The following is a 72089-nucleotide window of genomic DNA, read 5'->3' on the forward strand; positions in this document are numbered from 1 at the left end:
CCTGCGTGACCGCGTCCCGAGGGCTCTAAACTGAAGTGTCATTTACACGCACTGTTTTTCATTCATATTTATAAGTTAATGGTTGTTAAGTCCGAGGTTATCTTATAGAAATAATTTTCAAGTCAACAACAGGCGTCATAAATAAAGCCTACTTTTATATGCGTCATTTGGCATTAAGATTTTGTGTCATCTTGATTGAGTATTATGATTATTTATCAACATATTGATCAGACAAATATACAACATTCATACAGTAAAAAACGATATGAATACAGATAGATAGGCAAGCCGTGCATTGCAAGCGTCTGGGCGGCAGATGGTGACTGCCACGTCCAATATTAAGCAGAAGACGGGCAGCTTCCCTCATTTTCTTGGACTCTTGTGAGGTCGTGTCTCATATTTTGCACGCTATGCGCCTCATGAACGCCTCTGGGCATTCATTGCTGTAAAGAAAGAATGCTAATGCTAGGCGAGACCCTGACTAGCTAGGATGCCCGTCCTAAGGCCAATGCCGCAGGATGCTGTAACCGAAGCTATATGCTCGTTCATCATCGTATACAAGGAAACTTTGGCCATATACTTTGTCTCGATTGTGATTCGCATAAAGTAAGAAGCATGACAGGAATTTCTTCTTTCAAGTTGAGCACGAGTAATCAAACAGTCAGTGAAATTAAATTGTTATCGTAAATCACATCAATATTATTGCCAGTACCTTTTGTGTGCGATTAATGGAAATTAATTGAAAACATACTTACCACGGATTTAAAATTGATTGAAGCACTACAATAATTGAAGCTGTGTAACGCTCTTGCACTGTAAAAAAGCTGCTGGAGCAGGGAATGCTGAGCGTTTGTGAAAGACTGAGTGATTTCATTCAGATGGTAAAAACTGTTATTTTAAATAGCCAATTCCTTCATAAATGAAAACTTTATTAGTGTCTAAATAAGCGCTAAAACTATGTTGCTTTTTCGGGCACATTCGAGAATGATGAGCATTGGTGCGGTTTTCAATGAAGGGATTTATGTAGATTCGTAGATAAATGGAAAAAATTTTATATGAGATGTAATGTACAAAAACCTTACTGGTTTTGTACTTTACGAACCTTACCTTACTTTAACCACAACCTTTTTTTAACAAAGAACAGGTGCGATGCATTTCTTACATTGTTCAAGGACTCGTTCCTTCCTTCAATCACTAGAATTTAGAATACACTTTTTTCAAAAAACTACACTAGAAGATATCTAAAGTATAAATGAAAATTTATATAAGAGAAATTATAAATTTTGAATTTCCAAAGACCATTACAAATTATCTGTATTTGATAGATTCATAATCAAACAATTTAGCGTGATCATTGTATGTATTAATTCTCCAATAAGCTTTTTAGCAACATTTGCTCAACGGAATCATTCCATGATGATGCAATTTGCGATTTCCGGCAAAAAGATTTCATAAATAATGTTGAAGCATTCATTTCTAGTACATTTATTAACATGAAGCGCCGGCATCAAAGGCGGTAATGGCGGCAGACGTTATCTAAAAAAGCTGACTGGTCGGCAGAGGCGAGCTCGAGGAACGCTGACTCAGCGATGTCGGCTTGATTGCCTTCAAACGGCCAAGTGTTTGCTGAAAGCCGCTGCTGCTATCGCGCCCGATACAATACTGTGACAGCCCCACGCCGGATTATGCTCCACATGTGCTCTCAATTTTAAGACCTGTCCGTTACCGATTTTCGTGGACCTTTGTACTGCATTTCTATGTACACAAGTTTACGAAACACCTTTCGGAACAAAGTAATTTCAATTTAATTGTAACTGAACAAATATGGAATCAGAAACCCAGAAAAATTGATTTTCGTTTGTGAAAATTTGTATATGGCAACTTATTTGCCGTATAAAATAGTAGGAGTCAGCTTCCTAAGTAGCTATGAAAAATTCAGCTACTATAATTTTATGAGTAATTTATTTTCATGCATTCTTCCGCAGAATGAAGAATAAATTTCAAAGCTGAAGCTAGAAAGCATGAAAACCATCTTTTCCCGAGATTTACCCTGGCCACCTTGAATTACCAATGAAGTCCAAAATCCAGTTTCCTTTCAAGTTGAAGAAGTCCGGCTGAGATGATGAGGGCTTTGAATCGACTTGGAATACTCGATGAAGTCTGTGTTTCGCTGGCATGACTGATGAATCTAATTGTGGCTGGCGAGGAGGCCACGGCATTGCTGTTATGACTTCACTGGAAATCTTATGAAGTCGTCATCCGATCACAAATCTTTGAGCTGGGACGTGGCAAAAAAAGCTTTTACTGTGATGGAGGTTGCCTTAAGATGAAGTTGTTTGTTTCATTCATCAACGCAGAATCTTATGCTGCAGTCCTGTAAATATTCTTTCTATTATAGAACATACTCACTCAGTCATTTATCATTCCAAAGTAATTCGGATTAAGCACACCGCGTCAACTCGACTCAACCATAAATAGATCGGATGCATCTGATGACTTCTACTTATGTTGTAGTGCAAATAACGGAAAACTTATCTGAATTAGCGGAAGAGCCTTTGGCATGATAAAAATTATCAAATTTTAGCCATTCTTCCAGATTACCACATTGGTTTTACACGTGGTAAATATTTTAATTACGTAGTATATTAATCCATTAATTTAATTTTAAACCATAATTTGTATCATTATCCGAGATTTTCTACGACATGACATGTAGAATAAATTTTGTAAAACTAGATGGTCTCAATTTGATTATAACAAATTTAAAACATAAATTCAAAAGATCTAATATGAGCAGAATGATCATTTAAATACAAGCCTTGTAAAACAGATTTTCTCGAAGATGGTAGGATGGTCTATCAAATTGTGAAAGACGAAAGAGATAATTCCGTGCCCCAGGTGAGTGACAGATCGTATAAGCCGACGTGACATTCAACCGCGCAAAAGATTGGGAGCCTCGACAACATATGCAAAAAGCCGCCCGGCAAAAACCCAGACTCTTCAGTATCAAAATGAGAAATTTTGCTTTGAAACCTGGGCTTTTGTGCTCAGTGTCCCGAACTTTTATTATCCCAATAAGAAATGACATGCATTGATTATGAAATATGCGCAGACTGCAGGAGGACGGCTTTTTGGTACTTTTGGCATTAAAAAATTGAGGTTCTATTTTTTTGGTAATTTTCAACTCTTTTGTACCAAATCTCTTTTCAACTCTCTTTTTTTTCTATCACATGATACGTTGCTCAAGTGGTTAAAATTAAATTATCTACGTATTATCATCAATTAATTTGTGTGGTCGAATTTGAGTGATAGATTGAATTAGTATGTTGAATAAACATGATTGGATTGAGGGGCACTATTGATAGATTTGAATTACGTTGAGGCAACTCGTAATTTCAATCAAGATTTATTAAAATTTTTCAAAAATATTATATGCTGGTCTTGATTCAGCTCCAGCCTAACGAAGCATCGGCACGTGTTTAATAACCAATTTAGCTCCGGCCTAATGCAGCTTCAACACGTGTATAATAATCAATTTAATATTCACAATCACAACTTTATGTATGTCTTAGTCAGAACAATTCTGACCCCAATTATTTACTTATTTTATAATATTGAGAGAATGATCAATAAGTTATTTCTCACGACCAAAAAGGTCATTCAAAGCTGGAACTCATAAATATTTTTGTATTGTCTGAAACAGGTTCATGATTTTCTTCAGAATAATTCTCGACAAGGCTGAAGCGAAGCAGTTTTTCACGCCGACGGTTGCTACGTCACAAGGCAAATTGTTTCATCCATCACAACCTAAATGATTCTTCGTAGGTTCTCAGAATTTCATCAAGTTTGATACACTTCGCAAGTCACAAAATGGAACTTTCTTCACCGAGAAGACGCGCAAGAAATTTTGGTGTTTATTAGTCTGCGCTAAAAATCAGGACAATTGACCCTGTGAATGTTAAATCAAAATCGAGACTCGGATGCTAAATCAAGTTTGGTTAAAAAAATTTTTTGGCGTGCAGAATGAGCACTTCGAAGTGGAAATGGAAAATAAGAAAGGTAATTCTAACGCCGGGATCGAAACTGGCGAAATTTCCTTTGCTAGACTAAATTCACCAGATCGATCAAGTTAAAAGTAATTATGACAATCTATGGAGAAACGCTCTTATCTATGATAAATTTTACAGTCATACAGAGAACTTATAGCGACTGATTTAAATTTTAGTTAAAAATTACTTTCCATGGATATAATTTTTTCAAGCTCTGAAGAAGGTTGTCCTGGAATAATGGTACGTCTACTATCTCTGAAAGTGATTAAAGTTTTTATGTGTTCATTCTCAGACGGTTATGTGTAGCTCGCTGTATCCAATGTATTTAAATCTGATTTTTATCTGCCATTGCCCAGAATATTTCGGTGGCAAATAAAAAAATTCAAATCTCATTCGCGTTCTTTTCCAAACATACATCCATCTTTTTATACCGCCTTGAAGCCGTTGTACAGCTTCAAAATGATAAATCTCTAGATTTGCGAGATATTCTTTCCATTCAATTCAATCTCACATTTATAGGGAGTTACAATTAAGAGAAAAACTCTACTCTTGAAGCGAGCAGATGCTCGCTTCAAAATCTCGCGAAAGCGATCGATTGAAGGCATTCGAAAGCTAAAGTTTAAAACCCAAAGCTAAAAGATACGGGGATTGAGTCATAAAAAACAATACTGTGATCCTAATTTTTGTGGCGTTTGTAAAGAGTCCAAAGCGAGCAAGAAGCTTAGCCTTGGGGCGACATAAACGCCGGGAAATTTTATTCTGTTATATTTCAGTTACTTCGTAGTATAAAAAAATATGGCTAAATGAGAACTGCCACAGTCAGTCCAGCGCTGTAGGAGACTGACGCCTAACAGCATACATTCAAGCCTCCAGGCCGTTTTTTATGACCTGGTGAAAACAATACGAAATCATATAAGTAAATGATATCATACGATCTTTTCACTAATGATTTTTTGATTATTTATTTATATTTTTTAAAAAATTATTGTTGTAACGTTCTTGACGTTTAGTTGGCAAAGAAATTACATTTGTAGACGATCAAGCACATCACTCCTTACTTTTGACATGCGAGCATTGCTTGTAAAAAATCCAATACTTCGTCTGATATTAATACTCTTCAGTCGTAAAGTAACCAGAATTTAATATTCATCTTCAGTTTTCGCTTAGATTCTAAAGCCTCGTTTGCAGTTAGGAAAGCTCTTGTCCGTTGCGTGCTGTCCCCACACGAGAGAGACAAAGAGAAGCGGCAAGAGGACAGTCGCGTTCGATTATCCCGGACGGAGGCGAGAAATTCGTTTGGAGGCAAAGCTATCCGGAAATGAGTTTGCCGGCTCGCTGGCTGCATGCGATATCCGCATTGCTGATGGCGGCGGTAATTAGAATGGAGCGCGCCAAAACTCGCCCCTCCACTGAAGAATGTTGGCATAAAAACCTAAATTGCTAGCATGTCATGAACAAAACCCAGCATAGCGATACTCGACAGCGCCAGTATGGCAGCGGCCGCATTACTGACTAGAGAAATTCATGGAGGGTTAGGTAGTTATTATTATATGCCCATGATTGTTATGTGGTGTTACGACGGTTAGGTAGTTATTATTATATGTCCATGATTGTTATGTGGTGTTACGATGGTTAGGTAATTATTATTATATGTCCATGATTGTTGTGTGGTGTTACGATGGTTAAGTAGTTATTATTCTATGTCAGTGATTTTTATGTGCTGTTACGATGGTTTGGTAGTTATTGTTCATGATTTACGAAATACTTTCATTTTTCATAATTTAAAAATTGAGTGTTTCACGCCTTCAGTCTTTTTATCCTCACTCATTCCAACCTCCTTAATCCTCATTAAAATAATAACCATTTGAATGATTATTAAACGATAAAAGGGCCAATCCTAAATTCAGTAAAAGTGAAGCAATTGATTTACGCATTCTTCATAAATTAAAATAAAAGAACTATTTTCGAAACTGCTTTAACAGCTCATATATAAACATCTTTACGCTCTGATAATAGCAATGCTCTAAATATTTCCAGTAATTCGTCATTATTCATAATTAGTAGAAGTACTCCGACCACATCGAGCAGATTGAAGAGCAATATTTGTACGCGCGTAGCACTTCTCATTTAGAGGCAACCTGGAGCTCTGCGATGCAGCGTATGATAATTCTCTCCTGAGACAATAGACTAATTTTCAAACTAATGCAAGTTAATAAAGCTAATTAAGAGGGAAACTCGGACAAATCACCTTGATTATGATGTGGACACCAGGAACTGAGCACATCTCGGTGTGAATTCACTCATGAAAAGCGTTAATGTCCTACAAAGTTTGCTTCATTAGCCGGGACTAAACGCGGGAGGTAAACTGTCTCACCTTTGCGCCTAATTCAATTAAACGAGCGCTCGCTAATGAACTTAATGAATCGAGGTGACAAGACGATACCACAGTTCATTGAATACTATTGGGAATTCACTTTAGGATTTCACCTTCGTTAATTTAAAATTGATTAGGTTTGCCACTGCGATGAACTTCGTAAATCCCGGATTACATTAAACGCGAATAAAATTTGCGACTAATGATTAGAATGAATAATTAACGATTTACGAAATTATTTCTTCAAAGATTGCACTTAAAACAAATGTTAGACTTGATTTTGATTGCTGAAGATTAAAGTTGCGTAATTAATAATATAATAAATATAAACCTTATTTAAAGTTACATTAAGCTTTTAAATTCGATAACTTAATTTTAATTCAATTAATATTTTAATTTTAATTGCATACAATTTACAGTGGGCGTTTTACGCGGAGGCTACATCCCAACATTGATGTGGAACGTTGAGGTTCTACAAATTTTTACCAATATATTGATTGGATTCTTTTAATTGCTGTAAAGGAAGTGAATCGTTGCACGAAAATCAGAAATATCTCGACACCCAATGACCGCTTCATCATGACCGAGGCACCGTAACATTTGTGACGGTTGGCGAGTGCAGAAGCGTCTCGAAGCTCCTAGTCTTTTGAGTCTGCAATAATTCTCCAGCCAAAAGAACGATCCTGAGCCATAATTCAACGCTGCTGTCGTGTGTCGTCTTTCAGACAGACAGAGGTGACCTAAATTATTGCCAAAACAACGAAAAAACCACCAGCACCAGTCGCAACGTTTTGATAGCGAGAAAATGGTGGGCGCAGTTACACGACGTTTTTCCTAACAAAAGAGGAAGGTGAAACTAAGTTTGAGGTTTGGAGCTAACGGACGCGTGCAATATTTTAGGATGATTAAAGTTAACTGAGTTAACGATTTGATTTTGAAACCTGGAATGGTTTAAAGATGGTGTTTAACTAAGTAAACTTTGTTCAGGTAAATTAAACGGATAATTAATGTGTTATCTATTGTTCTATTAATTTTTTAAAACATGAAAACGTAACCGCATTGTGAGTCAAAGAATCGACATTGCACGGACATTTTTCAAAACGATGTTACATTAGCTTAGAAATATGATATTGAAAGCACGTTGGAGGAAACGCAAATCGCCATACGTCAAAATTTTCCCTGTCTTTGGATGCAAATTCCGACATTTCAGCGAGTTTCTAAAGTGATTTGTAGAAGCCGGCGCACATAACGCTTTTCATGTCACCATAAAACTCCGAAGAACTTTTCTCCAGGGAGTCATAATGCGGCGCGAGTGGCATCAAAACAGTGCCATCATTCAGGCTTTCCGATCCGTCGCGCTATTATTTACATTTGTGTTTTTATTCACTTTTATTTACGTCTGTTCTCTTATTTATGTTTATGACTGCAGCCAACGCGGTAGCTTTTCTGGCAGCTCAAGAGGTAGCTCTGTCCTCACGCTTCCCTAATAAACAAGCTTCACTGAAGACTTGTCGACATGAATGCAAGTTGCTCCTGAGGGAGGGAGAATTTTGGTGGGCTCCTGCACATTCATCACTTGAACAACTTCTGTTCGTTCTACACTAGAAAGATCGTACATAAATTCCTAACAGGAGCAAATTCCGACACCTTTGCGCCTATATAAGAACGATTGCTGTATTAATTCTCCATTGAAGTGAATTCCTCCAAAATCTGAAAAATACTAGGATCAATTTTTCTGCTACTAAGCAACAAAAATTTTTGAGGATATGCCCAATACAGTTGAACATGTGCAAAGTTCAATGGCTATAAAATTATGTTCATTTGCAGGATAATATAACACACCGTCTAATTAGATCGACAATTTTTCTTTATAAAAATACAAACCAATTTCAAATAACTCTTAGAATCTCAGGTTGGCAAGTTTACAATAAAGTCTTAACTTTATTCTACAATCACATACTGTACACTCAAACAGTATTTATTTACAGGACAACGATTCATCACCAATTTACTAACCATATATCGCTTATTTAGGAACTTATTCCTTTATAAAATGTTACAGAAACACCATAATGAACGATAACGTTTCACTTTGGAAATTTGTTCGTAAAAACTTCGTCACTATAATTTATCTGTTCTTTCGTAGGGTTATTGAGATTTAAATTCGCCTAGGAGTCCTAAGCAAATTACTGTAAATTTTTTTATATTTGAGTAGACGTTGTTCAGTAAAAATTTTAAAGGAAATTTTAATCAAAATAATTATATAAAAAAGTAGCAAATGAAAAACATTAAGGCCAATTTTATAGTCATAATGAATAAAACTTTTCATTTCTTAACTCAAATTATTTTTTTGTCAGCGAATCCGAAACATGAGACGATCCTTGAATTTTCCAGATATCTCTGCATACAGGGATGGATACAGAAAATGATCGAAAATTTTTGAAGTTAAGACGATGATCCTATGTTTTCAAGGAATTTATTAATGAATTCATTATGATTTTGATTAATTATATGCCACATTGAAGTGAGCTACTTCATTAATTATTTCACTTTTAAAACTGAATGATATGTAAATTTTTGAATCAACCTTCATTGCAAACTTATTGAAAAGAATGAACTTGCAAATGAGATGTATTTAAATAAGGCAAATCACACGATTATCTTTGCTACGAGCATTAATCATTCAGTCATTTATTTAATTTCCCCTTTCCAATGAATTTTCAAGCAATAAAAATTAAATTACATTTGTAATAACTTTCAACAGCATTTGATATTCATTTCCAATTTTTTGCTTTCCTATATATTTTCAAGCAGTAGAAATTAAACGACATTTATTAATAATTTCAACAGTATTTGAAATCAACTAAAAATGGTCGATTAATTTCAATTACTATCCTGCAATTTTATTGAGGAAAGTTTTGCTGCTGATTATTCAAAAATTAAAAAAAAATCGACCGTTCTTCACACCGTCCAACTCGATGTGTGGCTACGGCGTCATCACAGTCGCTCTCAGTGTATGCGTTGCACTTCTTTGCGCCAGTAGCATTCACACACAAGTCGCATTCCCGCACAACCCGCATACACATACAAGTTGTGTGTCGCATTCACGCAACTTGTTGTGTGTCGCATTCACGAACATGTGTCGCATTCACGCACACGTTGCCTTCACTCACTAGTCGCATCCCCACACAAATCACATTCCTACATAAGTCACATTCCCGCACAAGTCACTTTCAGCACAAGTCACATTCCCGTACAAGTCGCATTCACCTACTAGTCACATTCACGTACAAGTCGCATCCACTCACAAGTCACTTTCACGCTCGTCACATTCACGGAAAAAACGCATTCACATACCAGGAGCATTCACACAAGTCAAATCCATACACAAGTCGCATATAAAAATAAGTCGCATACACATTCAAGCTAAAATTCTTACATGGGTCGCATCCCCCATACACATTTAATTACATTACATTTCAAAATTGAAAATCGGGCAATTATAAATATGGGCGCTACTATTGTTAGGATTGGATGTCATCCAACTTTGATAGCCTCCCATCTCCTCCCCAAAACATTGTGATATGTTACTTACTTTGCGGCTCAGCTCATTAATGTAGCTTCGATAGAAGAAGCTTCAATAGATGAATATAGCTACGTTGGAGCTATAGCATCATTAATCTAGAAGAAGAGCATAGAAGCATAGAAAGTAAATAAAGTCCATAACACTTTAATTTATAAATGATCATTACTATTACTCTTCGCCAGAGTTGATATGATGTCAATTAGCCTAAAAATGTCTTCGTGTGAAATAGATTTCTTATCATCATGAAATATTTGGCCGTTGATATGATATGATACGTTTTTCAGCGCCTCGTCGATTATTAACAATACCCGAGATTTATATTTACGATATTTCGATACGCATTTGGTAAAGTTCTTTACTGTCTAAGATCCTTCACTCAAACATAATACTGAGAGTTCATCTGAGGTATTCATTCAATATATAAGCTCTAAGTAAGCAAAACGCTCGCTAATTATTAACAATTGCTCATTTGCACATAATATCTCAAATTTACAGAATGTACACGGAGGACGATTATGTTAACACTCAGCGTTCACACAACTTACCCCGTCTCACACAAATGATTGACAGTTTTCCTGTGAAGGAAACGAGCGAACGGTCACTAAATATTGTATACATATATTCACAAATCTCAATGCATATTTTTCAGGCGGGGTTGTTCGCACCAAAATGAAGAAGAAGAGTTCGTTCTTGCTTTTAATGCGACGCTTTGCCTGATGTTTGGCTCGACGTCTGCTCAGGCGAGGAAATAGACGCGTCCGCTCAGATGACGCAAATGAACGGAAGTCCCCGTGCTTTTAAAAAATCGTTTCAAAAGAAACTATGAACTTTTCGTGGAGTCCGGAGAGAAATATGCTGCTTCAACTATAATTAAGAAACCCATAGTTGGTGCAAAAAAATTATATTTTTTTTAATATTTGACCAAGCAATTCCTGAGCATAGATTTCAACCTTTACTTGAACGGGCTTAATTAATAAGTAACTTTTTTGTTTTCTACGTTCAGTAGATGAGAAGTGATATCGAATTTCGCATCCTGCGCTCTGGGTCCTTCTATGAGCATTCAAAATCATGATCAATTTCTTTTTTCCAAATCGAATCACTTAAACTTTGCAGTAATGAGAATCAATGCCTCCATCTGAGTTATTCGAAGAAACTATTCCGCAACAAAATTCTATTCATGTTGATATGTGACGAGCACACCCGTCTCAAGAATAAGCACTTACCAACACAGCTCAATATTTGCTCTATTATTTAACGTAAAACTAACGATTTATTTACTGATGTCAGACTAGTGTGCCCGGCTTCATCATAGCTTCAGACGAGAAAATATAACTGGAGTCTACACCGATGCTGCACTGCGATATGTTCTCCACAACGCTCTCCACAGGCTGTTGAGATGGAGGAGGTGACGTCACCTGTGTGCGTTGTGGTGGAGCAGGTGGAGCAGCTTTGGTGGAGAGCGACGGTCTCGGGTACGGAGGTGGAGGAGGGGGAGAAGCGGCGTAACTCGGATAATTGGAGTATCTTGGAGGAGAATAAATGGATTAAATCTTAGTTAATATCTTCAGGAAATGCGAAAACAAAAACACGTAGGGATTAGAAGCAAGCGAATGATGGGTGAGATAAAATTTGTTGGATGAGGCAACTGATCATGTAATAATGAAGTATTCATAATTAGAGCACTAAATGCATGCTAGTATGATTACTGAATAAATGTGAGTGCGTTGCTCGAACGACATCGTAACTGCAATGTTTATAGCATGAGTGTGTAAAACTATCACGTTCGCGTATGTTGAGATGTAAACATATTATTTTGTTAATAAATACGGAAGACATAGAGAAGTTGAGTTATGCAGTAATGTTTATTAAATAAAGTTAATGCTCAAAAATGATACCCATAACCATAATGAAAACAACACCTAATTTTTAAAAAAATTTCAATATCATGCATATCGTTTTTTTAAACGATTTGTCAATCAAAGAGTTTATTTTCCGAAAGGAATAAACTCCTAAATCTCAAAGCGCTGAAATATTTCCCGCTAACATAAATGTCTATTGCAATGAACGCCGAACTGCATTGCAGCGCCAGACTCGGCCGAGCCTCTCAAAGCATAACTCCATTGACGTGGAATTGAAACGTTGATACCAACGTGACATGCAATCCCCTGAGCAACGAGATTGGCGGGTGGTTGCAAGCCCTGCAGATTGTGTACATACAAGCTATACAGACTCTGTATGTTGTCAAGTGGCACACTATCAAGCACTAAGTCGCAATAAGCCAAGCCTAATGGCAGATTGGCCACATTTGCATATCATGAGTTGCAGAGTGACGATCATATTACTGCCAGGGAAAAGTGAACTACCACGTGACACTTTTTCTTCAAAATTTACTTTCTTGGGACAAATCTATCTAATGTAATCGTAAAATTGGCAGCAGTGTTAGCGAAATATTTGTAAACAGGTTAAATATTCTTGCTTGCTGAGTGTTCTCTACTCATTGAAACAGAATTTTTAATGCAACATTTCTCAGCGATAATTTTCAAGAGCTTAATATCAGTTTAGGGTGATATGCACGCAACATTTTCACAATATAATTAACTTTTGAAACTACTATGTGAACAATTTTTTTGAGAAATATAAATGCATGTAAAATAAATGAATATTTTTCTCGTTAAGGCATGAGAAGACTTCGTAAAGCGGCTCGTTGCATTTCATCTAATTTTGGCATTTCAGCTATCAAAACGGAGAAGGAAGGCGATTAGTATTTATTATTTATTTTTTCACTAATTTTTCTAGAAAATATTTGTGTTCCTGAAGTCAAATGAAGTAACGTGATATCAAAACACCGGAAATAATTATTCAGATGAAGGTAACTGCAATTAAGTAAATGGATATTAATCTATCCTGCTGTGCTAGAGTCGGCGGATATCTGTTCTGCCGCAAGCTACATTATAAGAACCGAGGCCATCTCGTAATTGTTTCCTTACCTCTCAAGGGGACGGCAATTATCCGTATTATTTCTCATAAGACTTCCGTTATGATATTGCTGGGTGAGATCAGGTCCATTGTTATGCCTCCTGAGGGTGCAGAGCTCCGAGCCAACCATGGAGTTTTTGGTCACTGCTGATGTCATGTGGAACGCTGGAGCGCCGCTCGAGGGCGCCTCAGTCAACGAACCTCGTCTCGAAAGATCATGTCGGGCTACGTCAAGCAGAGGCAAAAAGCCTGACGATTCCTCCTGGTTGTGCAGGCAAACCAAATATGATATAAAATACATAATTTGTTAAAACTTATAAAATATAAAGGCTAGCTGCTGAAGGGATCATCTTTGACTCAAAGAGTTATTTATTGGGAAAAGCAGATCTCGTATGAGTTAATGGTTCATCCAACAGAAAATGACTCCAAATATGTAGACATGTGATTAATAAAGTGGCACTGATCATCTCGTGAGCGAATGATTATATTGTATGTGAATGATACCACATGCGAATGAATGCTTCCACGCGAAGGCAGATGATGGTGCATCAGAGATTTATTTTTAACAGCTTCAAAAAAATGCACAAAGATTATCAGTTTTTCCAATACATGACAAGAGATACAAGAGCATTTAAAATCCGGCTAATGCGTTATCCTGATGTTTCTTTCTTGAGCGAATATGTCTGACAAAAAGTTACGTCTAATTACCGGATAGAAATTAGAAGGTAACATCATTCCTTGAAATGAACGAAATCATTGAAGCTGCCCAATATCATGAAAAATACTTTTCGTTCATAGGCCATTTCTATGAAATTGTTGGGAGCAAGGGAGATGTTGGAGGTACCCAGAGGTAATAACCTTCATAAAAGGGGCGCTAACTGCTAATTTGTGTGGTCTTTGATGGCATCAAGCAGCTCGCTCTGCTTTCAATCTCGAATTTATGCCATTAATGGCTTAGAACAACGGGAGAGAAGAAAATAGGGACGCCAACTTGACAATAAGGGTGAAATTCAGTCTCATTTTTTTCAAGACTTGTTTTCGGTAGCAGGTTTCTAGTTGATTAAACCTAATCATAGAGCACGCTACTCTTACTCAAAAAGAGTTTGAAAAACCTATGTTTGTAGCAGGAAATAAATAGGTTCGACTGTATTTCAACTAAAATATATTTTATTTCCCATCACTCTAACCGAACGCTGGACTTGATACATATATATAAATTGGCGCATTTTACTTACCTCGTGCAAAGCTTCTTGTGAAAACATGGATTCTCGATCCAGAGTCGCATCATCGCGAATCCTGGTAACTCTTAAGCCGTTGTTCTTGGCCAGCAAGGTGTCTTCGACTGGCTGGGCCGTTAGCGCTGTCTCCTGCTGTCTGGTGAGCGAGGCTGAAGCGTTCGGAATGCTGTCCGCGAGCCGCGAGTCCGAAGCGGCCGAGTACATGTTAGGAGCTCCCGTGTCGGACGCCAGGGTGACTTTATCGTGCACTTCACGAGGGGAAAATAGAGAAATTGCTTCAGAAATTGTCGAGAAGTTGTTGTAAAATATAAAATACCGAATAAAGAACGTAATTAATATAAGCAATAATCCACATTCACAATCATGTATTTGTAACAAAATGCAGCGTGTGGATCTAAATTCAAATTCAATGCAACATAGGATGATTTGTGCTTGAGTTCGAAGTGCCGGGGAATTTCGACCGTACCGTGGGGGAAGCGCCAAGTAATAGCTTACCACATTTAATTCCTTATGAGGTGAGATTTGAAAGGCTTTGTATTCTCCGATGAAAGGAATGTAAGTTTTTCGAAATAAATAGAAAGTAAAAAGTTTAAAATGCACAACACTTCCACCGACACAAATGTATATCAGAAATATAAAAAAAAATATAAATAAACTTCGTTAAAGAAAAAATTTTGAAAAATGTTTGCATTTTCTCCGAACCTATAGATAAAAATGTATCATAATAAATTCCACTCTACCTTTCTCTCTGGAGCTTTTCTTGTTGCAAAGCAGAAGTGAAGTGGCGACGACAATGATGAACAGGAGTGCACCTCCACCCCCTATGACCAGCAACAGCGGCACAACGTTCTTTTGGCAGTAAACATACGGAATGTTTCAATCCTCAGTGAGCACGTCGTCAAGTATTATTTTCTATTGGTAGTACCTAAATAGTAAGACATTCTGTTGGCAGTAAACATACGGAATGTTTTGATCCTTAGTGAGCACGTCGTCAGTTATTATTATTATTGAATATTTAGTGAGCAAGTCGCCAATTTTTTATTGTTAAGCAGTAGACCGAGCTCTGATTGCAGAGCAATGATGCATTCAAATCATTTAGAGAAATTAATAGAATTTGATCGATTTATTTTCTAGCGATTTCGTCATTGATCTACCTATGGAGGTAGAATATTTTCTTTATTGCATAGATTAATAAATTTTATAAACATATTTCTTCATCACCCCTATTTTATAAAAAGGTATGTGAATGGCATTTTTGATTGTATGAACAAATTACACAAGGCGATAGCTGACGTGTTTATTAAAAAAACAAAAATATTAAACTCATTCATCTAATGTCGTGATAACATATGAAGAAAACACATTTTCATCTTCTAAAAAAATTGATTGCAAATAATATTGTTATATGAAATCCATCGTGACAACGTTACCAAGTTGATTGAAAATTTCAACTTATGCAGAAAATTATCTTCAGAGTTGACGCTAATCATAAAAAATTATAATAAAAATCCATCAAAGGAAGCAGAAGGACGATGAATGAATATGACTCATGACTGTACCCTGATGGATTGAATCTCTACAATATTTTTATGAAAAATAGTGGACTGCGAATTTCTTGAATCCGCATAATTTCTGCGCCTCAACACTGCGCATCCAACACCCCACTCACTTCCCTCTCTTGTATCCATGCACTTAATTTCCTCATTAGACCGCTTGAATCACCCCACCTATTGCCCTCTCACGAACCCATTTAATCCCTCTGCCTCAAAAGACCGCATCCAACACCCCACTCGTTTCTCTCTCCTGAATCCACTTAATTTCTGTGCCGCAATAGACCACTTGCAACACCCCGCTCACATAACTCATTTGAACCCATTTAATCTCAATAATCCTCACATACTTTCTTCTCATAAATACACTATATTTCAGTACATCAATAAACCGCTTACAACAACCTACTCATATAACTCCTATGAACCAAATTATTCTCTCTGGCTCACCAGATAACTTGAATAAAACTTACTCTCCTCGTTGAGTCGTATGAGTTTCCTAGCGACGCCGTACTCGTTCACCACCGAGCAGTTGTAGTCGCCGAAGTCCGTCTGGTCGGCGTCGTGGATGACGAGGATCGTCTTCAGCCCACCGTCCCGCTGTTGCTCTCTCACCTCATAGCGAGGGTCTTCTGCATAGGCAAGAAATTCTACGTATTGTATTACACTTATCACGATACAATCTTCATGTTGTATTACACTTATCACAGGACATTTTTCGTATTGTATAACACTTATCAAGGGACATTCTTCGTCTTGTATTACACTTATCACAAGAAATTCCACGTATTGTATTATTGTATTACACTTATCACAGAAGATTCTTCGTATTGTGTTACATCTATCACAATACAATCTTCGTATTGTATTTCAATTATCACGGAACATTCTTCCTATATTGTATTACACTTATCACGATACAATCTTCGGGTTGTATTACACTTATCACGATACAATCTTCGGGTTGTATTACACTTATCACAATACAATCTTCGTGTTGTATTACATTTATCACAATACAATCTTCGAGTTGTGTTACACTTATCACAGGACGTCCTTCGTATTGTTTTATACTTATCACTGAAAATTCTTCTTGTTATATTATGTTTTTCAAAGTTCAACAACTCGAATTTTCCAATTGTTTTGCGTCGAATATCGAATATTAATACGTCCAATATTAAATGTTTATTAGGTGTGTCAAACCTTAATTGAGTGCTTAATGACATCAATGGCCCTACTATTCTTGCAATAAGCGAACAAACTTATTGGTGTAGTGTCGGAAGATTTTATGCTTTCTTCACAATTAATTTTAATGTATCATGTATACATTAAGTTCAATGGAGCTCATGGTTTTCGAATGCACTGTTGTCAAAAGTTTCAATACTATCCTTCAACTATACGATAGGTCCCATTTGGAGATGTTCCCATTTATAGAATTTATGGTAATCAGTTTTTAGCTTTAATCCGTTGCGGTATTTAGTCTTGCACTTGAATAGAATGGACCATATGATCTACTTATCTATACACAAATCGCAATTGTAAATCCCGAAAAAATTCCATAACTTGAACAATATCTCTTCCTTCAGTGGTCAGAATTTATATAGAATTTATTCAAATTGAAAATGCTGGTATAACTGATTACCTATATCAATGTAGGTTAGCAATTATATTTTATAGGCTAGAATTGATTTTATTCCAATAGTATATTATGATATAATTATACAATTCAGCAAAAGTTGAACCCAGAGCTGGAAAATCTCTGAGCTGGATATCGATTGTTACTCGAATCGCACATCAAGCCTGAGCTTTACTGCAGATACGTATATAATATGATTATAGAATAGGATTTCAGAATTTGGCTTTTAAACAAAATTTATTGAAGACCAGAGAAGTATTTTTATCCATTAATAGATATTGAAATTACATACTGTAATTACTGACCTATATCAATAGCTATTCCTATTTAGGTCAGAATTAATCTCATTGCAATATACGAGTATATTATTCAACTATTGTTCACCTATATCAATAGCTCTTCCTTTGTAGGTCCAGGTGACTTTGATGGGGCTGGGCACAGACACGGTGTTGCACTCGAGGGTCACCGTCCCCCCAGGGGTGCCCAGCTGCTCCCCCGCGCTGACGATGGTCGGCGGGCCCTTGACGAGGACCCGCATGCGCCCCACCAGGTCCGGGAACTGCAGGTCGCGGTCCCGCACACTCGCCACGCAGCGGTAGGACCCCGTCGTGCTTGGCCCGACCACCACGCGCAACTCGGGCCCCGTCCCGATCACCTGGGCCATAAAATTATATTCCAGGGCCCATACTTTCAAAACTGGCTAAGTGAACGTAAGTACTTACGCTCTATTTTCTTGTCTATGATTGGTGGATTTTGCTCGAAAGGCCGCCAATGATTGGCTAATGAACTTACGATCTCTTAACTTTTTTTGAAAGTATAGGCCCTGGTCTTTGTTGGGTTTAAATCCGTGCGTCTGGTCTACTCAAAGATTGTATGTTCTGTGAGGATTAACAAGTTTGGAGTACACAAAGATTGTATGCTCTGTGAAAATTAAAAAATTTGGAGTACTCATAGATTGTATGTTCTGTGAAGATTAATAAGTTTGGAGTACACAAAGATTGTATGCTCCTTGAATATTAATAAGTTGAAGTTCTCAAAGATTGTATGCTCTGTGAAAATTAAAAAATTTGGAGTACTCAGAGATTGTATGCTCTGTGAAGATTAATAAGTTTGGAGTACACAAAGATTGTATGCTCTGTGAAGATTAATAAGTTTGGAGTACACAAAGATTGTATGCTCTGTGAAGATTAATAAGTTTGGAGATACATTTTAGGATATCGTTAACTTCAGCAATATTAAAAACATCGCTCGTCTTAGGCTGCGTCTCCACCATTGTAAACATGCATATACAGTGATAGATAAAGAAATTCCTGCTATTGAACGAGGTTCTAAGCAAAATAAATGAAAGTCAACTCAATTTAANTTATTTAAAAACAGTGTCATGTCTCCAGTAATGGGAAATTCATATTAAAAAAGGGAGGTTTTTCTATCGGCCAGCCTCACCTTCTCCGACCCATCCTGCAACCATACAATCGAGGGCGGTGGGTTCGACTCAACGTCGCATTTCAGAAGAACTTCATTTTGCATTTCAGCTGCGGCGTCTTGGGGCACACTTTTAAAAACGGGACCAAACCTGACGAGCAAGCTTTGAGTCTTCTTTGATGTGCCGACTTCATTTGAGACCTTAAGATGGAAGAACGACATTTTTATTCGACGTACGGCACTCAGCGCTTCAAAACAGTAAGTTGGTCTGGGTGTTACTCAAAGCAAAATTAAAATTTCGGTGAAGTTTAATTAGGTTGCACATTATGCAGAAAAATTAGTGAAAAAATGACATTAAAGTGGATTTTATGTGAAACTTTCTTTAGCCCTTGAAATATCGGAACTACAACGCAATAAACATGTAGGTACTTATAAGTCACCCAAAATTAAATATAAAAAATATTTCACATCTATCAAAAAGAAGCTCCAAATCGTTTGAAGCTGCTTAATTATTAAAATTAATTTAAATATAAGCAAATTAGAAATATTTATCACAATGGTGTTGTGTATGCACACCTCGCAAGATATGGTATCCTGATGCATGGCTCTCGAGATCTTGTGGAGTAGGAGCGTTGGAGAGGTTTGGTTCTCCACCACCATCCTGTTGTGGTACCATCTGTTCAAACAAATTTTAACAAATTTTAAGGAAATCGGTCCACTTTGTGATGACGAAGTAATTTCATCGAGTAACATTAATTAGAAGCCCATAATTCACAGGTGATGGTTAAAAACCACATTCGACTTCGGGCTCATGCAGTAGCTTGAATACAACTTATATCTTGCAATGAGAATTTTTATAACAGAGGGCGGCTGGTAAGTTATGAGACTGGCTCGGCAATAAAATTCCCCATTAACACGGTTTTCAATCGTTGGCGCTTGGACATTAATTTTAATGTGATTGAATATCAATTATTTTGTTAATAATCTTACTGATATGACTGCACGCGTACGAATCTTTGCCGCTTGTTCCGTACACAAGTTACTTCATTATTCCTATCAGCAAAAGTCAAATTTTAAGATCACAGGAGGCCTAATACTGTGCTTGAGTTGGTACGAATTGCGTGAAGATTGTGATAAATTACAAAATTTAAGAAGCAAATGATTGATTGAATGAAATTTGTTATTTTCCACAACTATTATTACATTTGAGCGGGATTTTAATAAGTTTTATTATTTAATTCAGTATTTATTCTATTAACTCTGGGTACATGCTTATTTGAATTTACCAATCAATCTAATTTTTTGTCTAAATGTATCACCAAAACGCATCACATTGCATAGGTTGTCTTCAGTTACTGTAGATATGGGTGATGAAGGTGCCAAAGTATTGATTAGCGTGGTCATTCATGTTTGATGATTATAATTAGCCGCTGATGCACTGCTTTTTTGAGCATTTAATGTGGTATATAAACCGTTATGAACTGAATTCAAATTTCTCCAAATTATTATTGAACTTGATATTTATGGAAGGAGAAAATATTTGTTCACCTTTCTATCAATTAACATACGAAACGAATGGAAAATTATCTTAAGTTACCTATCCAAGTATTCGCGATACATACATTTTCTATTGCTTGTTTAAATACTTCTTTCATCGGCTGCCATGACCCCTTAATGTTCTATGCCCTTTCAATGGTATACATGAAATGAAATTGTTTGAATGGCCTTAAAACAGGAAACTTGCATTGCAGCATTTAATTTTATCGCAGCATATATAGGATTAAACAATTAATCATGAAAGTTATCGTAAAAATGTATTAAAGATTTTTTTATACTAATTTCAGGGAAATCATATAATATATTAAAAATTACACTTGCTTGTATATTTATAAAAATTTAACTATTGTACCGATCTGCTCATTCGATAGCTCGAAAATTGCTGTAGCTGAGAAATGAGTGGACTTTCCTATACGGCAGCTTGGTGGGTTTGTCCCTGCGGAAATATTATATAGAGCTAATATTTAATGTAGGAAATGAATGAACTCGCCTATACATCAGCTTGGTGGCTTGTTCCCTGCGGAAATATTATATAAAGCTAAAATTTAACGTAGGAAATGAATGGACTCGCCTATACGTCAGCTTGGGCGGGTTGGTCCCTGCGGAAATATAGTATAGAGCTTATATTTAATGTAGGATATGATTGAACTCGCCTGTACGTCAGCTTGGGCGGGTTGGCCACGGCGGAGCAGGAGAGGCGCGCGTCGTCAGCCTCGACCAGGCGCTCAGGCGTGACCGCGACCTGTACCTCAGGCGCGTACCTGATGCGCAGCCTTACTGAGCTGTGCGCGTCACGGGTGAGAAGAAATAGTTATAGAGTAGTAAAGTAAGTAGAGTAAAGAGTAGAGTAAATGATAGATGAATTATTTTATAATTATATTCTTATTTACATAGAGTAAATGATAGATGAATTATCGTGCATCAATTTACAGGAGTGTAATTTGCAATAATTTTCCTCGGTCAGTTCAAAATGCGACGAGAAATTTCAACCACGAACTCTGAAAATCATTACCGGCTTGTGTTTGAAAAAAAAAATCGATAAACTGAGCAGTAAAGTTGGGTATTACTTCTAAGGGAAGTTAAAACCGCGCATAACTTGCAACAAAAGTATAATTTTTACGATTAGGAATGAAACGATTACGATTACACAAACTGAAGTACGATTTAGTATGAAAAAATCCCTTAATGGGGAAATTTTGTCGAATCATTGCACTTACAAGGATCAAAGGGCAGCTGAAGAAGTAAAGTAGTTAAATATCACTTCCCGTGCATACCAACAACAATACGCTTTTATTTGACGGGTCTGAGACAAAAGTAGCCATATAAATGTTGATTTTGCATTTACTTTAACACAATAATGCCTAACATTTAGAAAAACTACGAGGATACTCGTATCTACCAACTTTTCCGCGTACTAAGATATAAACTTGCATGATAGTTGAGTAGAGATGCTTTCAAGCTGAGTTAAAGAAACTTTTGGAGCCTAATGGTGTTATAAGACTCTCCTTACTGGGTCATTTTTTACTATCCAGAAAATGTCGAAAGCCTCATCAATCATAGCCGTTGACGCGCGTACATATGAAACATCTGAGCACGGACCGTGCGGGCTACAGAGTGGACTCTTTACTTCCATAGAAAATATTTTACAACGTCCAGGTGAAGGAATGAATATTTTACTATCTAATTTTTGCAGGTTTTTGATTGCGAGGTTTTACAACCGAAAAAATATAGGGTAATACCTGAAAAATAATGGGGAGGTAACGTAAAAATTATATTATGTTATTTAAAGAATATAGCGTATCACCTAGAGAATTTAGGGTGTTACATAAAATTATCTGCACTGTTAGAAAAATGACCGTTAACGGTATTACCGGCGTTTCAGTGGCCGGTCGGCACGTGAAAAGAAACACCGTTTCACTGTTTCTATTCCAATTTAACACCAGAAATCCGTAAAACATCTGATAAAAACGGCGAAACAGTTTATTTTCACGTTGCGACCGGCCACTAGGATGCCGGTGGGACCGTTTTTTCACTGTTTTTTCTAACAGTGTGTAGGATGTTTTCTAAAAGATATAGGAAGTTACCAAAAATTTCCTGTACGGAGGTAACTAACATTTTTAGGTAAGAAATTACATAAAAGATATAGGAAGTTGTCAAAAATTTTATGTTATGAGTTACCTAAATTTTTGGATCTTATAAATGATTGCCGTACCTGGAGAGCGGTGAAGTGAGCGCCTGGTGGGTGGTGAGGCAGGAGATGGTTGCGTTGTCATGTGTCCTGCGAGGCGTAAAGGACAGCTTCGACGTGACGATGACACGCTTGTTGTCACTCATTTGTTTCATGGTCGTCTCGGCGCCGAGGCCGAGAGGTTCACGTGGGTGACGTTCGTCCACCCAAAGAATCTGCAGGAATGAGATTGATTGGAATGATCAGTAATAATTTTTGATTGAATATTTATAGCAGACATAATAATGTGTATAGTAGCAGTCATTTGATGTAGATCGTCTTATGCAATGGCCATCGAGGCGATGATTAAACTGATAAAACGGCATTATTGTGGCAATTTATTTATGTTAAAACATTGCTCAGTCTTTCTTATATTCAATTAGTCATTACATTTATTATTTTATCGAAATTATTAGTTATTATTAATACTGATGAATACAAGTATCATTTAGTATCATTTGTTAATTGTTTATAATGAAAACATAAAATTATTCATAGTTACTGAATTATTCATAAATATTGAAATTGTTTTAAATCAAAGTTCTAACATATGCACATGACGACTACAGCTGCTCCTAATTGAGCCTAGTCGCGCCTATTGACTAACTTCGGGCGGCGGCTTCCCTCCCTTGCTGGTGCACTCTATGGTCGTGAGTAGACCGGCGGTGCTGTCCAGGACCTTGGGTCTGATCACGGGCGGGTCTGGCGGCACGTAGACCTGAAGATGCACGGTCTTCGTCCTGCGTACCGGGACAGAGACACGAGCTCAAAATTATACGTTCACTTCTAGGGACTTTTTGTTAGCAATATCATGCATACAATTCGCATGCTAAATTCTTCAAGATTGCATGGTGACGGAATTTTATCGAGGTATGCAAACGCCGTAAATAGCAGAAAATAAGCTGTTTAAGGTATCCAGTTTCCGTTCTGAGGGCTGTAGAACCTATTATAGTGTCAACATTTGAATCTAAATTCATTAAGAATCACATCTGGACCGGCAATACATTCAAATATCGGGTGCCGAGTACTGTATAGGCGCTGTTTCTTCCTGTTACGTCAGGCAATATAGTTTAATACTCCTGTATGTACATAATTACGATATTTACCACCAGAGTTTTACCTTATGCCTGGAACACCGTCACTGGCCGATACTTGGCACTGGAAGAATCCATCGTCTTCCAGCAGCACGGGCTGAATGCGCAGGCTGAAGTCGCCTAAAGTTGTCAAAGAGAACGAGCTTAAAAATTAACGGACATCACCGTAGTTGTGCTCGACAAATTTCCACGTATAGATTTAATCTGCGCGGGAGGTTCAACAGGAGCAAGTGATTTTTTCGAAGTATTAGGTTAAAAATAAGTTGCAATAAGAGTACCATGAACTGTTTGATTTTTTACGAGTGAATTAAAAAGAAATAGTTCACTTTTAAATTCGATATCATATACAACATTTTCAATGTAAGCCATGATAAACAATAAAAATTAAGAAAATGAATCACTTTGATTCGTTATATTTTGTGAAAATTTGAAAACTTAAAACATGATAGGCTCTTTTCTGTGCAACTTCAATTAGTATCATGAACTTTTATTCATGGTACTAATTAATGGACAACATTATAATCGGATGCCAAAGTTAATTTTGAAGCTAAATTCTCAGTAGCATTGCACAATTCCTGTTTCAACCTCGTACAATGAGCGCACTATAGAAGTAAAGCAACAAAAATATTTTTTTTTAAGTTTGGTCGAAAAAATCGTAAAAAGAAGCTACCGAAACGCCGATTTTTTCCTTTTTTTGTAGCTTTCCTGCAATCAAGGACAGCCCCGCCAGACTGCCCTCCGCAGAGCTCTACAGCGAACATCTGGGCGTCGAATTCTGTGAACTGGCGAATATATTTTACACCAAGAACAGGAACAGTGAAAAATCTTTTAAAATACGCTCTGCTCATCGGTATTGTTTAGGGAACACCCAGTTTTATTCGTGCCAAAAAAGAATTCCGGTGTATAAATAAATAAGATCCGTGGGTGAATGATTACTATTATCTTTAAGTAAAAAAAAAATAGATGGATTAATCGAAATGCATCAATTATTGGAAAATAACTACATTAATTTCGAAAAAATTATAATACCTTTCAATGAAGCTTCGTCGTCGTTACTGAAATGTTTTGATTTCCTGCATGAATTTAATAGCTCAGTTCGTGCTTACATTACTTCTAAACAGTTTGGAAAGGCAGCGGTTCATGCAGAGTAAAAACACTCGTTTCTGCAAAGTTCCCTTATCACGCTGCGTCATTATCGATAAGATAACCATTACCTTCATCGTCGGCGCCGATCATGGAATATCTCGAGAAGCCGAAGAGACTTCGCTCTGTTCCGAGGCCGAAGCCGTCTTTGGTCCACTGAAGTTGGCCTACTTTATTGACGACCCTGCAGATAAGAAAATAACAAACTTTATTGTTTTTGAAAACATTTTGATTATCATTGAAATTTTTGGGAAATGAGCTGATAAAGCTGATTAAATAAAGCTGATAAATAAAGCTGATTAAATATATCCAAATGAAACCAGATTTCGAAATCGTTATAGGGAACATTTTTCGAAACTGAGATGATAAATTTGTAAATTAATTGAGGATTTGATACTGAATTCACTCTAAACGTATTGAATATCGTTGAAAATCTTAACCGGATAGTGCACATGCGAGAAAATTTCTCTATTGAATTCCAGTAACGGGCAAACTCACCGGCACGGAAGCACCACGATTGATCCGACCACCGCCGTTTGCGGGGCCGGCTCGGTCGCAAATTTCTGCACTCTGTTATCGGCAATTCCTTGCACGGCAGAGCCGCCCATTCCAGGACCCAGAATGTCTTTCACTGCGACGGTAGTGAGGGTATTCTCTACCCGATCGATCCCTCCGGTCGCAATATCCTTATCTTTTTCAGGCAACGCCTTGGTGCCTTTAGAAATCTGATTGACATCGCTTCCACCTGCCTTATCTTTAACTCTATTGACTTTGTCACCATTGGACGGTGACTCTTCCTCATTTCCAAAGACTTCTGGGGATGAGAGCTTGCCCAATTTGTTCCATTTCTTGGCATGACGAGTGTCTTGGAGCTCGACCACCTGAGTCCAGCCTTTGCCGGGCCACGAGTCGGAGCCCAGCTGAGTTTCCTGATCAGCAACCCAGCCGTCCCGCCCTGCAGCGCTGCTCAGACCTCCGACCAAACACAGCAAACACTGTGCCGTCAACAGCATAGCCTGCACAAACACAATAATGTGCCGTCAACAGCATAGCCTGCACAAACACAATAATGTGCCGTCAACAGCATAGCCTGCACAAACACAACACTGCGCCATTAACAGCATAGCCTGCACACAAAAAAACTCTTAACTAACTTTCTTATTTTTCGGATACATACAGGAATTCTCTCCAATAGCCTAACTTTGCAGCTTCAATAACTTATCAACATAATACTGCTCTTATACGAACGTTGTAGAACACACAAGTCTCGGTTGCAAGAGAAACTTTGTGCTCCCTTGGGTAATAGCGAAATATTATTCAATGAAACATGAATAACTCCAACAAATATTGGGCAAGAAACAGACGAGAATCATAATATGATAAATTTCTATCCTGTGATCTATATATGAGATGAATAATCAAGATAAAATTCTTTGCAAAGAAGAATTTTTTACCTCAAAAAATGAGTGTTTTACATATTTTTGCTTTCACTCACTGCCTCAACAAAAGTCTCTCAGCATTACTGTTTATTTTTAGTAAATAACGCCTCTATTTTAGAATGATGATGTGACCCAGAACGATCAAATTCATTCACCTCATAAATCAATACGAGACAAATTCCTGCAGACCACAAAATTATTTTGTAATTGGAGAAGCCGTTCATTCCTTGACGAGTCTGATAACAATAAACTATTCAATTCAGTGCGGCTTTAGCTCGTTAGAAGTCAATGTTGCAGAGGATAATAGTGTTCACAGCGACGTATAAGATGGCAGCGACGTATAAGATAGCAGCTACGTATAAGATAGCAGCTACGTATAAGATAGCAGCTACGTATAAGATAGCAGCTACGTATAAGATAGCAGCGGCTGCCAAATGATAGCGGTGCTGCTGTGCGGCTAATGTGCTCTCCGCACGCAACTTTTCAACTCTCATGAGCGCTCGTAAGCACGAGTCATTCATCGAAAATTTATTTATTCAAGAAATCTCATCCAGAGTGAAATTCATTAAAACGCGAGTGCAGATATGTCGAAATAGGGTAACAATAAATTTATTTTGCTCGGCACGGGGGCTACAACGATGAACTATAAGTTTAATTTCATCAAACTGATAATTTCTTAGGACTCATGGGATGATTTGTGAAGATATACGACCAATGAATGTTCAAATATTCAGAACAGTTTACTTTTTACGCGTAAAAATTTCTAATTACTCTCGGTTTACATTCTGCGAATAAGAAGAAACAGCACAATTCCCAGTTAAATGAATAAAAAATATAACTCGGTACTCACTGCAATGAGTGACAGAGAACGCATTTGCTCGTCGACTAAAACGTGAAGTCACGGACAGACGGACAGACAGACGGACGGACATGACAAGCACAAAAAAGACATTTTTTCCATAAATGAGAAAATGCGCTAAAATGATGAAGAAAAATGATGGCCGTGAAGCTTTGTGGAAATATTTTTATTCGCTCGTGCCCGAATATGACATATTTCGCATAGCCGATGCATAACTCAATTTTGCTTCTTGTTGAGCCTGTGCTTGTACTGAACCCTCAATTGACACCTATTGAAAAGTTCGATATTCACCTCACAAGTGGGACAATCGTGGTGTCAATTTTAGGACCACCGGTTGGAGACCTCATAACTTCCCACGCAGTTTCCTCCTAGATGTTTCCAAGGCGCCCAAAATACGCCTTGTTTTGCTTCCGCGCGAGCAAATTCGTTCTTTTCGCGCTGCTACGACCGGCGTTTGCTGTCGGCTCCTTTGTTCGACCGAGTTTTGTCGATCCGGCGAGACCGTTGCTCGAGTTTTGAGTTTATCATGAGCGCAGTTTTCCTTCCTTTCCGGACCAGGTTACTTGTCGGACCAATTTTTAGATAAAAGTTTCGTTACTTAGGCTTACATTACCTAGAATTTCCAAAATATTTATCAACGCTTGTGCTGAATCTTGTGTCTGAGGATGTAGACACATGCAACTAAACTCGTCTGATCGAATAAAAAGTTCCTGTCAAAGCCGGTAGGATATTTAATACTAAATTCGAAAAACTAAACTAAGTGACTAAATTCAAGAAACTAAAATATACTTTCGATAATAGTGGATTTGTAATACGTGCGTAAATGGCATAAACATTTTGGTTGGAAACGTAATTTATCGGATGATATTCGATTAGAGAGAAGACATCATCCTTAATCTCATTTTCTTCAGAACGCTTGCATCCTCCACTCATTAATTAGATCGAAAAATAAATACCCGCATGGAGACGGCGATCTCTTAAAATATCTTCTCATGAAATGAAACTTCAAAAAATTATGAATAAATGAAATTTTCTAAATTCAGATTTCCCTCATGTTTACCACACATACCACTAATGTTTCAATTTAATGGCCACCCCCGAGGTCACCACATCAATCTAACGTCTCCTTCACATCACACGAACGTTTCCCTCACATAAAACAAGCGCTTCCCTCACATGAAACAAGCGCTTCCCTCACATGAAACAAGCGCTTCCCTCACATGAAACAAGCGCTTTCCTCACATCAAACCAACGTTTCCCTCACATCAAACCAACGTTTCCCTCACCTCAAACTGACGTTTCTCTTACTTCACACTAAGCATTTTCCTTACATCTCACTAACGTTTCCCTCAAATCACACTGTTTCCCTCACATCACAATAACGTTTCCCTCACATCACATTATGGTTTTCACCATTTCTCGCCAACGTTCACCTCGCATTAAACTAACTTTTTCGGGTGGCCCCATGCATTTAAAATATCCAAACAAATTAATGTCCCAAACTCCAAACTTATGTTTCCCCCAAAGCAGCGACTCACTCGAGTTCGGAACTTAAGAGAAGCTATAAAGTTCTAATCTGTTTACACGCTCGCTAAGTTCCTAACTTTGTCATCACACAGCGAAGAAAAGCTTGCGATTCAATTATAGAAATAAGGCTGGCAGGTGGTGCAAAATCTATTTTTGCCTTAACATTCAGAAGTAAATAATGTGCAACTGTAAATTTTTAGTATTTAGAAGTCTTGATCACTTTTTTAATTAATTAGAACAGGATATAAATTTTTTAATTATTTCTTCAGTAACGCATTTGAGATCAACGACCACAAACTCTTTGGAACGGTTGTTGTTGTTTTTTTTCGAGAAAATAGTGGCGAGAAATTTTTTATAAGAAGATAGCGCAAATAATCTCAGATAAAACATTCAAATCTATTATTATTATTAATATCGCTCCGTTACAAAATTTACTCAAAAATACACCATCTACTCGAATATTCAATAATTTAATTGATAATTGGAAGTCGAATGACAGTAATGAATTGAAGTAAACGAAGTCAAAATAATCCTTAATAAACGATTACTCAAATCATTTAAAAACTCAATGTCCTTTGTGGTTGAATTTCATGCTATATTCTTGAACTCAAATTACTACAGGAACATAGTATGTTCGATCGAAGAATAAACTTAATATATGTAGCGAATAACGATATAGATAATGTTATCTTTTATAAATTACCAATAGAGGCCTCGATGGCAAAACTTGATCATAAGCTTTCCAAGACACATATAGTACCTATATACTTTCCATCCAGGTTTCCGCTTCAAACTTAGACTATATGAATATGATATGAAACTAGCTCATTCAGATACAATATATAACAATTCTACTGTGCGAATTATTTCAATAGCAACGACGCAATCTCGCACGGTATCCCAGATGACATGATATTTCTTTCATGTGTTCTATTACTTCACTCAAGTCAGGCAATCAGTCACGTAACTCAAAGCGGAATATTGCAATCCCCGCAATGATTTTCAATTATTCTGAGATTGATGGCAATCTCTTCCTGGCAATCAGAACACCCCTGAATCTGGCCAAGGCAATCGAAGTATAACCAGTGCCTCATCCCGCGCTCGAGTCCATGCATAACTTCGAATATAAATTCAAACTCTTTGTAAAACAGCGAATTAGGATCACAGCAAACATACGGAGATAATATGTTGTTTAAATATCTTTATATTTTAACAGTGTGTATTTGGCGATGTATAAGTCCCATCAAATCCTAAAATATATCGAGGACTCGAGATCTGCTGTCTCGTATATTTTTATATTGAATGATATTAGTTGCTTTCACATGAAGAAAATTAAAAACTGCGACGAATATGAAAATTGTTGCTAGCCTAAACGCAAGCAGAAGTTCGTGTATTAATGTTATGCCGACGTTGTCTTAATGTAACGTAAATATTTATACTTAAAAGATCTACCGATTTTCATGCCGAGTTGCCATCATTTAATAACACAATATATGCATTCCCCGATTATTTCAGTTTTAGCCATTGTGTTGGATACAATGGAAAATTCTCCTTCTGGAAGCGAGTTGTTGTCCTGTGATTAGAATTGAATCAGAATCCCAAAAAATGGCTGCCATCGGCATATTAGTTTACTGGGTTGATTATGGAGCAGCAACTCTGCCATGGAATGACATGCTGTCTGTCTACCAAGTATATATGCAGCCTTTCATATGCGCAGTACTGTTACCAATGGATTTGAATTGTTTAAATTGATGAAATGGCTTCCATTACTATTTTTGTTCTATTTGTTATCCATTATTAGACTGAATAAATGCGTTACTGGAAAAAGCAATGAATCTCCTATTGCAATGGAAGCAATATTGTTTGACTTGGATTATTTCCACTAGGTTCAGCAAACATTTATTCGAAAGATCCATTTAAATTTTATTAAATTTAAAGATCCATTTAAATTTTATTTTTAATTATCACTAAAGCCAATTTCATAAATTGCGTAAAAATGTTTTCTCCATTGAAAAAATCCAACTTATTTTGGAACAAGCAATGACACGCTCCGTTTTACCATCCATGTCTGCCTCTAAAATAGCTTCATTATTGCGGAAAGCTTCCTAAAGCCCGGAAAATGATTATCGACGCAAGCCCACCTGTGTGCAGCTCACAAATTATTATGGTCGAGTTATAATGCCGACTGCTTATTCAATATACACGCGACACGCCTCGCTGAGCGATGGCGCTAAAGCCTACATTCACAGCCCCCGCACCACTCGCTTCCTCGCATTGTTTGTAGACGATTAAATGAAAACAGGGACCTGTGCTGACATCCAATAACGCTGGCGGCAAAACTTTAACACTCATTGTAAGGGTTTCAGAGCCTGTTAAACTACTGAGCGTTTGCAGCAAACGGCGCTGGCCACGACGCGATCAGTTAATACTGGGCTCTTGTTGAACGTCAATTGCTTACGCTACATGAAACGCGTCAGTAAAGCCACTGCGCTGTCGCTCACAAAATTAGGTGAACATTTTCTTGTTTCACATGTTATTTTGTGCTGAATTTTTCCGGAATAACATTGTTCTGCGTGTTGACATTAAAGTAGAATATCGTCTATAAAAACTATTTAACATTCGGAAAATACAAGCCTTCGTATATATCAATGTTTTTAAGTTTTGAATAACTGGAAAAATTTCAAACTCTTAAATTTTTTGCTAAGGCTTATGATGCAACAGATCTGTGCGGCGTGGAAACGATTTCTGTCTTATCGTATGGTCAAATTCCAGTGGACGGTTTTTGGAGTGCTTCTGATAAAAAGTTGTCTATTCCAGCAGCGCCAAAAAGTTCCGTAGTCATTCAGAATTCACGAAAAGGTTTCTGCATCTCTAAAGAAGTGTACTCGTACAAGGCTGGCACCCAATCTAATATTCTGATGCATTCTCGCGGCATAAAGGCGCGCGTGTGAAAGATCTTCCGAGGCTGTCGCTCGCTGCACATGTTTCTGTCCAGTGCCTATATTGCTCGCATGCGGTGCGTCGGCGTGCTGGGGTCCAGGACTTATTGCCCACATGTGGTACGTTTATGTGCTGTGGTCCAGTGCTATTTCCAGCATGCGGTGCGTTTATGTGCTGTGGTCCAGTGCTATTTCCAGCATGTGGTGCGTCGGCGTGCTGTGGTCCAGTGCTATTTCCAGCATGCGGTGCGTCTATTTTCTGTGGTCCAGGACTCTTTGCCCGCATGTGTTACGTCAGCGTGCTGTGGTCCAGTGCTCATTGCCAGCATGCGGTGCGTTTATGTGCTGTGGTCCAGTGCTGTTTCCAGCATGCGGTGCGTTTATGTGCTGTGGTCCAGTACTCATTGCCTGGATGTGATACGTCGGCTTGCTGTGGTCCAGTGCTATTGCCAGCATGCGGTGCGTCTGCATAATGCACGTGCTATGGTCTAATATATGTTCCATGCATTTCAGTATACGTCAGTGTGGTCCGCGCGTTGTGGTCCCTTATTTGTACCCTACATGTCAGTGCGTCAGTGTGGTCCGCGCGTTGTGGTCCCTTATTTGTTCCTTACATATCAGTACGTCAGCGTGGTCTGCACGTTGTGGTCCCTTATTTGTACCCTACATGTCAGTGCGTCAGTGTGCTTTGCGCGTTGTGGTCCATTATTTGTTCCCTACATGTCAGTGCGTCATTGTGGTCCGTGCGCTGTGGTCCAGTTCTTCATGCCATTTGAGATCAGCCCAAAAATCAGGGCTCGTCACGTGTCTATGCGGCCGCGGCTGGTGAGGTTGCATGGAATGATTGCTCCAATTTTACCGATTACGGGTGCAATTTTGCACCCTAGTGATGAATGAAGACGTGCAACGATTAGCTTAATTGACCGAAGCATTGCCAACAAATACCTGCGTTCTTCTCAATACCCAGAGGGTTTCCTTGCGATAAACGCAAATAACGGTTTCATCTTTGAATTTTTGTTCAGGGCTTGTTCCTCATCGCATTATTGTAATTAGGAAATCCCGCCCGAATGTTATAACAATGAATCGTTTTGGAAGAAAATATACTGATTATTATTTTTATAATAACAAGACGCGAGAAATGAATGTTTAGAAATTCAATGATATGGGAGAAAATGTAATATATGTTTTTATTATTTATAGCCCCTAAAAAACTTGCAGCTTTCATCTATCTAGTTGAAAATTCCTGTACACCCGATCCAGATGAACATAATGAGAGGTGTTGAACAATATCAGCTTCTATTTTCGCAACATTTTTCGTTTTTTTTTGAAAATTATCACCAAAAAAACCTTCATCGTGAAAAATATCCCGCATTACACTTGGTGCCTATAGTATGTACTCAACAAGAAATTATCAACAACTTGTCAAAATAATTCTGTGTGAAAGTTCTGTGAAGTAAATCGTATTGAACTTTAATTTTCAAAATTATTTCTTTGACGTTTCTTATTATACCTTATTGCTTACCTCAAGAATGCCAAACAATCTACCTAAAGAATCATTAACCAAGTGTAGGGAGCGCACGATGCTAACAAATTGCACCACACGCCATTTGTGAGCATCAATGCTATTAATAACAAGTCTGCAGAATTATGCTTCAAAAATATTTCGACCACAGCAATGTAGGATCACCGGAATGTAACGACACAAATTTCTGATGCACCGCCATGGCAGGCATGCCTCGTAATTTGTGACTCTATCGCATTCCCGGCCGCTGTAGAGTCAACCTTAACAAATGACCCTCACAATAGCTCTAAAATTCCAGTACTGGCTAGCATTCTGGAAAATCTGCTGGATTTGTCTTTGGATTTGTAATGGTTTTATATCATCATGAGTTTTGGTTTAGCGTTGAAGAACAATAGCTGAGCGCGAGCTTTAAAAATTGTTATTTGGATGGCCTAATTTTTTATTCTGGTGAGAATTGCGAATATTTTCCTGGCCTGTCGTTTTAGCTGCTTCATATGGGCCGATGTAGCGTGAACGTATTATTTTCACATTTTTCAGATGTTCTTTCGTAGAACTTTAATACAAACACAAAGCTCAATTTCAAAATAATCTGCCCATAATTCTAGACAATAATCTAAATAAGTTAAAACTGGCATATAATATATCCACGCTAAGCAATCGCTTCACCACTAAACGAAGTCGTGCCAAAGACCAGGAAACTTCTTGCAGCAAAACTTACCTGCACGGACAATCGCTGAGCTCAGCACGTAATTCCCAAATGTGTGGGCGCCAACACTCATTGCCCATACCATTACAAAATCGATGCAAGTTCCAACAGGGTCCAGGTCTCGTAAATAACTTCAGGGCGTGATGACCGAAATATTGAGGATGAAATGTGTGTAGAAGGCTTATGCTGACGTCACGCAGGATCGATGCTTGGTTGTCCATACCGAGGACGCAGTGGCAGGATAATGAAATGTTAGTTGCGCTCTAACATCGTCGGAAGCATTGAAATACTTTATAAAATGTACAATAAATGCATGGGTTGTAATAAAAAAAAATCGATTAGTTGCCACAGAGCCTGGGCTAGCATCAACAACCCGCTGTAACGGCTACTTCATTTTTCCGTGCAATGAAATCAGAAATCAGTTTGCTACGCGTTACTGAACGTCACAACTTTATGGAAATTCGGAAATTTTTTTTTTCTATAACGACATAATAGATACTTACTAGCTATAGGTTATGTAATGCCGGAGAATTTCGGTTATTGTAATTAAATCAATGCTAACTTTAGAGGGAGGAGATTATCCATAGTGAAAACTGACGAGGTTCGTGCTTACAGAATTAACTTTTGGGTGCATTTTAGATGCATTCCTTGAAACGAAGAAAGCATTCATGTGATGAAATAATAAAGAGAATACTTCAACTGTCGCAGTTTCCTCTCGACCGGTACAGAAAATCTTACCTTTTCAGGAGACCAAGTAACGACGTCGTAAAAATATGGAAGAATTCTGTCTGTGCATGCAAACTCCATGTCGTAAAGCTCGCCAAAACCAACGAAATAACCGAGGCAAGTGAGCTGGGGTGGAGCTAAAAATCAACATGCTCTACACATAGGGTTTTTAGCTTGTCTTGTATGATATATGAAACTAAATAGCAAAAACAAATATACACAGTCGCGTTTAAATAATGAAGCAAGAATCTGCGTTTAGTTATATAGTAAACTGTTTTGTACATATGAAGTGAAGTAAAAAAAGCAAATATGCTATGCTCTACACATAGGGTTTTTAGTTTGTCTTATATGATATACGAAACTAAATAGCTAAAACAAATATACACATTCACGTTTAAATAATGAAGCAAGAATCTGCGTTTAGTTATTTAGTAAACAGTATGTACATATGAAGTGAAGTAAAAAAAGCAAATATGCTATGCGCTACACTAGGAGGACGATTCGTGATTTGCTCACGATATTTAAGAAACAAAACAACAAAGGCAGGTCCGATAGCTTGTAGATGGATAATCATGTATAAATAAACGCATGACAGTTGCTCTCAGGCAAGCCCGCAGCCCCGGACTGTAGAGAACTCAGTTTATTCAATTTGAATGAGAATTGCAAGGGTCGCGTCTTTTAAATTAATTGAACCGAATATTTTCGCTGACTTTATTGCGCGCTTACGAGAGCCAAGCCGAGAGGTGCCTGGTGCTGCTGCTCTAACATAGGATGCGTCAAGATAGCGCAGCTTGAACGGGACACTCCTACTAACAAAAGATTTAAGTCAATAAACTTGATTGAAACAATAGCTAGTGTTCATGCTATAATTGGAATTAAGCTGAATTCCGGGAGAAAATTCATAACTGCGGCACACTTAGGAAGCATGAATCGAAAAGAAATTGCAAGCACTTCGTGAAGTTTTACATAAAACCTCCAATTGAAGAAAAAACTTTCATTGTTCGTAATGTTGTTCTTGATTTTATTATAGAAAACTCATTAGAAGCAATATGCATTTTCTGGTAATATTTCGAGAGTTTTTTATGTAACAGAAAATCTAACGAGAAGCCAGCTGATATCTTTTCATGAGAATCAATGCGGAGGCGGACAATAACACAAAACAATGTTTCTTTTTTACCGAATCGCTCCATTTTGTTTACGATAAAACGGATAAAGCGAGCAACACATCAATTTAACGAGGTTTTAGTGGAACTGAAATTCAGGAAGGAGGAAATACCTTCATTTGAGTCTCGCTTTTAGTTGGCTTCCTAGGAAACATATCAGTGAGCGGTGCGGACGCTCTAATGGAGAAGCCATAGAAAAGCGTGTGGGTGGAAAGCTTTTGGAATTGCGAAGCGTCGACCGAAGTATTCAAGAGCGGCGCGCTTTCTCTGCCGCTCCTGAGGACTCTTGGACAGATACTCCTCAAGTTTGGGCGTCTTTTACATCCTGGCGATGGGCGCCATTCCTGAGTTCTTATCGATTTCCTTAAGAGAACATCGACAAAGTGGTGAGATGATTGCGAAATAGGCCTTTTGCTAAGCATTTATGCCAATTTTACATTGCATATCGTCAGCTAACATGATGAGAAGACGTTTGATGGCGCAAAAAATGAATAAATAATTTAATAATAGTATTTTAATATTATTATCAAATATTTTAATAAGAATTTCTTAAGCATTTCCAGAAATGCTTTATTTGATGGTTAAAATAAGGCAAGCAATGAGACTAAAAAAATACGTTTTGCTATGGCTTAAAAAGATTCAAAGCTGAAAATAGTGGGAATTAAATTTTTTATTGCATTTTCGTTCATCCAGCACATTGGAGGGCGTATTTGAAACGCAGCTTCAGACGAGCACACCAGAGTGCGCGTGTCACTGAAGTGAGGCTGCATGCATCAACCTTTGCGTTTCTGAATCATAATATATCAGCTGACTTCTGCTCTCGGCTGCCTGGCGCTGTCCTGCGCACGGGAAAAAATGAATGGATTGCATTGTTCAAATCGTGATTCATTCTCTGCACGGAGCGTTTAACGCCTGTTGGTTAGGCCAAAATTGGTCAGAGTGACCCAGACAAAGACAAAAAATTTGCATCGTCATTTGGACCCTACACGCAGGATGAGACGAGACGTACACGCGCATGTTGAGAGTAAGTGCAATTTATGTGCTGCAAGTCTCAGTTCCTTGTGGATGTGCCACCGTTAATCCTCGAGATGGATTACTAATCGCTGGAACTAATCCCAAAACTTGAGGAGCAGCGAGACTCCATCTTGGAAGTGCAGCGAACTTCGAGGCTTTAATGATAAGCGCTGGCCAGATACATGATGTGGCACGCGAGTAATTTTGATTATTTATCTGTAAAATCTAATCTGATTACTACTGAAAAAATTGATCTGTATTTACCAATTACAATAAAATAATTGCATCCGAAATGTTAGAAAAAATTATATTTTTAATGGCTTTTATACACGTTGGTATTGAATAAAAACCCTGCAGAAGTGATTAAATTTAAATTTATTACGAAACTTTGTAAAGCATCAAATGCATCAATCGCAGGAAGTAAATTGATTTAACTGCTCAATTTTTATAATCAAAATACAAATTATATTTCTCACACTTTCAGTTCACATAAAATTGAGCAACGTGATCTAAAGAATGCATTGAAAATTTGTAAATCCGCCCCCTAGGGCGGCTTTTCTAGCACCCGTGACCGATAAAGGGTTAAGCTCACTCGGCTGCAGCTGTAGCGTTGAGCCGCGCCGTATTTTTGGAGGCTGAGGAGACATATAGTGCGGTAGGCCTGGCAAGCGCCGTGCTTGATAAGCAAGATAAGAAGCTGCTCAAGCAGCCTGACTGGAGCCGCCTGGCTAACGTTACCGACGAGCTCTGTCTCGCTAGTGGTATTTGTCAGGGATTTAGTTTGGAAAAGAATGAGCTGCTTGGGACGGAGGTACATGAGGCGAATAATGTAGAGCTACCGAAACTAAGAGATGTTAGTGCTTGGGGATGTTGTATTCCGATAGTGATAAAATGCAGTGGAATTTGAAAACTAATTCAAGAGTTACCGTCAATGCTCATAAACAAATTTTTTAGAGATGTTTGAATTTTGACATGAACGTTGCATCCTAATATTAACCATTAAAAATTATTATCTTACAACATGATAAAGATTTGTGATATGCTTCGACATTGTGGCCTACCAATTTACCTCCCAAGACGTGGCGAGGTTTGAAATTATGGAAAATGCTGAAATAAACTTGCGGTGGAAATTAGCAAATTAAAACTGATGCGATACTAGCTAAGAATTACTCCAAGACATGGAGCTGTTGAGAGGGACTTGTTTAAACGAAAAGATAATTACGTAGTTATGTTGAAGTTCATTTCCTTCTATATGATATATCATGTCAAATTTTATTCTTACATATAAGAACAGGAATTTGACTGTTTGTAACCTAAAAATATGTCCTGTTTTCTAAAGCTTAAACCGAACCACGAAAAGAAAGAATTTGTGTCTTCAACAAATATTCTGAGTTCCTTGCTTGCACGTGCATTTTTCACATGCATATTTTCATTTTTTTGTGGTGACTGATGACAGTGAAAAAATTTTTCCTACCACACTTTTGAACTAAAAATGAATAAAAATGTTCTTTCAGCACTTATATTTTTTATAAATTTGTTTTGTATTTATTAACTTCAAACCGCAACATGATCAGGGGAACGACGCCGCTGATGCGCTCCCCCCAGGCACCACTTAATATAAATTGTTTGTTGGCAACCTCACCGCACGGCGGCTGAAAATTTTATCAGGAGCGAGGCACTGAAAGCTCATTTGAATCATGGTAATGAAAAAAAATACCTTCCCGGATATCAATATTGCTTTGAAAACTATCCGGAATACTATAATATTTCGTTGAAACCTAAGCGGTTTGACCTGACAGAAAAATTTGTTGATTCATTTCGAAGATTAATAAATGATTGGTGTAATGGTTTTCAAAGCCGCCTGGTCTGGACGTTTATTCAAAAGTGAAATGATTGGTTCTTGATTGATGATTGTGTATACAGTGTACATGGTAGGCCTGTACGAATGAAACAAAATGAAATGTACGAATCAAAAAATGTACAATATAGGAATGTAAAATGCGCAATGTACGAATGAAATAAAATTAAATTTTCACGAACCATGTTCACAATATTGTGAACACGGCTTGATGTGAGCACCACACAATATTGTGAACATGACTTGATGTGAGCAACACACAATATATTGTGACCTGTTGACATTTTCGCGACAACGTACTGATCTGTTACATAGGAACTGCATAGTGCTGCAATGTAAGCAATGTCACTGCACCGTACTGCAATGTAGACATAGTCACTGCACCGTGCTGCAATGTAAGCAATGTCACTGCACCGTACTGCAATGTAGACATAGTCACTGCACCGTGCTGCAATGTAAGCAATGTCACTGCACCGTGCTGCAATGTAAACAATGTCACTGCATCATGCTGCAATGTAAACAATGTCACTGCACCGTGCCGCAATGTAGACATAGTCACTGCACCGTGCTGAAATGTAAACAATGTCACTGCACCGTGCTGTAATGTAAAATGTAAACATAGTCACTGTCAAGTCTTGTTTGTTTGTTCAAGGGCTGCGGTACGCAGGTTGTATGTAGAGCCACGATCGATTACCACGCGGCTAATCAGTATTGGGTCATCACACGTCCCGGGGCCTATGCCGGATTGTGGCCAGGGTGCGTGACACCATGTTTACTTGATGGCAAACTGCGGTGAAGTACCAAAAGCTTTTCGTGATGTACGTAACGTGTTATGACCGTGCAGAGACGTAGCGGTATCGAGCCATGTACATTTCATGGAGGCAGGGTTGTCACGACATGCTTAAAATTTTTTTTTGGTGGAGTGTGGCTCCCTAATCCTTGCATCGAGGAACAAGAAGTGATTAATAACGAATACAAAAATTGAAACTGATAAACAATGAAATTCATGATGAATTTAGTAATTTCAACTTCCAACCTTCACTCACACACTTGAAAAACTCTACGGTAAGTACAGGTGAGATTTAATTTACTTTCAACATGAAACAAATCAAATTCAGATTTACGCTAAGATATGATTTTTAAAGCGTTTTTTAGAAATAATTTATTTATTACAATGAAAAATTCATTTCGATTGATATCCAAATAAAAGTTTTTATATTTTGCTATAATAACAAAATCAATGAAAATACATACTCGTACTACATTACATACTTTTTCGATTATACCAGCATGTGCTTCTAAGCAGGAAATATTTTATTTCTAAATATTCTAGAAAAATTTGTTCAAGGCCGTACTTTCAATCGGGCGGCCAAAAAGTGTCGATATCAGACAAGGTTTCAATATCCCGCCTCGCGGAGCCAACATTCTGAACTAATATTGGCTCAGCTCATCGAAAAGTTACAGATTACGCACATGGGAAATCAGGGAGCATGAGAGAACTCACTCCTAGGGACTGCCCTGCAAACTACTTTTGACAACTATTCTTAAAAGCTACGTAGATGAAGCTGTTTTATTGATCATGATTAATCATATACTGTATGACGACTCATTCAGACATCACAACGATGACAGGTCGCGTCGTGTTGATTTTTCAGAACAATACAAATTATGGAGTAGGAATGCATTCACTGAAAAGCAACTAAATAAAAAACCCATCATGATTATTTACTCGAGCCTCATTCCTACAGCTACACGTAAATTGAGAAGCTTAAGCATGTTGGCCATTCAGAGACGTCGTTACCTTCGAGCCACAGCAAAAAGTTTCATGTTTGTCCTACCGTCCGATAATAATGCATTAGCTCTGCTGTGCAGATCAATGTTCTGCTACAAAAGGACTTCAATATTTATATTTTTTAATATAAATTTCTATTCTTTATTTTCATTGCCTATAATACGAGACTATAATAATATTTTGTTATTATGGTAATCGCATAGTAATATTTATTAATATGGTAATATAAGACGAGTACTATAACAAATTGCATTATCACAGTACTTGTATTATACTGGCTACGTAGTTCAGTAAAAATAAGTAAAATAAGAGTCGGACTCTGGTAGGTTTCAACAGTCATATTAAGGAAATTATAGCAAAATGTGCATGCAAAATATTCAAGTGCTTCTCAAGCTCGCATTGGACCGTTTAAAAATAGAGAGAAAAAACAAACGAAAATTGCGAGACAAAAGAATTCCCGCGGGAAATTAGAATTTTTTATTGGTCGGATACTGAAGCATTAAGCTACTAATGCTTCTGGAGATACAAGCTTGTAACTCGTCTATAGAATGAGTCTTAAGGTCACAGGCAAAATAACATTTCAGTCTTGTCATTTCAGAGATACAGATGTAAGAAATGAAATACAACCTAAGCGTGTTACTCATTTGAATATTTTCAGAAATAGGGTTAATGTGCAGCAGGATGATATAGTCCCACGTGTTGGGGAGAATATTTCCCGAGTTAAGTCACATTCCAAAGACCGTTGACAGATCGGCATGCCGGTAAAACCGGAACTCGAGTTGCTTTGGTACCCGATGTTAGAAGTCAAACGGGTGAATATATAAAAATTATTAATTACCATTAATTATGACTTATTCTTAATCGGATAAGAATACTTAACTAAGCTGTCTAAATCTATTGAGGTTTCGTATGGATATTTTTTCAGACAAAAAAGTTAAATATCAAACATGAAATAATATCATGATAACCCAGGCAATTTCAATCAATGGCAAGCTTCTATTTGCTACGAGACCTAAATTCTCCGTTCGGTATTTAAAGCGACACTGTAACAAATTTGTCAAATTAATAAATAAGAGCTTCACTGAAATTTTTAGGAACATCTTTGGAGCAGAACAGTTTCTGGAATAACTGTATTTGCAAATCATCAATAAATTTTAAAAAAAGGCTCAACAAATACACATAAATTCCGCGAGCAAAAGTGTATCGACAGAATAATTAAAATGAATTAGGTCGATCTGTAACGAATGAAAATGTTATGCCAGCTAATTATATTATAGCACACGCACGCAGAAAGCCGAACATACCTTTAGCAGATGAGGCAGTAGTTTTTTAGAAAACTTCAACGGAGAATTTCTCAAAATTAACGCACTCGAGTGCTTTACAATGCATTGCACCAACACATAAGTTTATTTAGTCCTTTTGTTTATTGTGCTTCCCAAATAAGTTCTAAGGTCTGGAGGTATGACAAGAGGGAAACAGGTGAGCTAGGGATGACAGCGGCACACGACCATCCACAGCAACTGTCGGAGCGACACTGAAGCTCGGTCCGCCGGAGCGGCTCAGGCGGGCACCAAAATTTTCACCTCGCGGCGGACGGCGAGGGTATTTGGGCACGGAACGGAATCATTCACGATGAATTTAATTATGAATAATATTGTGTCAATAATGATAATAATAATAATAATGCATGGTGCTTTAAAGAGAATATTTTCACTATTCACCATTTTATAATATATTTAATTGTTTTATAAAGAAATTAGTTTAATAATGACAACAAATATATGACCCCATTTTGAAGAATAATCTAATTCACATAATGAAATTTAAAAATAATGAAAGAATAATCAAAACCGTGAAACACTGAAACGATTACAAATATTTAAAAAAAGTATAAGTCTCACATGGCATCAATCACGCACTACAGGTCTCTGGCAAAACGAATGAAATCGTAAAAAAATGCAAAGGAATGAAGAACATATACCTATGCTAAGCCTCACATTATTAATTACCACAAATTCATAAATTTCGATTGAATAGAGTAACAATGACGTGAGTAGCGGTAGCTAATTCAGTTTCAATTATCGTAATTCAACAGTTTCAATTATCGTAATTAATTGTATGTATGTCACTCTGAAGTGATGACGTGGATGCTTAACTACCGACACCAATAAAAATTATATATTAAACATGGGCACGTGGTTATAATTCGGGAAAAAGGTTCAATCCTGGTTGTTTGAATTATTGAACTATAAATTTTAAACAGCAAATACATTTCTTCCTGAGGGATCCATGCAAATACTTAAGAAACGACTGCACAACTAAAAATTTCGTCGCCCGAATGCTTGTCTTGGTTCAACTCGAATAACATTCAAGGTAAGGCAAGCGCAATAAAGGAAAAAATTCCTGGCTGATGAGAAAAATGAAGAAAATTGTTATGTAAAACTTAACAAGTATCTTGTTACTCTTCCATCATTGAAAATTATTTTAAAGGGGAAGGGGTACTCAAAAATGTTTACAAAAATACTTCAACTTGAAAAAATATTATCATTGTTAATGATAATAATAATAGGAATAAAAATAATATGTAATGATAATAATAATAATATAATAATAAAAATAATAATATATTTATTGTTATTATTCAACTGAATAATAATTTTAATTTCTTACAACAGTCAAATATTAGTGGCCGTATGTTTGTATCTCAGTGCCAGTGTACGCCAACGTCTAGAAGCTGGCAACAGCATGGCGTGCCCGCGGCAAGTTTGATTGAAAAACCTTGATATATTCTGATCTCTGAGCACCGTCGTCTATTTTGAACCGGTCAGTCAATCTCTTTTATTGGACGCTGGCGCCAAATGATTCCATAAACGACGAAGAAAGTTCCAGTAAACGCCTCATAAGTTCTGCGTCGTGGCCTTCAAAAAAAGAACTGTAACGAGAGGCGATCGCAATCTCGGTGACACACGCGTCTTTTTCCGCCGCTAACACGGCGATAATGCAGCTTTGTTACCGGCTTTTTCGGTTCTGAACTTATCGAGGTTGACAAAAAACAATAAAATTCATGGTGTAAATAAAGAAGAATAAAATTCTTTAAAATAAAAAATAAAATTGAAAGAATAAATTTCTTTGCGTTAATTTTTATATCATTTCGACAGTTGGTTTGGTATGATATGGAAATAGAATTTCTGTATGGTAGATGCCATGTTCCAGCCGCTCATATCCGGTGACCGATTCAGTTTAAGCCGCTAGTCGTTTACTGCTTTTCATGTCGTCTGGGTTCATGGCAAAGAAATGTAGTGCCCTTGAAAGTGGAGTGTGTGCTGACGTCATGCTAAAGGTAATGAGTTGTATTTAGAACGAAATTACATTATTATGATGTTACATTAGTCGTTGTGAGAAGTGGAAAAAAACTTAATATATGTCTTTATTTGAAGATATAATAAGGAGATATTATATAGAGATATATTTGTCATAAGGGGATATTGTTACACCTAATATTTTTTTAACGCAGTATGTGAAACGGTCATTTTGTAAATTCTAGGGATAATAGCCAAATTTTAAATTATTATTATAGCTGTTACTACTTCTAGTAGTGCGTTGTGTGAATCGTGAATCGAGATCACTCGGTCTTTTAATCCCAAATTATCGCAGGCAAATCCATTAGTATTGTGAATCCAGTGTCTGATATGCAGAAAGTCTTAAAGTTCCTAACCTTAAAAATTTCCAGTAATTGAAAACCTCCGTGTCTCGTTTTTTTTATTTCATCTATCATAACAAACGAATTTGCGAATCCCGGAGCAAAATAAATACCTTTTCATAGCCTAAAAAATTTATTTTTAAATAATATATTTTGCGATCAAGGGCTTAGATACATTCCAGTTTAAATTTGTATATTTGTTGCACATTAGAAAAACTTTCCATCTGAGCAGCATTTGATCAGGTCTCTCTGTATCTATGAACATCCCTCGTCTCGCCATACATAATGGTGTATCATAACTACATAATTGTGGATAATAGGTCACTATTTGGACATTACCACCCATTCGTATCCTTGAGTGCCGAACATATGGAGAAGCTACCGAGCTCGCCATGCGTTAGAATGCACGCATATTGTACTGTCTGCAAGCCAGAGTTAGAGCGTCGGCCTTGTAGCACATTAGGAACGAGTCTACTGTAATTAACTCCATCATAAAGTACAGGTCTGTCAGCTAACATCGCCATTAAGGCGGAGCTTTACTGAATTTATTTGCACCGGACACTCTCAGCACAGCCAGGCATCACTTGAATGCAGCATCCTACGTGGCATATAGATGAAGATAAATGCCCTAAGTTGACTGAAATACAGCGGAATAATAAAATATTGATATACCTGCAGTTTAGATATTGTTTGAGATTAAAAAATCACTCGACTGAAATACAGTGGAATAATAAAATATTGATACACGAGCAGTTTAGATATTGTTTCAGACTAAAAAGTTCACTCTTTCAATGCATTCACGTTTGATGGCTTGAAAATGAGGATTCATACGAACGTGTTCTTCATGCCATGATCAAGTTCAGTACGTCCCAATGTATCGGGGGATGGATGTATAATCGACCGGAAAAATATTAAAATTACTACCAGTTTCTTGTTATTATTAAGGATGTTAACAACAAATATCAAGAAAGCTGGAAGGAAAACACGAAAGGCTTTGATAATGTAGGTATGTATGTCAATATCATTCATGTGGAGGAAAACATAGGTATACTCATCATTGGAGCACGACAGGTTAAAACACTCGTATTAGAGACGACTTAGAGCGTTAGTTATCTCTCGCCGTCAAGTTCCATATTATAGATAAGTTTTATTATCAATAGATATATTGTCTCTATTATTAGTTTATATTAAACTGAAAACGACACGCTAAAACTATTAATAAATTTGAAAATGTAAAAATAACTAAAAAATAACGACATCAAGTCAATCAAAACGTGTGCCAATGATTTCAAATGCGAAATTAATGTTCTGTCATAAATATCATTTCATATGCAAATTATCTTCTCTTTGCACTTTGCGAAAAAAATCAGTCAAGCGACTGAATTACTTGATTCTATTCAGAACTTGTGGTCGAGTTCTAAGGAGTAGCAGGGTTGATGATGGCGCTGAGAACTTCTGAAAAGGACTGTAGTCGGGCAAAGAATATGCCAGAGGTGATCAGGGTAACAGCTTATAAAATAGCTTTGAATCACGATCTTCCTTCAGAAGTAGAGGCCTAATCTGCCACCTACAGCGCACTCAGGCAAATGAAAGGGCCATATTATCCGAATAGTTACGCACTTTCTGAACTTAGCCAATTAAGGTACGGCCTTTAGTCATCCCGAATTGGGACAGAATGACACACACAAAGACAAAAGGTCGGAGTGAGATTTAGATAAAAAGTAACATATTGAAGTTGATAGGTCGCGAGAAAACCTGGAAGAGAACCTATAAGAGAACCCAAATGAGAACTATCTATTATAAAAGAACCATTTCTATGAAGAGAGCCATATATATGAGGAGAAGCTAAAAACGAACCATCTATAATAAAAGAACCATTTATATGAAGAGAGGCTAAAAGAGAACCATCTATAATAAGAGAACCATTGATGATAATAGAACCATCTATAATAAGAGAACCATTTATGATAATAGAACCATCTATAATAAGAGAACCATTTATGATTATAGAACCATCTACAAAAAGAGAACCATTTATAATAAGAGAACCATTTATGATAATAGAACCATCGATAATAAGAGAACCATTTATGATAATAGAACCATCTACAATGAGAATCATTTATAATAAGAGAACCATTTATGATAATAGAACCATTTATGATAATAGAACCCTCTATAATAAAAGAACTATTTATGATAATAGAACCATCTATAATGAGAGAACCATTTATGATAATAGAACCATGTACAATAAGAGAACCATTTATAAGAAGAGAACCTAGAAGTGTAGCCGTAAAGTTGTGCAGAAGTGAAGCATAGAACAGAAGCGCCACCTTCACGCAGACACTCGCTGTGAAGTTGTTACATATGACGCGACGGAAACGCGGCCAACTTGTAATTGCAATCTCTTGTTCGAACGCCTATGAACTTTATCAAAGTGCACCAGCTTCAATTTGACTCCGATTATTCAAAATGAAAATTGTCTGAAGGGAAATGTGAACAGTTGTGTTAAAGCACTTCAAAATATAACGTTAATGTGGAAGAAAAGTTAGTGTTCTTCTTATAAGATCGTTCATCTTGAAGCAGCATTCAATAAAAATGGCGCGCTTCTCATCTTGTATACGCTTGAAACATTTGGCACAGTCTCTCTGTTAAAATTATATTTTACTTACTATATTTCTGCGCAATCATTATCAAACTTCAATTGAATGTTTGTAGACAAGAAAATGCGATAAAGCTCAACGTCTGCTTCTACTTCAAACTTGATCGTTGAACTTTATAAACGCTGCAAACTTAATACCTCATGCATATTGATGACTTGCATTTAATTGTATATTTATTATCTATGTTTTTACTGAGATGCTGAAGCGTGTTCACCAAATAGGTACTCTAACGACAACAAATTCCATTACTCATTTAAAAAACGACAAAGAAATAATTTACAGTCCCATGCATCTCTCTCTTNCTCTACGATGCATTTTTTGGCACATCGTCAGAGAAATTTGTCAATTCCTCGAGACGAGTTAACAAGTTGGGATAACACGTCAACCCAAGTTTGGATTCTTTGTCCCAACTCATGAATTGGCTCGGGACGTAGAAATGAATGCTGAGAGTATGCAGAGAAGAAGAATTGGCCCAAGATGGCAATATTGTAAAATGAATGCTGAGAGTATGCAGAGAAGAAGAATTGGCTCGAGATGGCAAAATGAATGCTGAGAGTATGCAGAGAAGACGAATTGGCTCGAGATGACAATATAAAAATGAATGCTAAGAGCACACAGAGGAGAAAAATTGGCTCGGGACAGCAAAATGAATGCTGAGAAGTCAATGTGTATCGTGTATGCCGAGAGAGAGAGGGGCGCTTCCGACGGACGTGGTTGCCTTGAACGAAGTTTCTGGGTATGTGGCCTTCAATTATTTTTTTAAATTGTCGATGAGATATAATATATTTTATGCATATTGAGTAGCTGAGCGTCTCACACCGTTAAAAATAATTTTCCAATTTGATATGTACGTGCAAAATTTTTAAAAATTACTTTATCCCGGACTTTGATGTTTAAATAAGGAATCTAAATTTGTATTCTTTGTAAAATCCGAAAAAATTATCAAAGAATTGAATCGAAATCTATAAACTGTTCCGCCATGTTGTCGTGAGTACAGTGGCAGGTTCAGTGTTCATTAAACATCGATTACAGTAAAATAATTCATTATACGAGACATCACATTACAATAAGAGTTTTCCTCAACCATGAGAACTGCAGCACATGTTCACGTTCATAGCTTGACAATTGGGCAGCGTTTAGCTTTCAGTTACTGTTTAGCTGTTCTGGGACAAGCTTCACTACGACACAAGACGCTGCCTTCAAGACCACGTTCCTACTGCTACATTTGTCTACCCGCAATATCTGATCAGAGTTCCAATACTCTCGAAAACATTCATACAATTCTGACATTGATAATTCTAAATTGACATCACGTTTATTTAATAAAAGCCTAACAACTAACAATAAAATAAGGTTTAATCTAAGACCTCTACAATATCATCGTCACAGAAATTGAAATGAAGCTAAATCAAGACGCAATTAGATAAACACTCGACGCTTGATATTGATGAAGCAATTAGATAAGTACTCATGCAAGACTTGATAATGATGAAGCAATATGATAAGCACTTTAGACTTGATGTTGATAAAGCAATTAGATAAGTACTCAAGCAAGACTTGATGACGATGAAGCAATAGGATAAATACTTAAGACTCGATATTGATGAAGCAATACGAAAAGCAATCAAGACTTGATATTGATGAAGCAATAGGATAACGAATAAAGATTTCATAGTAATGAAGCAATAGGATAACGAATAAAGATTTCATAGTAATGAAGCAATAGGATAACGAACAAAGATTTCATAGTAATGAAGCAATAGGATAAGCATTCAAAATTTGATCTTTACCATTACGTGTGATTTAAAGGTGACCGATATTTTCCTAACCTCGACACATTATCAACGGAATCGTACAGAAGAAATTAGTATTCATTGCACGTTTCGTTAAATTAAATTAGTTTAGAAAAATCTGTAGTATTGAACCAACCAAGAATAGAATTTGAGCCAACCAAGGAGGAAATTCAAGCAATAATACCGTGAACCTTCATTTTAAATTTAATGGTAATCGTGCAACGAAATCTATGCCTTCAAACATCGACAGCAGCGTTACCTGTGCTAAAAAAATTTCTGTAGTCACATTTATTTAATACATATGTACCTGCATCGCTTTCTGATTTCGAAGGTTAAATTAAAATTTTACTTTCTGTCCTCGAATATCCAGTGTTTTTCGAGCGCCCCAACTGGAATGTGGATATAATTTACTTAGCAGAAACAAAAATTTCGTTTTATCGGCGCTCTGCTTGTGACGCTTTTTAATTAACTTGCCAGCTACAGATACTCGCTGTTAAATGTTCGTCGGCCTTTCAATGAATTCCCTATTTTTGTGATTAGAACCTAAAATGAGTTAAAGAATCGTACAATTTCTCAGTGGTATCGTAAATCAAAGTTCAATTTCGCTTTCTGTTCAACAATAGCTGATTTAGAGAACGGACCAATGGCCGTACTTTCCAGTCAAAACATTTTTTCCGCTAAACTCGTCATGACTTGAAATAACCGACTTGCACAAAAAGTCTTTGGGTTTCCTGATTCATTTAAGGTTGTTAGATAAATTTAATGTGATTTGCCTCAGGCCTGATTCAGCTCCTTAAAACCATTTTTAAAGCGTATCATATCATCAAACATTTTTCATTATCTCTTTGTCGTGAATCAACTTTAATTATTATCGCTGTAATGTATGAATGCCTCCTGGACAAGTTGTATCCAACTATAGATGCTCATAGTGGCCAACAAAACTCGCATGATAACTCATACAGATATTATTTGTATGAGTTATGCTGATACATTTTATTATCAAATAGAAATTACAACTGAAACAAGATCTTAAGGGCTTTAGGTAACATAATCCAACCATAATCTCGTATTATCGTATTACATTCATTCATTATGACGAGCTAGTGAATGTCGTAAGATTTCTCAAGATGAGATACGTAAACGTCGCTAGGCTCCTGTAGACTAGATACGTGAACGTCGCTAGGCTCCTGTAGACGAGATACGTGAACGTCGCTAGGCTCCCGTAGACGAAATACGTGAACGTCGCTAGGCTCCTGTAGACGAGATACGTGAACGTCGCTAGGCTCCTGTAGACGAGATACGTGAACGTCGCTAGGCTCCTGTAGACGAGATACGTGAAGGTCGTTTTATCTTCCTTAGATGAAGGGTTTCAATCTCGATATACATAATCGGTGAATAATTTTTGTTAAATTTCTCCCAGGAATTGTGCATTAGACTAAATGGCAGATAACTGCCATGATGAGAAAAACTTATTTCGTTTTGTTTTACTACCCGACAATGTGAGTCTTTTCGTGACCTTCTGTCTTCTGCCTCCAACAATATTGGTCAACATACTATTCTTTATCCTAAAAAATATTTTCTGTTATAGCTAAAACTATTTACTTTAATATATTTACATATTATATATTATCAAGCTTCGGATGACTGCTCTCTCCGCAACTTTTGTTAATGTTTAGCATTGTTTCAGAAATTCTTTTGAGTTTCCCTTTTCATATTAGACGAACTTTTTTAATTATCGAATATTTACAATCACTTAATTAATTATACAATTCGTATTGTAGAATATTTTGAGTTTTTACAGAGATTATTTCTATTCCAGATGTAAAAAATACCTGCCTATGTTACTAGAAGGTGGTAAGAATTGCAATAATTCATCGAGTTATTATATTCTACAAAATCGTCGGCATTATTCTATCTTCATTGCGATGTTAATTAGTAAATTTAAATTAATTTTAATTAGTAAATACATTTTTCTTTATTTAATAGCCCGTTTATTTTAAATGAGATTTCGGTGTAATTAACATATTATGCTAATTTGGCTCGTAGTTTTCTCTGATTGATATATTGAGTTAGTCAGGGTAAGAAATATATTTTTAAAAGACAGTGACTTCTGCTAAACAATCATGATGGCTGCGGTTTCAAAATTTGATATTTCGACCAACAACGTTCACAGTCCATTTTCGAAACATTAAACATAATAAAAAGTTATTGCCGGTTGTTATTGCTTTATGTTGTAGTAAACATGTCGACTAATGACTGGAATCTTCGAAACAAACACAATTATACCGGCAACCCCTCGATGATTCCATTCCAGAGACTTCGATATTGTCGTTTTTGTGTTAGCTTTTATGCGCATTCTTTATTCGGGCAATAATACCGAGCGAAGGGGTCACCAAATGTTCAAACTTCGACTCTCAGTACGGAAAGTTTTAGCGACGGTCGTTTAGAATCGAGTTAGAAAAGACAAACTTAGATTGAGAAGATTTTAGAAGGAGAAAAAACTACCAAAAACAATGAGCCACTTCAGTGAAATGATTTCACTTATCGAGAACTAGCACAATTATTATGAAAACTGAATGACTGGAGCCAATAAAATGGTCGATGAATTGTTAACGATAACATTTTCTGTCAAAAACGAAACAAATATTTGGTTCCAGCTAGTTAATAGAGCAAAAATGTATCATGATCGTTTACAAAAAGATCATGTTTCGTGATATACAACAAATAATAATAACCCACGTTTGCCGTCTCAGATATTTAAATTTTTTTAATATGAATTCCAAAACAATTAGAAATTCTGCCAATGACTTTCATGAAGGGAAAGAAAGACCATGGACGGCTATTTAATTTTATGTTATGTATACAACGAATAATCTGTATTATGTAGGATAATACCGATTGCTTTTGAAATGAATGCTAAAAAATTCAAAGTCTTTCCCATATTGCCCATAGTGTTGCCCATATTGCCCATGGCTATCGACGACGTCAGCGCTTAATTATGATGTGTTGAAGCCCAGGCGGCAGCTCATCCTTCAAACCTCGCGCCGTCCTTCTTAAAGTTTCTGTTGCATGCGCGCCACTCAAGACGAGGTATAACTCCTGCATGCTCGCCACTCAAGACGAGGTATAACTCTTGCATGCGCGCCACTCAAGACGAGGTATAACTCTTGCATGCCACTCAAGACGAGGTATAACTCTCTCAGGAGTCACAACAAGTTCCTCACCATCATAAATCCCCGTATTCGATCATCCGAAGCTGTAATGGAGGCAACAATGGGCGACTAAAATACCCCGGCACCGCCATTGTGAGGCGACGTCAATAAGATAGATGANATAACTCTTGCATGCCACTCAAGACGAGGGATAACTCTTGCATGCCACTCAAGACGAGGTATAACTCTTGCATGCCACTCAAGACGAGTTACAGTATAACTCTTGCATGCCACTCAAGTCGAGGTATAACTCATGCATGCCACTCAAGACGAGGTATAACTCTTGCAGGAGTCACAACAAGTTCCTCACCATCATAAATCCCCGTATTCGATCATCCGAAGCTGTAATGGAGGCAACAATGGGCGACTAAAATACCCCGGCACCGCCTTTGTGAGACGACGTCAATAAGATAGATGAAGTGGCAGTGTTGGTGGCAACGCTGTTTCTGTAAAATACTTGATCATGTGGCAGTGATTTATTGAATAAATTATTTAATATAATTTCAATTAATTACGTCGAAGAGCCACAATCTGGAATATTATTGAGATGAAGATTCGCCCAAATGGAGATGATGGAGATGATTATTTACCCAAATTAGGTTCTTAATTTAATGAAGAGTAATCATTGCTTTGAAGCTAGTAGCACGACAATTTATAAAACAGTGCATTTAATCACGAATTCATATTTAATTTGAGACATTAGTTGTTTGCGTACTAGTGTTCGATGCATGTCATTCACCGCGATATAGACAAGTCTTTGGAGGATTCAGTAGCACGGCTTCAAAACCAATTCAGTTTTGCCGGCAGTCCGTCATAAATTGGCTCAGTGCTGAAAAAGGCGAGGAAACAGCCCCTACTGGGAGCCGGTGAGTGAGGGAACACTGTCCTCTGGGAGCCGGTGAGTGAGGGAACACTGCATCCTGGGAGCCGGTGAGTGAGGGAACACTGCCCTCTGGGAGCCGGTGAGTGAGGGAACACTGCATCCTGGGAGCCGGTGAGTGAGGGAACACTGCCCTCTGGGAGCCGGTGAGTGAGGGAACACTTCCCTCTGGGAGCCGGTGAGTGAGGGAACACTGCATCCTGGGAGCCGGTGAGTGAGGGAACACTACCCTTTATAGCCGGTGGGTGAGGGAACACTGCCTTCAGGGAGCCGATGAGTGAGGGAACACTACCCTCTATAGCCGGTGAGTGAGGGAACACTGCCCTCTGGGAGCCGGTGAGTGAGGGAACACTTCCCTCTGGGTGCCGGTGAGTGAGGGAACACTGCATCCTGGGAGCCGGTGAGTGAGGGAACACTACCCTTTATAGCCGGTGGGTGAGGGAACACTGCCTTCAGGGAGCCGATGAGTGAGGGAACACTACCCTCTATAGCCGGTGAGTGAGGGAACACTGCCCTCTGGGAGCCGGTGAGTGAGGGAACACTGCCCTCTGGGAGCCGGTGAGTGAGGGAAAACCAGCAGGTACAGATGGTGGTCAGGTACAGATGGTGGTCAGGTACAGATGGTGGTCAGGTACAGATGGTGGTCAGGTACAGATGGTGGTCAGGTACAGAACTCATCAATGGAAGTTAAACATTACGAATACAAGAATTGTGGTGAAATAAATAATGTAAAGCTGTCGCTTAGCATTATCTGCATAAAATCATATTAAAATCCCAAACAAATTTATTCATTTCGTTTTCCTTTCCATTCAGGTTTGAACACACGAGTTCACTCTGGCTTGATGAACATCTATTAGAGGTGACCTTAATAAATCCCAGTGGATGTAATCGGCAATTAGTGAAGCCGACTTCTCATACGAGGTGCTTAGGATCCAATCCTCGAAAAAGCCTCTCGCTTAATGGAATGATGCACAGCGCCCCAAGCCCCCGTTCTCTAGCCCTAGTTATACCACCGCAAGAAATTTATTATTTTCTGTTTAGTTTTCTTTCGATCTTGTATAACAAAGTTTTTTGGGATTAGTGATGCCTAAAGGGAAAATCAAATTTATTTTTAAGGCAGAAATTTTATTCATACCACGGCAAGAAATTTCTTATTTTCTGTTCAGTTTTCTTTCGATCTTGTATAACAAATTTTTTGGGGATTGGTAATGTGTTAAGGGAAAAATCAAATTGATTTTTTTAGGCAGACATTTTATTCTATCATCTAAGACACCAATTTTTTTTATTTGGTGAAACTTCGATAAGAAAATTGATTATTTTCGGCTGATATTTTCTTCAATATTCGCTGGCACAATTTTCCATGTGATAGTGAGCGTGTGATAGCAAGAAAAAAAACTTAAATTGAGTATTATCGGCGGCAATTTTCTCTAATCTGTTTAAATAACATTTTCTAGGCTAAGTTATTCTGCAGTGCAATATCTTATGCAATTATTTCAGCCAGAGCATTATTCCACTTCCAGGCCTCAATGGCGCTTCTAGTTTTTTAATTCCACTAGAAGATTTCAGTTAATTTTTTAGTCCACCCGCTATGTTTTGTTTCTGGCCTTCGTCACACATCGGTACAAAAGTAAACAAGTTATTTTAAAACAAGTTTCACTCAACCTAATCAAAGATGCTGACGACGAAGTCGGTTTTCCAGCGATTTTCTAGACGATTTTAGAAGTTAATCCGGTTAATTTCTGGGTCTTGAAAGGCAATGACGAGATCAAAGTACATTGAAGCGCTGACGATTTCGCGAGCATTTGAACTTCGCTAGTAAATCGGGCTTAAAAGAGCGAATACTCTAAATATTCAATGGCTTCTTGGTCTCTGTGACTTTTATAAACTTCTATTTCTATTTCGAAATTTAATTATTTCCATGTTATGAGCTTCTGAAGAAGAGTTGAGAGCCCACTTTCAGGTCTGGTACGAAGAAGCACTTGTTATTATGTTCTGCACTTGATGGTTTCGATAGAGCCAATTAGTATTGATAATAGTTTCAGATTATCTCTGTCTGTCCTCACTCAAAAATTGACTGAATGTGTGCTCGACGGTACTACAACTCCCATAGGTAATTATTAAATATATATTACTTGTCAATATAGACAAGACATTTATACTGAAATACTAGGGCATGTGTGCGCACAGAGTTTAATTGGTCCAGCAGTATTTAAAGTAAACTTATTCATCCATGGAAGTCTAAAACAAAAGCCCTCATTTGCTATGGAAATAAACAAGCGAGTAATATTTGGTCGCTTACAGAGAAATCCTTCACGGATGGCTCAGTGGTTCATACATTTATTTTAGGCAGCGAATTTGCATTTGTTTGAAGCCTTGAATGGCGGAGCAGCTGAGGCTCTGAAACTCGGCAGAGCGCGCCACTGCACAGCGCACTGGCTGCCGTGCACTGCAGTTATCTGTGATACCACAGCACAGACACGTGGAAAACTAACATCATCACTATGTACTAATAATAATGAATCAGTGGAAAAATCCAATAAAGTACCCACGATTTTTTATCATTTGTTATGTGTGAATATATTGAAATATACTCATGAAAACTTTTTTCTGTTTTAAAATGTGTTAGAAGAAAACCTAGCATGAATAATAAAGTTTGTATATTGCACATGACCTAGCATGAATCATAGAGTTTGTATATTACACATGACCTAGCATGAATCATAGAGTTTGTATATTACACATGACCTAGCATGAATAATAGAGTTCGTATATTACACATGACCTAGCACGACTTATAGAGTTTGTATATTATTTATATATGACCTAGCATGAATCATAGAGTTTGTATATTACACATGACCTAGCATGAATTATAGAGTTAGTATATTACACATGACCTAGCATGAATCATAGAGTTCGTATATTACACATGACCTAGAATGATTCATAGAGTGTGTATATTGCACATGACCTAGCATGAATCATGCAGTTTGTATATTGCACATGACCTAGAATGAATCATAGAGTTTGTATATTACACATGACCTAGCATGAATCATAGAGTTTGTATACGGCACATGACCTAGCATGAATCATAGAGTTTGTAGACTACAGATGACCTAGCCTGTATCACAGAGCTTGTTTAATACACATGACCTAGCATGAATCATAGAGTTTGTATACGGCACATGACCTAGCATGAATCATAGAGTTTGTAGACTACACATGACCTAGCCTGTATCACAGAGCTTGTTTAATACACATGACCTAGCATGAATCAACTTGCCGGCGCTCTTTGCTAAACTGATATGCCTTCTGTGCCCTCACGCGGAGAAATGTCTGGGACTTTGATCAAATAGTGATGCACGTTTCATCCTTACGTGGGTCAACTTGACCCAGTTGGGCTCGACAAAGAGGCTTATCTTTGCCTATCCGATCTCTGCTCGTGCATTGGGTGATAAAGTGTGTTATTAGTTGGACAAGAAAACTCAGTCATTTTTCTCAGTGCTTGCTTCAGTACTGTCTCGATACCAGACACCTCAGCGAAAATCTGCTTTTCATATACAAAATAATTCGAGTGGGACCGTACGAATAGCATAAATTGATACGACTTTTTGCGTCTCTCATAATGATTGAAAATGGTGAATATAATCTGAAATTAGAGATCAAAATTTGCAAGACACTCTCGGCAATCGTTATGCATATTATATAATTTTATACTGCGCTAAACCCTTACGTGAAAAAATAGCAATAGTTGATATAATATATGAAATGTGATTTAAATATAATAATAATTAATTATAAAAATTTTTGAGAAACTGACGTTGTTGCAGATGAACAATTCGGGAAATATAACAAATAAACCAGTTGTTTCCACAAAAAAAAATATCCACTGATTGTAAAACAAGAACGTTTGAAAATTTCAGTCGAATATCAACAATAGAGAATACAGCGAATAAGATTTTTTCAATAATCATCTATTGCCTTGTATTATATCAGTATAAATCCCGAAGAAAATTTCCGAAGAAATTGGAACAACGGATTCTTCAGGTCAAGTTCAAGATGAGGTCAAGAGGTCAAGTTCACAAACGAGAATTAATTATTTTTTCTTATCAATAGTCGGATATTTTGGTGACGTGATTTTTTAGCGAATTAGAATCAGAATTCAACATGGGCTTAGAAAATTCTGAGTTCAGAAGGGTTGGCTCGCGGTGGGAGGTGGCAATACTGACAGACCAGCGGGAGCGGGCATTTTAGAGAAAATCTCAGCGTCGTCCTGACTTTTCAACTCTTATTGAATGACCAATTATTAAATTTATTCTGACATTAATTAAAATTGCAGGATTAAATTAAAAAACGCTTTTATGAATAAAAATAAGCTTATATAAGTAAATTTATCTTGTAAGAAACATGAATGTTGACAAGGCTTTAAAATCGAGTCGTGGCTAGAACGTTTTCACTCAATACACGAGTTGAAAAAAATAAACAACAAGAAAAATGAAGTGAAAAAAGTGCTGTTTTCTTTCGTAAAAACATTTAGGGCAGAAAGAGTCGTGCAGTAAAATACTACAATCTTTACTTGACACAAATTCAAGTTTGGACGAAAGCTTCTGGTGTCGAGTCCGCAACAAAACGCTCACATTTCAAAAGGCGATGTGATTATTTTTGCTATAGAGGGAAGGTGGAACAATAGACAGGTTGATCGAAAGACAAGCCATGTAATGACGCTGAACAATATAGTGCAAGCGTTACATACAACATCATTATTTCTGATTTACAAACACTGATAACAAAAATGTGCAACCGTCTCACAATTTAACGTAATATCAATACAAAAGAGTAGCAAGTTATGGCAAGGAGGGTGAAACGGTCCTTACGCATGCTCCGGCAACATCAGGACTCCGGTGCCATAACGCTGGATTGTGGCCACAAGTGCCCTCAGCGGCATAATAGCTAGGGAGGCTCGTCGTCGTTGCGAGATTGCATGCGTTGCAGCGCTAGGAGGGTATCTCTCCGGACAAACATAGGGGAACTAGACACAAAAAAGACGCTCTTACAAACAGGGGAAAGAATTCCTGCTTCTGAGTTCACGTGAATCCTTTCGCATGCAGACAAAAGTTCGAGGGGTGTTCGCGTAGGGAGTCGGAGCTCACTGTCAATTAAAAGTGCTTTATTTCATGTAAAATTAAATGAGCAAACAAATCCACTCGCGTGAGATCGATTTGATTACGTAAAACCTAAAAAGCTTAAATAAACTTCTTACTGGAAAATTATTGGTGCGATTATTAAATTTATATCATTTATATGATAGAAGGATGGCTTTAAAAAATTATCTGAACAAATGTTAAAATGTCTGCTTTCGTTTGCAGACATCACAAATCAAGTGTTTGAAGACTTGACACATATTTCTTGTTAGGATATAACAGTTAAAAAAGATATTACTCATCTAAAACTCGCGCACATACATGATTAATGCTATAAATCCAACTGGCCCAATATTCGTATTTTTCGAGAGTCTCATTACTTAGCATGCGACATCTCTTCTTAATTTTAACCCAAATTAAGTAATAACGATAACTCAGACCTCTGCCCTGATGTTACCCATTGACACTAATTCTACATTTATTTTACTCTAAAAAAATAAAGATAACTCTGGAGTGATATCTCATTGCAGTAATTTGTCTAGTAAAACAAACACTACTTGGAGCCACAAATCAATGAATTCCGGCCCGTATTCACCGTCGACTCCTACAAATAATCACATAATTTCACACTGAGATTTCAAAGGCTCAGAGTATGAGAAGTTGCAGTTTTAATTTGAGCAATAAATGAGAGTTGTTTCGCGGAATTTTATGTAAATGAGGAAGCACTTTCTTGTTTAGTAATGAGCTCCTTTCAAGAATTAATGGCCGGCCTCATACGAGTTGGACCCATGGGAACACTACGCCCTCTATCTTGCCCCTCTCAAAATGGCGGACTCCTGGAGGGCTTGCAAGTTCCTCATTAACGCCCTCAATGAGCCCTTAATATACTTTTGATGTACCTAGCGGAACTATTTTTGCCGTGAGGAGCTCTAGCGGCCGGGTACTCGGTATATGTTCCGAATCGTGCATTGCACGTCTACTTATTGCGATCAGAACCTAACAAAATTACTGCCATAGAAAACTCATATGGACTCACTTGAACGTCTTCAAACGTCTCATGTGGACTTAAAACTCATATGGACTCACTTGAACGTCTTCAAACGTCTCATGTGGATTTAAAACTCATATGGACTCACTTGAACGTCTTCAAACTTCTCATATGGACTCAAAACTCATATGGACTCAGTGGAACGTCTTCAAACTTCTCACGTGGACTCAAAACTCATATAGACTCAGTTGAACGTCTTCAAACTTCTCATATGGACTCAAAACTCATATGGACTTAAAAGAACGTCTTCAAACTTCTCACCATTTCCCAGCATCCATGCACGTGGACGGCCTGGCGGTGGTCCGTCACTCGGGTATTCCGCGTTTGTCACAGCATTCACGGGGACGCGGAGCATTTCTTTGCTAGCAAATTATCAGTGCATAGAGGGAATCAGACTCGGATTTGTCGCGGCATGGCAGTCGTGGCTGCCGGCACCGCGACGCGCATCCTGATGAGCGATGCCCATCGCCCGCCAGCCTGTCAGTCCCACTGCAATTCCCGCCAAAAAATCCTCGTGTTCACTGGTAAAGAAATTTAATGGCTGTGCAAAAACGTGATAGTAGTTTTCAAATAATGCAAGAGTATGTCAAACTTCGATTCCCCGTGAACACAAAAAAGCTCATTAACGAATCCTGTGCGAGCAAACAAAAACAATATATAGATTTTAGTTTATTAAAAAGGTAACTGATTTAATAATTTTCCTTGTACGTCTCACTCTACGCTTCACCTTTCAAATTTTTGACATGAGAGCATGTGTCTCAGTCAGCACGACAAAATGGAACTCAGAGAATGCTTAAGAATATAGTAATATCACGTTTTTTTAACAGGGCTGGGTGGCCCAGTGGTTACCGTCCGGAGTCCCACAATTGGAGCAGAGGCGCGGGTTTGATCCCAGCTTTTTGCGCCAGTTTCTGGTCAGATTCGGTGAGGAGGCCGGGCGGTTAAACGGAGCAAAATTGAAGCAGCGAGTTGCGTTTTTGAGACCGCAACAAACTATATGGGTGTTCTGCGATGTTAAGAATCTACGACAGGCCTACGGCCAAATAAGTGCCGAGACCACTATTGTTATTATTGCTATTATTATTTGATTTCTTATTATTATTATTATTGTTATTATTATTAGTATTTTTATTATTATTATTATTATCATTATTAATATTATTATCATTATTATTTTTGTAATTATTATTATTCTTATAATTATTATTATTATTTACCAGAATCGCACAAAAATCTATTGTAGAATTATTCTCAATGTGTATATGGGGATTTAGACTCGATCAGATGCCGATTGTGAATGTAACGACAACACGGATAAAATTGGCGCAAAGTTGTAAATCTCTACCAGAAGTCAAATATTGAAAGAAATTAATGCAATGGAACGCTAAGTTAAGACAGTCCTGTGCGTCGGGGGGTGTCGCCGTAAACTGTAGTGTCCTGTGGGCCAGACTGTCGGCGTTAAATACTTGCAACAATCGCCTGTGTGAGACGGTCTGAGCGATGCCGCAACAGTTTTTTCTAATACAAGTATAAATCTGCTTTCATCAAAATCATGTTATTTTCTTGAATTTTTTTATAAAGACTAAAAGAATTATGAGCTTTTTCATTTCACTCCCGTGATTTCTTGGTTATTCCAGACGAATGAAAGTCAGTAATCATTATCGTTCAACGCTTAATCCTGTAGTTTGGAGGTTGATAGCCGGAGACTCGCTCTTGATAATGAGGGCCTCAGCTATCGTCAATCTCGATGGGTCAGGGCACCGCATAACTGTGCTGGTGCAGGCTTCCAATGTCGCTCGGGTGATGGTCTCATTGTGAGCCTCCCGCATGTGGTTCTTAGGTCTTCTAGATTGTAGGTGGCATGTGAGTCGTCGGCTCAAGGTCGTGCTCGTAAGACCAATGTGGTTTATGTTTGGAAGAAGTCTACAACCTTCTTTATTACATGAAAATTTATAAACAACATTAGTTTTTTGAAGCAGGCCAGATTTTTTACATGGATTATTATTCATTACAAGGTTTTTAATTTTCTTATTTTTGTAGTAGACCAGAAGTTTTATATTTTCGTTATCCGTTGTACTCTTGACATTATTATGGATGATTGACTGTAGGACTCGTTCATCCACTTTCGGTCTTCTACCAAAACCAGGTGAACAGAGACTACAAAGTGGATGAACGAGTCCTACAGTCAATCATCCATAATAATGTCAAGAGTACAACGGATAACGAAAATATAAAACTTCTGATCTACTACAAAAATAAGAAAATTAAAAACCTTGTAATGAATAATAATCCCTGTAAAAAATCTGGCCTGCTTCAAGAAACTAATGTTGTTTATAAATTTTCATGTAATAAAGAAGGTTGTAGACTTCTTCCAAACATAAACTACATTGGCCTTACAAGCACGACCTTGAGCCGACGACTCACATGCCACCTACAATCTAGAGGACCTAAGAACCACATGCGGGAGGCTCACAGTGAGACCATCACCCGAGCGACATTGGAAGCCTGCACCAGCATAGTCATGCGGTGCCCTGACCCATCGAGGCTGACGATAGCTGAGGCCCTCATTATCAAGAGCGAGTCTCCGGCTATCAACCTCCAAACTACTGGATTCGTCCGGACGCTGAAATTATTTTCGGAGTAATTTTTAAGCTAATATTTCGAATTGTATCCACTATACCTTTGATATGTACTTCTGTCATTTCAAAAGTCAATTTCAGATGTTGTAAAACCTTCACTAGCTTGATAATGAAAATTGTATTTTCGAAACGTCGCAAACTATTAAAATGTCATTCGGAAACCTGCTTTTCGATCTCTCGACGCCAGCAAGAAATTTGGTTCGACTCATTGAAAAAAACGAACAAGAAGATTGTTAATAAAAAGCATGCTCTGGTCTTCAATCAAACTTGATAAATATAAATATATATGTATAATCTGCATATGTAAATCTTTCAATAAAATTCTTCGGACTCCACGTGTAGGAATAACATACAATGCGCACGTGCAGGTTGCAGTATGAAACTGTAAGGCCACACCTGGCTATCGCATGACGGCACCTTATCTGCTCCTATATTCCGAATGGCGCGACTCCAACGACTCCTATAAAAGTATAAACTCGGGCTTTATTGCACAGCTGTCTCAGGCGATAAACTTTCCGTCCAAGGAAAATTCGTCGATCCCGTTTCCTATGAAGAACACGCTAACCTAAATCGATAAGAAATAGATTTTATTTTCTCAGACTTGTCCATTACAAGGATTTCGTTTGGAGGATATACTCTCAGTCTCTGCAGGATGTAAAGAAATGAAAACCTATTACTATAGGACGGAGCCGTTCTATTTTAGAGCTAACTTGATTTGTTACTAATACTTAGATACTAAACCTCAAATAAAGAAGGAAGTATTTGTGTAGCGGCATAATATATACCCGTAATGTAAATTCATTTTGATTTTTTAAAAAAAAAGTCAAAAAAAGGTTTCAAAATTTTTTCACAATGGATTAGTTGAAGCAGGAAGCTCCTAAATTGTTGAGTAAATGGCAGAAATGACTTTACTTCATTATCGAATTAAATTCGCCAGTGTATTTTCTCGCTATTGCATTAACAGAGCGAGGGCGAAAAAAGGGACAAAAAGGCCAATTTGCTTCACATTTGGGGCGAGATGCGGCCAGCTGCTCTGATCTATAGGCGCTCAGAGAATCTCGTAAATTTCTTGGGTCGGCGTGCGATTTCTCATTAGCGCCATAACACTGGCACACTTGTGAGCCCAGCCAAAAACAATAATTAAAACTTCGCTACAATTTATAGAGGTGATTTGTTTCAGACTCCTCGGTTAAGAGATGTATTTTCCGCGTGAATTCTTCTTCCCTTGGCGTCAAAAAAACAGAAAGCGACCACGTGTGCTGCCCTGCACAGGACTTGCATCAATAACGCTGAGCAGCTGCAACGTCAACGGATGTCGTGGCGTATTGTGCTGCAGCTGCTGCTGCTGCGTGCGCTGCAGCTGCTACGTGTGCTGCAGCTGCTGCTGCGTATGGTGCAGCTGCTGCTGCGTTTGACACATCGGCAGGCCATTACGCTTTCACTGCTTCTAATACAACTGCTGTGTAGAGCGCTGTGCTGCAATTAGCGACGAAATTATTCGTACGCCTTTTTCTTTTCAATGTTTTCTTGAATAGATCGAAAATTAAGTGAATGTTTGAGCCTAAAATTTTATTGAACTAAGCAATATGTAATATGGAAAACAGCACTACATTTTCAGAACAAAATGTAATTTTTAAACATTTTAACAGTTTTAACAAAAATTCCCCAACATCAACAGACACAATATTATTACAGCTGGAACATACTAACAGTTGCAATATTAATAATGACATGTCCTTTCATATTGATAACCTTCAACAGTCTGTTTGTATAGTTTTTGATGATATTCGCAATGGTCTTCAGTTTGATATTATACCATTCTTCAATTGCAACTTGTTTCAATTCCTGGTGATTCTTGCGAGCCCAATTATTGATTCTAACTTTCAAGCCTTGCCATACATTTTCAATCGAGGGGCTATTTGCTAGCCAAGTACAGCGACCTTCGTTTTATTAAGCCAAATGGTTGTAGCTTTCGACATATGCTTCGAATATCTTGCTTAAAGATCCATCGTCGTCCAAGACCAACTTTAGAGCATATGTTTGCTGGTTTTTCTTCAAAATCGATATATAAACATCTGAGTTCATTATTTCATCAATTCGGACTAACTTCCCGGTCTCTCTTGAGGAGAAACAAGCCCGAAACATTATTGATCCACCACATTTTTTACTGTCGGGATTGTGTTCTTCGGAAAGAAAGCCTCCCTTTTTTTTGCGCCAAATCTTCTTCGTGTTAATTTTCCCAAATAGCTAAATTTTTGTTCCTTCGCTCCATAATACTTGGTTTCAAAAGCCTTCCTCTTTGTCCACGTAAGATCTTGCAATAATCAAACGAGCAGCAGCATGACGTCGTGAGTGAAGTGGACTCGTCGAGGTCTGCGTCCATGCAGGACATTGAGACAACGCTATATGATACGTTAACTCACGCTTGTTCCCTCACTGGCTAATCTATAGACAATGTCCTTCCACACTGTAGCATATCAAGTTTCCTGTGTTCCTAATAATTGGCCACTAAGAAGAAGCACGTTTTAGAAGTCGTGCTCCTTAAGACTTCGTTCTCGTTTCATGTTCATTATGTTGGTTCCAATAAAGCCTGTTTCGTGCTGTCGTGTTCTTCCCACCTTTCACGCGCGTAACTTCATACATAACACACAACACTTGGATTCATATGTACCTCACGACACAGTTCTCGAACTGATTATAGACTTTTTCTGCTGTCGCCACGTCGACTTTCATACAAGAGCCGGCCTTGCACTCGTGAAGTTTGCGCTCTCGAATGCATTAATTGAGGATTATCTTGTGCAATAGACTACTCATGATTCATTTCAGTTCCATAGGAAGGTAATAATAATTTGTTAAATCGCAGCGTTTGAAAATTTGTTCATTAGTTGTGGTAAGCAGCTTCAGCTGTACTCGTATGCAAATGTGACTGCTAGCCCTTGATAAATTCACAATTACTTCAGACAGTTCAAGTATAATATAATTTAATGCATATATTAATAGTTTTAGACGATGTGTTTGAGATACTTGTACTAAACTATATATATGTCGTTCTCAGAGTACAAATTGAAGGGCATCAGCTCTTTGCAAGTCAGTCTCATACTTTTTGTGTCATTTATTTCAGACATTTTTATGATGTAAAATTCCTGGAAGCAACCGTAAAATCAAGCAAAAACACCAAATTCAACTTTGTTTCCTTGTTTTTCAAAAAATCTCTCTTCCTCATTCACCATCTTTTAAACTTCCAACCAGCTGCACTATTCTGACCTGAAATCTCGATTTTCGAAGCGAACAAATAAGCGTAACTTCACATGAAAATCTCATGAAGCTCAAAGTTTTTTCTCTCATTCAGGGAAGTATGAAAGTTTGTCGAGGACCTGCACTGAACAGAGGCTGAACTTTTCTATGGAAGGCAACGTCTCTGTTTGCATTGAACTTTTAGGTGCGGAAACAATGAATGTTCTTACACATACGATGCCAGGAATTTCTGTCGATGCTAGAAACCAACTTGAGCAGCAACAACCTGAAGTTGTTCTGAAAAGCGGGTGCTGAAGTAACAAGTTGTTTGGAAACACAGATTGTTGCTGCAACTCTGCACTGTTGTGTCTGTAGCAAACTTCATGCGTGTATATGTTTCCTAGAAAAAAAGACGACTATTTTTTCCTGGCAACATTTTTATCAATGACAAGAAAATTAACAGATTAATACTGGTGGTAGATTTTTTTCTCAATTTGTGCTGCGAGTCTTTGTAGAGAAAGATTCAGCATTGATATCATGCGAGATAATTACTAACGATGTTCTCTAAAAGAGCTGGAATATGAGAATCCTTGTAAGAATGTCCTTTACACTCAAAAATTTCCGGCCACAATAACAAAATGAAGACGAAAGTCAGCGCATATTTTCGTCATTGATTAGTTTTACAGTTAGTCGCAAGCTCACCTTTATTTTTAGCTAATTTAATACCTTCCTTGCCCCACATAATTTAATTTTTCGCTTATTAGATATCTCGAAGACAATTATGCCATCCACTACGTAAAAATACACGTATGAAGAACTATGGTTAGTTATCAAAATTCTTGACTAAAATTTGCTATGAAGCAAATTTTCATCGTTCAAATTTGCATGTGTATTCACTTTACAGGGAATGCCCTCAGCTTAACACCATTGCCCATCGGCATTTAATGTCACAAGAACCGTTCCTCTGATAGGAGCTGTCCTGTAGCGAACAGCTCGACCAGAATCGCACCTCCGTATCGGTAGCCTGGGCACACTCTAACAGCTACAATAAAGGTTCACAATACCACGAGAGAAGCCAAACTGCCGCAACAATCAGGCAAATTTACAAGCAATAAACACCGGCGCAATATCTGTACCGCAAAAACTGTTATTACACGGCCACAGCTTCTGCCGGTTTCTCAGTAAAACAGTGGGCAAGTGCTCAGCAACAGCCGGTAGGTGGTGCCATAAATATCTAATATTAGAGAACGCACGAGTGAAGTGGCTTCGTGATGCAAGCTAAGTTCTTCTCACTTGTGTCGTGATAGCCCTTCGTTTGAAACACCTTAATAAATTCGGTATATTCTCTTACTGCTGAAGACCGTAACTTGGTCATCAAGGCATTGCAGTCACAGGCGCAACGGACCCATGGTGGCATTGATTCGTGGCAGTCAAAAATCGCTCGAAGAATAAAATTGTGATCGATTTTGTAGACGAGCAGAATAGAATTTTTGCAGCAAAATAAGAGGCAATTTTGATTTTAGGTTTAAATATCTGACTGTGAATTTTTTATTATTAAATAAAATAAAAAAATAAAAGACGTTTTATAACCTGTCGAGAATAAAATATCAGTTGGAGTAAAAGTAAAAAGAAAATCTGTCATAAATTTATTCATAAATATTTGCTGCAATGTCATTTGACTGTCACATAAGTACCAGGAAAAATTCAGGCTGAAACTTTCGAAACTTTTGCTAGAATATTGGTATATCATACAATCATTATGTTCACTTTTCTCATGGTCTGTTCATGTATTTTGGAGCAAGCAAATATTAGAGAACTTCGGATAATTACATCGGTGACAGAAATTCTCAAAAAATCAAGAATCTGAGAGATCATTTTCACCATTTCTTTTTAGCGCATTTTCTCATTTATGGAAAAAAGGCGCTATTTTTTTGGACAAGTTCGGTCCTGTAAGCAAGGTTTTATTTTCTCTTATTGGATGTGTGAACAGCCAGAGGGTCTTACATCACCTCGCGCGCCACCACAACGCGAGGCTGCGTTAGAAAGTTTTTCTGTGGCAACATTTTCTGTAAGACACGAGGAGAAATTAAATTGGTATAAGATAATGGATAAGAGTAAAAAATTGCATGACATATTGTTCTGAAATATATGTTACTCTTTTGTGTATAAGAACTCTCTCAATAAACTTCAATGGACTTGGTGTGTTCAAGCCAGTAAATGGAATGAATGAAATGACTGGAATGAATGTCAACAAATTCAATAGATGTATGAAATGATATAGCAATGCGGCTCACGGTGCGGTAAGCGTAGAGCTTCAGATCTTAAATATATTGTACAAAGTTCTTTTGTTACAAGCGTGGCACAGCAAATATATAGGGGCATTATATGGGTGCGTATTGACGATATTTATCGTGTCGGGATATTACCGGGAAATTAAAATTTATTTTAAGCAGGGGAATAGTGAGGCTCTGCAAAATCTGAAGGAGCAGATCGAACAAAATTATTTTGATTACTAAGTGTAAACAAAATTTTGGAGAGGAATGGAATTTTTAGTAATTTTGTAACTGTAGTCGATTAGGATTTTAATATATCATGTCCTGCGTATAATTTGAGTTTGAATTGGTTTTTCTTCAATTAGCTATGAATTAGTTTTCAGGATTCATAAAATTTGGGATATGGGATTGCAAGAATTTCAGTAATAATCAATATCCGGCGACGCCAAGTTAGGTTGCTAGTATCTATTGAATGCAGCGATCGGAGTCCAAGTTCATCGCTGGGCTGAGTAATGTATTGTGGATGCGTTTATAATTCTCACGAAAAATTCATTGACATAATTGTAGGAATGCTTGAATTATTCTTGTGGCTCCCATGCAATCTATAATTGGCATTTTAATATGCAAATACATATTTTTGGAGGTATATTAATTATCATTAGACATTCACGTTCTTCAATACTTAGTGGAATTCGGCAGAAGCGTTTCTTTTATGCAAGTTTTTCTTTTTATAAAAGTTCTTCAATGCGTGAACCAATATTTAGTATGTACATGATAGCCGAATTTTGAATTCATTTTCCGGATTAGAGGGACATGGATTAAAATAACGACAAAAATTTCATACGTCCACACACCAATTCGTTTCGCTGTCAACAACTGGTGGCAATTGCGAACTTTTGAAATGGCAATTCGGGAAAACAATTCAGGTTTCTTTGCGCTGGGGATGAACTCAATTTATCTCTCGTTGAACTCACGAAGAAATGGCGGCAGCTTCAAGACCCAGATTGAAAGGCAAAATTTTTAGAGTTGTGCATTTCTGTTGTCCAGGCACCAGGAAAGGCGGAGTGCGCATTCACTATAGGAAGAAAATTGGCAGGTTAAGAGAAAGCTTTCGTATTTCGCTGCAGAGCTCAGCCCAAAAGATTGGCCTGTTCTGAGCCGAGCCCCGAACAAGCTCTGAGATCTGGATTAATGGTTTCAGAGGTTGCCTTTGAACGCAGACAAATAGAGTAACTTTTTTTAGTTCTATCTATAATCGAAAGCAAGCTCCTACGTGTTATATTCAAATTTTGGTTTCGATGACAACGATTAGGTTTACATCGCTCAATATAAATTCAATTAGTCTTTTGACACGTTGAGCCTAAGAGTTCTTATGGCTGTCCAGAAAATGAATTAATTCTTAACGACTTGCATTCCAGATAGAAGTTCCCCCTGTTTCCTATAACAATTGTATAAAAAGCTGCTTTTAATTGCTGGCGAAGAGGGCGCCAGCAAATTTTTCGTCGGAGAGATCCAAGCGTTTGGAAACCACGTTGGTTTTCACACTCGGTATTTTTGAGAAAAAATGTGCAGTGAAGCCTCAAAAGCTAGATCGATATTAATTAATGCAATTCAAATGGCATTGCTTTTATTGTTATCGTGTGTTCCCGAGCATAATTTTTTATAATAAATCAGGATAACATTGTTTTGACAATTTTTCAGTTTAACAGCAGAACAACATTTTCCGATCGTTATTTATAACATTAGGATAATACAACACTGTTCGTTTAGTACGCATAAAATAAACCAGGGCTACACTGTTCGCTCATTATTTATTGTAAAACACTTGGACGACACTGTTCCTTCATCATTTATAACATTATACCAGCAAAACACTGTTCCTAAATCATTTATAATATTACTTCACGTTTGCTGTGTGCCAGCTAGGGATTCATTTATCAGTGTAAGTTCATCAGACGTTTTTGTAGGCATAATTCCTTAGGTTAGGTAGCGAACTCGACGAGCTCGACCCAGCTTCATTACTATGCATCGATGGCGTGGTAAGAAACCTCTAACGCTCGACTTTACGGCTTCTTTTACGGGACTCGGATGAGAACTAAACGATCAGATTCATCAGCAGACAGAGTCCATAATTATGCCAGTCATAAATAAGTCATTAGACGGAAGATCGAGTTACGTGAATCTGTTCCATGCATGAAATCTCGTGAAAATGAGTGACCTGGAACTAGAGCTCCTAATCACAAACCTTGCGCACTTTTACTACAAAATCTGCAACGAAAATTATCTATGGAGTAAAAAAAGAAACTTTTCCCTGTAATTGTTTACATAATTAATTAATTAATTAATTTTAAAGAATCCATGCAAATACAGTATTCTGCGTGCCATTACGCAAACGAAACTAAGATATTTTTTTCAGGAAGATCATTCTTTTTTGAGTAAGTGATCATAAGTCGAGAGTGAAGATTTTCTTGTGTGCTAAGCGCCTTTGACCGCATTCATTTGTCCGGTCCAGGTAGTCTACTTAATCGGAGTTCAATAAAAACTGTTCATGTTCGTTATAATGTTGTCACCAAACAATACAAAAACGTAATGGAAATAATATTTCGGCTTTCCCACAATAATTTGTTTATTGCAATAAAACCGCAAAACTTATTCTAACGTCTTTTTTAATGATGAAGTGAGTCGCTATATATATTATCTCGATAAGGTATAATATACAAAAAATATTTCCCTGCTAAAAAACAGTTTTGAAGCATGAAAATGCGTCTCAGTTATTCCTCAAAATATGAGGACTATGAAATATGTTTACATGAAGTGTAAAATATGACATTTTGTCATTTCTTTGCGTCATTGGGAATATATATGGTTCGGTAGTAATGAACAATCGACGATGCTCATACACAGTATTTTTCAATTGTTCACTTACGCCATGAAGTCTAAGAACTTAAAACTAGAATCGATCATCACTTTCCATTTCGCTCTTCATGTAAATTCACATTTAATTTCATCAGCCGACGAAATCAAAATCTCAAAAAATCGGTGGAGCAAATCCCAACTGTTGCTGCAAAGTTCTATTGATATTCCAATGCAATTCGAGAGCGGGTAGCGAGCGTTCATAACAAGAACGGGATCTATTTAAAACCTTTATTCGGAGCAATAGGCCTGCTAATGGGGCTGTGAGAGCACCTAGAGTGCTCTCTAGAGTACCCCACGCTTGCCACTAGCTTTATTTCTAGGTGAATCACGTCATTACGAGCTCGTGGAACGTAAGCCTGTGTCTCTCAAAATGATCCCGAGCGCGCAATATCTGCTGCCTATAATCAATGATGGCACTTGGGCCTGAAACAATGCATCGACCAGGATCGTTTTACTAAGGGATATCAACGGCAATCACTCTCAGATTAGTTACCTCTTCGGACACATGTGGCAGGGTTATGTTCTACGCCGTTTTCAACTTGTCGATATGAAGAAGTAACTCAACAAATGAACTTACTTGAGAATCGAAACTGAGAGATTTTTGTAAGCGGAAAACCAAGCTTAAAGTTAAACGGGTGTGAATGAGCTCAATGCTTTTTGTTTCGTCCATGAGAGCTTTACTTTTCCTATAAGTTATCACCAATTACTTTAGTAGTGGCGTAGAAGGTGGCCTTATGTTCCAACTAAGGAAACTGGAGAATACTTTAGTGGAAAGGGTAATCGAAACAATCATGAATGTGATGAGATGGCTGTTAAACATTAGATGAATGTTTGATGAATACGGCAGAAAGTCCGCCACACTGTTACAGCAAATTAATAATCACCTGCCAATTCAAAACATGACGAAGAATATGATAATTTTCTTAAATTTTTCGTGGGTGGAATCGGGAGCCGAACAAAAATTTACTCAAGTTTCCCCTCTGGTCTTGTGTAGTTGTTTCCCCTTGGCGGGACATGGACGGCCAAGAGAATATTAATTACAATATTAATGTTCAACAATATCATGAAATAAGTTTACTTGCAAAACTCAGGCTAAAAACCAATCAGCTCAGTAAATATGTCTCGACTTTTAAACCAGCAGCGATTTCATTTTTTTACAAATTACAAAAAGATTTACTGATTTTCATACATATTCCAAAGCGTCGTAGCCAAAAGCGGTTGGCCAGGCTTTTGGTAACATGATTCATCATTTTTGGGTGAATTATTAGCTCTGCAGCATTCATCAGAAATTTTAGAGCGATATTTCACGAATTAAATTATATGTCAAGTTTTTACAAGTGTAAAGTTCTCATTTAACTTCTTCAAATCGAGTTGCTCGTGTCGTGACCAGAACGAAGTTTAATGATGCAGACTCAAAAATCAAGCAGCATAAATTTTGATAAAATTGGATTTGAAATTATGAATAAATTATTTATTGAATAGAGTGAATATAATTTCTTACATTCTATTTGATCCACCTGTGAATCGACATGCAGCTTATCGCCGTGGCAAGACCTATTTTACATTAATAAATTAGTGAGAGACAGGAGACATTAAAGCAACATTTGAACACTCACACACATTCAATAAGCCGAGGCCTGACGAATGCTAATGCTTGGTAATTGTATGAGTATGGGGAGACCTGTCATTGAACTGTCGCTCGCATCAGTCTCGATATTGTGAGCTGGGCCCGTGAAAGTGAAATACATTACAACCTTTCATAAGCAGCTTTCAAAGCCTCACTTATGCTATCGACGTCTAAGGTACCTCTGTGCAAAGCTAACATTTTGACAGCTGCTTCAAATGAATCGTAAAAGTTCACTGCAATGAGTACACCGGCATGAATAAATTAAACAATCATGTAATTTAAGTAATTGGAATCAATTTGAAAGAGGGCGGCTCTGTTCATAGATCGCGTTGAGATAATTAACTGGATGGCTGGCTGTCAGAAATAAGAATTATACAATCATTATGCAAGACATCCTGACAGGCATTTTGAACATCGAAAAAGTTTCGACAATTTTTAATGGAGAATCCACATATTTTACGCGTGCATCTCTTCAATGAACAAAAGCATGTCACGAGACGGAATTTAGTTCTGTAGTTACCAGCGACAGTCTTAATTCGGCAGCTGCAGGTATAGTAAAA

General features: G+C 37.5%; 1 protein-coding gene across 1 annotated transcript; it reads right to left on the reverse strand.

Annotated features, from left to right (window-relative positions):
- Positions 1-14407: 14407 nt before the first annotated feature.
- Positions 14408-41909, reverse strand: LOC108672859 (irregular chiasm C-roughest protein). The gene is made up of 13 exons (XM_047882173.1): positions 41702-41909; positions 25351-25868; positions 24924-25036; positions 23736-23829; positions 23223-23355; positions 22601-22791; positions 21042-21170; positions 19408-19507; positions 18853-19032; positions 17794-18064; positions 16247-16405; positions 14964-15072; positions 14408-14471 (listed from the first exon to the last, which is right to left on the reverse strand). Exons 2-13 carry the CDS (start codon positions 25863-25865, stop codon positions 14462-14464), a joined length of 2004 nt encoding a protein of 667 aa, XP_047738129.1. The 5' UTR covers positions 25866-25868; positions 41702-41909; the 3' UTR covers positions 14408-14461.
- Between the last annotated feature and the right edge of the window lie 30180 nt (positions 41910-72089).

Source organism: Hyalella azteca, unplaced genomic scaffold (assembly GCF_000764305.2).
Source record: "Hyalella azteca isolate HAZT.00-mixed unplaced genomic scaffold, Hazt_2.0.2 contig9828, whole genome shotgun sequence".
Lineage (NCBI taxonomy): Eukaryota > Metazoa > Arthropoda > Malacostraca > Amphipoda > Hyalellidae > Hyalella > Hyalella azteca.

What these genes read in the sequence shown, in the direction of transcription:
- LOC108672859 (XM_047882173.1), bottom strand. Translation starts at nt 25,865, where the DNA reads ATGCTGTTGACGGCACAGTGTTTGCTGTGTTTGGTCGGAGGTCTGAGC. An exon ending in ATCGTGGTGCTTCCGTGCCG is followed by an intron (nt 25,037 to 25,350) that starts GTGAGTTTGCCC and finishes TCTTATCTGCAG; the next exon opens with GGTCGTCAATAAAGTAGGCC. An exon ending in CTCACTTCACCGCTCTCCAG is followed by an intron (nt 21,171 to 22,600) that starts GTACGGCAATCA and finishes TGACGCGCACAG; the next exon opens with CTCAGTAAGGCTGCGCATCA.